General features: G+C 41.9%; 1 protein-coding gene across 1 annotated transcript; it reads left to right on the forward strand.

Annotated features, from left to right (window-relative positions):
* The first annotated feature begins 8471 nt into the window (after positions 1 to 8471).
* On the forward strand, positions 8472 to 51907 carry LOC144604964 (potassium voltage-gated channel subfamily A member 3-like). Its single transcript, XM_078419898.1, has 2 exons — positions 8472 to 12570; positions 51815 to 51907. Exon 1 carries the CDS (start codon positions 8713 to 8715, stop codon positions 10168 to 10170), a length of 1458 nt encoding a protein of 485 aa, XP_078276024.1. The 5' UTR covers positions 8472 to 8712; the 3' UTR covers positions 10171 to 12570; positions 51815 to 51907.
* The last annotated feature ends 20182 nt before the right edge of the window (positions 51908 to 72089 follow it).

The raw sequence follows: 72089 nt of genomic DNA on the forward strand, positions 1-72089 counted from the left end.
CTCCATGCCCATGACTATATAGCCAGACACAGCTTCAATGTCATCTTTAAATTTGCCCTTTGATACCACCGTAGTTGGATGAACAACAGGTAACGATATGTCAGATTACAGGAGGGAGATTGACAATCTGATTGAATGGTGCCAGAACACCAATCTTGCTCTTAATCTTAGCAGGACCTTGGAGTTGATTGTTGACTTCAGGAAGAGAAAGCCAATGATCCACGAACCTGTCTTCATTGACAGGAAGAAGGGTGGAGATAGTCAACAGGCTCAACTTCCTTCATGTGCACTGAGAAATCTGCCCTCGGACCAGCTCATTGATACAATCACAAAGAAAGCTCATCAAAGTCTTTGTAGATACAAAGATTGCAGATGCTGGTTAATACACAAAAGGACACAAAGTTTCCAATGCCTACTGGACCATTTTAACTCCCCTTCCCATTTCCACACGGACCTTTCTAAAAGTGAGGCCATACACAATCTTGAGGAACGGCACTTTATATTCCACTTGGGTAGCTTACAACCCAACAATAAAACATTGAATTCTCCAATTTTAGGTAGCCCCACACTAACCACCCACACCCCCCTCCCCCTTCTCCTGCACATCCACCCCTCCTCTCTTTCCTTCTCCCCTCCCCTGTGCCGCTCCTGGACTCACACCTGGCTCAGTGCCCAGCAGCAGACTAACTCATATCTGAATGGCCTAGAAATTGTTCCTTGACTTAAAGACCACAATAACTGGTCATATATGGGAAAAACTATGTAAGATTTCTCACTCTCAGCTGCAAAACTGTGAAGCTAGTGGAGGAACACAGGTAGGTATTGGATTGTGAGAAGTTGGGATACTGAGTTAGTACGGAAGGTGGAGCTTCAGGCAATAGGACAGGACAGGGATCACAAGGGGTGGTTGAAGCAACTGGTTGAAGAGCTAGTATGTATGATAGTCATCAGTAAAGAAGGCAAATGCAATGTTAACATTCATTTTGCGAGGGACTACAATATGAAAGCTAGGATGCAATGCTGAAGCTATATTAGGCATTGGTCAGACCACATATGGAATATTGTGAGCAGTTTTGGGCCCCATAACTGAGGAGGGATGTGCTGGTGTTGGAGTGGGAAGTTTAGGAGAACAATTCTCTGGAAAGGTAGACACAAAATGCTGGAGTAACTCAGCGGGTCACGCAGCATCTCTGAAGAGAAGGAATGGGTGACGTTTCGGTCCCGAAACGTCACCCATTCCTTCTCTCAATAGATGCTGCCTGACCCGCTGAGTTACTCCAGCATTTTGTGGCTACCTTCGATTTAAACCGGCATCTGCAGTTATTTTTCCTACTGATTCTTGGAAAAGATTGGGTTAATGTCGGAGTAGGGTTTGATGACTCTGGGTCTGTATTCGTTGAAGTTTAGAATGATGAGGGGGATCTCATTGCAAACCTACCGAATAATGAAAGGTCTAAATAAAGTGGATGTGGAGAGGATGTTTCCAGTAGTGGGAGAGTCTAGGACCCGAGGGCATAACCTCAATATTAAAGGATGTGCCTTTGGAATGGAGATGAGGAGGAATTTCTTTAGCCAGAAGGTTGTGAATCTGTGGAATTCATTGCCACAGACAGCTGTGGAGGCCAAGTCGTTGAGTATGTTTAAAGTTGTGATTGTTAGGTTCTTAATTAGTAAGGGCATCAAAGGTTACGGGGAGAAGCCAAGAGAATGGGGTTGAGAGGGAAAATAGATCGATCATAATTGAATGGCAGAGCAGAATCGATGGGTTGAATGGCCTGATTCTACTCCGATGTCTTATGATCTGCTGGTGGCATTGATTGCTTACAAAATTGAGCCAAGGTTCAGCAGCAGGAGGGGGCATCCAAGTGATTGGGAGGTTTGTGGGGACAAGGGGCAAATTACAAGTTACAGATTTTAAAGATAATTTTTCTGTAGGAGGGTTCATTTTCCTGGTGTCAGGCAAAACTGCATTAAATTCATACCATTGAGTGCCTCACGTCTTATGAAGGCTGTTTGCTGGCCATAAGTGCACATGGATATTTCAGAAATTATGGTTAAAATGGGGATTATAATTCATTGACAATACTGTAGATGCGCATTTATGTTGCACAGACGGAGGGCCCAGAACAAATTTAGTGTTCTCAAGAATTGCACAGAGCATATCTGATTTTATTGGGAAAGGGCAGCATAAATTGATAAAAATGCTAATGAGAGCTACAAAAAGGATGACTTGAAAAGAAAGTATTTATTCACAAAATGCTGGAGTAACTCAGCAGGTCAGGCAGCATGTCAGGAGAGAAGAAATGGGTGACGTTTCGGGTCGAGACCTTTCCTCAGACCCGACCTGAAACGTCACCCATTCCTTCTCCCCTGAGATACTGCCTGACCTGCTGAGTTACTCCAGCATTTTGTGAATAATTACCTTCGATTTATTCCAGCATCTGCAGTTATTTTCTTACATAACTTGAAAAGAGATTCGGGAAGTATATCGAAATCAACACAAAACGCTTTTCGATTATCTTTGGAGAAAATGGGTTGTCAAAAGAAAATATAGGCCCTTTAAAAATGGACAATGAGAAAATTGCAAATGAAAACAATGGACATGATAAATTCCCATCGCTGTTTTTGAAGGGGATACCATCCCCACATTCTGATAAAGCCACCTAGGGCCTGATCATGGTGAACTGGGCTGTCACCTCATGAGCAAGCTGACTCCATGTAGCCACAATTACTTGAGCTACATGTGAAGGGCAATCACCCTGCCCTTTGTATCCTTGTGTTGGACGATGAGGTCTAGATGACGAATGGGTCTCAGGAGAACCTGGATAGGTGACGTTTCGGGTTGTCTGAAGAAGGGTCTCAACTCAAAATGTCACCTATCCATGTTCTCCAGAAATGCTGACCGACCTGCTGAGTTACTCCATCACTTTAATGTTCTTGTTTTAAATGGAATGGTTAGATATTCAGAACCACCGGCCAACATTAGCCGTATTGAATCAGGAACGAGGACTTGTCCAAATGAGCAAAATAGCAATAGTTGTCAAAATAAGACAACTAAATATTGACAAATTTCCAGGATCAGTTTTGCTACCCAGAACATAGTAAGTGCCTCCCCATAAACTTCTAATATTCCTTTAATTCAGGAACCATGTTGTTAAATTGTAAAACAGTACTCTGCTCAATACTCTCCTTTTTAAAAAGCTTAGAAAATTATAAACCATTTCACCTTGCATGCGTTGCTGAGAAATTACTGAAATGTACAAGAATACATAATGTGTCTGAACACTTTGAAATTTTTCAAGGGTAGCTCATGCATGACAAATCTGATTGAATTCTTGGGAAAGGTAATGAAACCAAGAGAGAACATGGACATCTATGAATGTTGTTTATAAGGAATCCAGAAGCTTGCCAATGCCTCTCAAAAGGAACAGTCAACTGAGAATGAAGTTCATTGAATCAAAGACAGATTATTGACCGGCCTAGCAAAGTGGCTGTGCAACATGTGTCAGTGAGCATGGATAATGGGCAGGTATTCAAATTGGCAGGATGTGGCTGGTGGTGCCCTACAAGGAACAATGCTGGGGACATATCCATTCATCACATTTATGAACAACTTAGATAATGAGATGGCCCTGCATCCAAGTGTGCCTCAGATATCAAGATAGGTGGCATTGAAAGCTGGGTAGGTGAGAACATTTAGATGCAAAAGGATACCAATAGAATAAACAAGCAATGGTTTTACTCTCTGGAATTTGGAAGATTAAGGAAAATAGGCTCGGTGACAATATGTACTTATATTCTATTTTCTTCTGACAAGCCCAGTTGTTTGCTCTTTATATTTTGCCTGCTAATTTTCTTTCTGATATTTATTGTTGTTCTTTATAAAAGTGCAGTGTATCCCTTCTTCATAACTGTTTCTGGTTACAAATTATTTGGACATCAAATCAGTGATTCTATCCTCTCATTTAAATGATTTTCTTATACCCTCAAGTTAGCGACATGATAGAAATGTTTTTGTTTCATAATTTGCCTCATCATTTTGAATATTATTTTTAGAAACTATTTCAACAGACTTTGTTCGAATGAAAGGAGCTGCTTTCTGTAAGCATTTGATGCACAAAAAAGGCATATTAAAAAATAGCAGAACTAGAGCCCACAACAATGTTCTATGGAGCATAAAGACCACGGTATGACAAAAGCTTAAAGGGTCGTACTACCCATAAAGATAGACACAAAATGCTGGAGTAACTCAGCGGAACTGACAGCATCTCTGGAGAGAAATGTTTTTTTTCAGTCTGAAGAAGGGTTCGACCCGAAATGTTACCCATTCCTGCTCTCCAGAGATGCTGCTTGTCCTGTTGAGTTACTCCAGCATTTTGTGTCTATCTTCGGTTTAAACCAGCATCTGCAGTTCCTTCATACACACGACCCATAAAGATGTTGTTTCACTTCCTCCATTGTTGCAGAACCAGCACAGGAACCAGCACAGGAAATCTGATTACATCAGTTTCCAGAAAGACAGAATGGCACTGTGGTGTAGCTTCTTCACAAGTCTAGAGCCCAGGTTCACTCTTGATCCCGGATGCTTTCTGTGTGGAGTTTGCATGGGTCGAGTTTGCATTGTGATCACATGGGTTTCCTTAGATGCTCCAGTACTGGGGTACTGGAGCATCTGATTGAGAGTGTACTGATTGAGAGTGATCAACCATGATCGCATTGAATGGCGGTGCTGGCTCGAAGGGCTGAATGGCCTACTCCTGCACCGATTGTCTATTGTCTATTGTCTATTGTCTAAAAGGTCAGAGTATAATTAGTAGGTGAATAGAATTGTTCAATTGGCTGAAATGGCCTTCTTTTATGTCGTAAGGAAATGTGAAAGATGGTTGAGAGGAATCTTGGGGTGGACTGGGCCTGCTGCAGGAGGCCATGGTTATATCCGAGCCAGTCTACAATAGCCAATTAACCTACCAACCCACCTGTCTTTAAGATGTGGAGGAAACTGTTGGACCCAGAGCAAATCTTCAAAACTCAAAGACCAAAGCACTTAATCTCATTTAACAGCATGGGTTTCGATTGAAATAACACACCAGACCACTGACCTACACAAAATACCTTTAGACCCAGTTTCTCAAACTGGAGACTATCAATCTTGTTATCCTTATTGGTGCAAGATGCCCAATCAAAAATATAACAAGGTCTAGTTTTAATGGTAACATGGTGGCAAATGTGCTTTATTATGTAGGAAATTAAACAATTGAAGTATACGGTAATCTGGAGATTATAATCCAAAATACCTTGCTGCTGTGTGTCAGAAGCTCACTGATAAAATCAGTATGAAAAGATATGTGACTGGGTGGTGTGGGACATTCACCCTCCAGTTAACACCAAGTATTCCAGAAAATCTTAGGGCTGCTGCATTATGGAATGAGCTGCCAGAGGAGGTAGTTGAGGTAAGTACAATAATACTTACTATGGATAGGTAATACTTACTAAAACTTACTATGGATAGGTACATGGATAGGAAAGGTTCAAAGGGATAAGGGGCCACATGTGGGTAGATGGGACATCTTGGTCAGCGTGGGAAAATTGAGCCGAAGGGCCTGTTTCCATGCTGAATGGTTCTCTGACCTTATTAAAGGTTAAATGAGTTTCTAAAGGCATTAAAGTGATTACCAATGTCAAGCAATCATTCCAATCTCCAAATGTAATATCTTTTAAAATTTGTGGAGTCTTATTCCTTCAAAGGATAGTTTGTTTTGAATATTTTCCCCTCGACACAGGTTTGTTAGTTTAGAGGTTGGTTGTTTAGAGACAAGGGCTATGCTCATATAACTCAGCCAGGTCAGTAGGCAAACAACAAATGAGGCACAGGACTTGACTGCTTAAGCTGTTGGAGTTTAAGTGGAGAAAGTGCGCACGTGTGTTTTGGTGCAAGGATAGGCACTGTTAGGGTGTTAAGTTTCACTAATTTTAATTAGGATTAAAAACTATTTTATGACAAGACTTTTGTGTACATTTGTCATTAATGTCTGTCAAGGTCCTTTAACTTTGAGAAGCAAAGCAACTGGACGTTGCATTCTGCACTTCAGATGCCCTGGTGCCACTTATACATTATTCAGTAGGTTGAGGGATGATATTCAGAGGAGGCAAAGCAAGATCGGGCAGGACCTCTTCAAGCAGATGAGAAAAAGGAGTAGAAGGGAGCGAGTGGCCGAGACAATTGAGCAGAAGCAGCAAGCTATTTGTGACAGAGATGCCTGAGATGCCCCCATTATTGCATGTTTCACTGAGACTCCATTAGTCCACACATCTGAAATACACCTGCCAAATCAGCTTGAACCCTCAGCATTCTCTTTTATAAATCAGTCTAAAAGTGTCCTCTGCCCACGTATCTCTGCTTCTCAAAGTTAAAGGACCTTGACAGATATTAACCACAAATGTACACGGAGATCTTGTCATAAAATAATATTGAATCCTAATTAAAATTAGTGAAACTTAACGCCCTGATAGTTCCTACCCTTGCACCAAAACTAATGTGCTCTCTTTCTCCTCTTACACTCTCGCGGTTTAAGCAAAGTCCAAGGTCTTTGGTCAGATCCCTGCCCAGACTATTGGGGTGATCTTGGCATCATGAAAGCACCCTCTGATCTGACTCTCTTTAACAGGTGCTGCCCACCAGGGTTTACTGATCCAATCTGACTGTGTTACTGCTCCGGCTTTATACACGTTGAATCAAAGCGAACCCACCATCCCAAACGTGAACAGACCACTCATTCGGTTTACTGTCACCATTTCAATTATCTCACTTGTCCAGATGTTTTAACAAAATCCGCGAGGCAGCTCCTTGTCCAGAGGTTTTTTTTAAAACAAACTGATGGAATCAATTCAGAAGCATGCGTTTGTTTTGTTTTAAGTAAGCGAGCCAGAAATCTAGAGTTTAAAATAGTCTAAATGTCAAATCTTTTTTTTCTCTCCGGTTTTTCTTGCACTGAAATATCATTCCATCACGACTACTAACTTTCAGCACCTGGTGGTAGACCTTCATTAACGAGGCTGAACTGCTATAGGTCATTCGCCCATAGATGGGGTGGTCCTGCATTTGCCCAATGTAGCCGCACGTTTCCTAACTGGAATTGTAGCACAGGGGCCTGGGATGTGGATCTCCCCCCCCCCCCCCCCCTCGGGTCAGGACTGCGCCGACTTTGTGCGATACACTAGGTGGTGCAATCACCAAACGTGCAATCCGGGAACTCAATTCCCTTGCATTTTCGCCAGTGTTGGCAACTTCTGTGAACTGGTCTTAAAAAATAAACGTGGTCATGGGGAAGTGAGACACTGACTGGGCCGGCTCTCTGTCTGTTCGCGGTTACACTCGAACTTAGAGTTCAAAACAGCCTCAGGAAGGAACAAGGTCACAATGTGGGTGAATTCCTTCGAAACTCTCAACTCTTTTCATGAGAAAGATGACAGTTGCTGAATAATATTTTATTGGTGCAGTTAGGAGCTGGGAATTAGTTAGCTGATTAACAAGTGTTTCAGTAATGTCGGGACGGTGCAGGAGTTGTAAACGACAAGGATAGTGTAAAACTTGGTGGAAACTGCAATAAAAAAAGCTCCAGGTATCGGGAGGAGATTAGGTATCGAGATAAAGGTTTCCCCCTATTCTGCCAGTTTCTATATGCACAATGTTATGGATTAAGGTGATTTAAAAAAAAACCCCTTCCTGTGTAGATGAACTCTCACTTTCCTTCTGGAAGTTGGGCGGGGGGGGGGGGGGGGGTGAGGGGGGGGGGGGTGAGGGGGGGGGGGGGGGGTGAGGGGGGGTGGGGGGTGAGGGGGGTGTGAGGGGGGTGCTTCACCCACCCACCCACCGGAGTTCAGCACCGGGGATCCTGGCGGTAAAAAGGCTGCCTGTTGCTCCAGCCCCTGGATGGTTGACGTTCCTGTGCAGTCTACTCTCTGCTGTAGTAGAGGGCGATCACATCCTGGCCCGCGGGTCTCTCGTACATCCACTGTCATTCCTGCAGTAACTCGAATCGTTGACATTTTTCGCCCACACGGTCGAGGTAACGAATGGAGACGAGCAGACATTGACTTGCAGGGAGAGCGAGGCAGCCGTGCGTGGGGAGCTGGCAAAAGTCAGCTTGGAGTTGCACAGGGCAGAGAGTGAGGGGACCGTCCGGGGGTGTGGAGCTGAATCTTTGTCACTCAGTAAGGCGGGAAGGGGGAGGCGCAACCTCAGTCCCATGGAGTATAAGCCGGAGGGGTGAACGCCGCCCGGGGAGGGGGGACGACGACTGTCAGTCGGGGAAGGGGCAGCTTCTGTCTGTGCGTCGGCTTCACGTCAGCGCCGGCGATGGTGTGGGGCTGAGCTATTTTCAATGCTGAGTCCCTGCCCATCTGTCTGTGTCTATGTGGGGGGGGGGGGGGGGGGGGAGAGAGAGAGAGAGAGAGAGAGAGAGAGAGAGAGAGAGAGAGCGGGGCTGGCTGCGAGAATTCACAGGCGGGGGCTGAGCGGGGAAATGCGAGGCGGTGCGCCGGCAGAGCAGAGCCAGAGACAGAGACAGAGCCAGAGCCAGAGCCAGAGGCAGAGTCAGAGACAGAGGCAGAGGCAGAGCAGAGCCAGAGACAGAGGCAGAGCCAGAGGCAGAGACAGACGCAACTTGGCCCCATCCGTCGGTGAGGAGCGAGGAGAGCGGCCCCGACCCCAAGATGACACTGATGGAAGAGGAGAACATGATGATGGACGAGTCGGTGGCGTTGGCCACCCTTCCCCAGGGTAGCTGCGACCCCGAGCTGCTGGGGCAGGAGTGCTGCGAGCGGGCGCTCATCAACATCTCTGGGCTGAGGTTCGAGACCCAGCTGAGGACCCTGGCCCAGTTCCCCGACACATTGCTGGGCGACCCTCGCAAGAGGATGCGCTACTTCGACCCTCTGCGCAACGAGTACTTCTTCGACAGGAACCGGCCCAGCTTCGACGCCATCCTCTACTACTACCAGTCGGGCGGGAGGCTCCGGAGACCCGCGAACGTGCCCGTCGACATCTTCATGGAGGAGATTAAATTTTACGAGATGGGGGAAGAGGCCATCGACAATTTCCGCGAGGAGGAAGGTTTCATCAAAGAGGAAGAGCGCGTCTTGCCGGCCAACGAGTGCCAGCGGCAGGTCTGGCTGCTGTTCGAGTACCCGGAGAGTTCAGGCTCGGCCAAGGGCATCGCCATCGTGTCCGTGCTCGTCATCCTCATCTCCATCATCATCTTCTGCCTGGAGACCCTGCCCGAGTTCCGCGAAGATGCCCGCCTGGAGCCCAGGATGGTGTCCGTCAATGGCACCGACACACTGGGGGCAAACATATTCACCGACCCCTTCTTCATCATTGAGACTCTCTGCATTGTTTGGTTCTCCTTCGAACTGTTGGTGAGGTTTTTCTCCTGCCCCAGCAAATCCACCTTCTCCAAGAACATCATGAACATCATCGACATCGTGGCCATCATCCCCTACTTCATCACCCTCTTCTCCGAGTTGATCTACCACCAGTCCAACGGGCAGCAAGCCATGTCCCTGGCCATCCTCAGGGTCATCCGGCTGGTCCGCGTCTTCCGCATCTTCAAGCTCTCCAGGCACTCCAAGGGTCTCCAGATCCTGGGAAAGACCCTGCAGGCCAGTCTCAGGGAGCTGGGTCTTCTCATGTTCTTCCTCTTCATCGGGGTCATCCTCTTCTCCAGCGCCGTCTACTTCGCCGAGACGGACGACCCGGACTCCAGCTTCTCCAGCATCCCCGACGCTTTCTGGTGGGCAGTGGTCACCATGACCACCGTGGGCTACGGGGACATGCACCCGATCACCATCGGAGGTAAGATCGTGGGGTCCCTGTGCGCCATCGCCGGGGTGTTGACCATCGCGCTGCCCGTGCCCGTCATCGTGTCCAACTTCAACTACTTCTACCACCGGGAGAACGAGCATGAGGAGCAGGCCCAGTACATGCACGTCAGTAGCGGGCAACAGGCTCACTCCCTGGGGCAGCTCAAGGCAAGCGACCAGTCCCTCAACAAGAGCGAAGCGGAGGACAACGTGGACGCTCTGATGATAGATCACCAGTACCCGGACTACACCCCCATCAAACAGAGACCCTCAGACAACCAAACCAGGAAGAAATTCACCGACGTATGATGGACGGGAGGGACGGAGCGGGGACTGAACAAAACAATCTCCATCCAGTGCTTTAAGTCACGTTAACAACAGACATTTTCTGATGTTCAGCCTCACGATCCCACGGAGGCTGAAAATTGTACAAACACATTCGTGGCAGAATTAGATCTCGGCCGAGGAATGCGCCGGGTCGCACAACACTTTGTCTCAGCTTTTGCGATCAACGTGTTAAATTGTCCACATTTTCTGCGGTTTCATCTCAGGAGACCGCCGCTTGTTTTTGCTTTGGTTTACACAGCCCGTTATTCTTACTTTCAGCTGATCTTTAAAGCAAACCAGCTAAATTGAACACAATCCCCCTCCCCACCCCACCCCACCCTCAGACTGAAGAAGGGTCTCGACCCGAAACGTCACCCATTCCTTCTCTCCTGAGATGCTGCCTGACCCGCTGAGTTACTCCAGCATTTCGTGTCTACCTTCGATTTGAACCAGCATCTGCAGTTCTTTCCTACACAAAACCCCAAACCAAATGTATTGTTTCACCAATCCCTGTGATTCTGTGCCGGGCGGGGGGTCGGGGATTTCGTTCGGGAGTGTGTGTGTTTCCACGGGGATGGGGTTCATCCCCCCAAGCCCACCCCAAGCCCACCCTTCGCCACCTCCGCGGAAGAACGCCTGACCCCCAAGGGCCAAGAAACAATGCCTCCGGATTTTCAAACCAGTTGGAAAACGATTGCAAAGAAAGCGGAGGCGGCAGAACCAGGAATCAAATAGCAATCAGAGAGAGAGAGAGAGAGGAGCAAAAGGGTGGATCTCGAACGAGAACAGCTCCTGGTACAATGTCAGAAATGAACGACCAATTGCATCAACTCCACCATTCAACTGACCCCGACCCTCCCGAGGTTTTGTCGAGCACTTTTCATTAGAATAGCTCATAAATTCAATCAATTCGACGTGCCATCGCCCCTCCCTCCCTCCCCACTCTACACGGGCGGAGAGCGGGCTAAAGCTTGTTCACCATCAGCGACATTGTGTTTTTTTTACAAATATATCGAAGTTGGCATTTGTGAGGATATCGGTACGTTAAAGCAACGGCGGCTGTGCTTGCAATCGTGCCATTTTGTGGTGCACCCGAGGTTCCGCCTGCTCGCCAGCCCTACCCCTCCTGAGAGAGAGAGGGCGAGTGTGGCCGAGGAGAGACAGAGAGAGACACAACAGGACACGTGTGAGCTTCGGCTGCGCCTCCGACTCGCCAGCACCTCCCCGTGGCGTCGGCGGTCGGCATAGCAACCGCCCTCTCCCCGCTGGCCCGATCTGTCCATGACAACAAAACCCTTCACAACTTGACTGCGTTATTTTACAAAAACAAAAACAAACCTCGCTGCATCCTCTAGACGATGCATCACTGCCCTGGAGCCCGACCCAATGGCTCAATGTGTTACAATTAAGCTCCCAGAACCACACAACGTGTTGTATGTAAACCAGCATCTGTAGTTCCTTGTACATCTCCAATTCAGCCCAACAGTGACTGACTGAGTCTGTGCATAGAAACTAACGTGAATACGTTTTACCTTGCGAATAATCTGTCGCTATTTGCCAATTGCAAACTTCATCAAAATTCATCAATAGAAATTATTTCCAACTATTACTGACTTCAAGGACAGAAAATGTTGGCGTAACGCGGCAGATCGGGCAGCATCTCTGGAGAACACGGACAGGACCCGTCTGTGTCTGAAGAAGGTCTCAGGAAGGGTCCCGACCCGAAACATCACCCTATCCATGTTTTCCAGAGATGCTGCCTGAACCCCGCTGAGTTACTCCAGCACTTGGTGTCCTTTTGTGTATTAAGCAGCATCTGCAGTTCCTTCTTTCGCCATGACTGATTTTAACCCCAGCACAGGGATCCTCGTGTGTGTCCTAACAATGACCCTGCCTGTTGGCGAGCGGGTTTCTGACAAACTCGCGACCGGCGGATTGCTGTGAAATCGAGGGGCCAAACCCGACCAAGAAGCAGCCCAGTAGGTCGGAGTTAGGTCGTGCCCTGGTCACGGACTGTACGGGAACTCCACCTGGAGAGGGGAGCGAACTCTCACTTGTATTAGGAACCGAAGTCCCTCGGGAAGAGGACGAGTGACGTTCCCTTTGATCATTCCAAGATTGTCAGTGTAGGAACACACACTGGGGAACTTGAAGCAATGACTGATAATTCCTTAGCGAACTCTGGCCGATCACCAGACACGACCCAGTGGGTCACTGAGCTGCTTGAAATTCCCAATTCCGTTGTGAAGGCGTCGGGAGATCTCAGGAAAGGACTAACGCGGCCAAATAGCTTCGCCGGTCACGCAGGGGGACAGAGAGGCTTCCAGTCACCGGGAAAACCAAGCGATATGGAGTGGCCAGTTTGTGACTGCACAGTGTGAGGTGAGTGTTACCGTTCCACGGACACAATTACAACGCCAATATCACTCGTTTCCTTGCACAGTGAGATTTCTTCAGTTATATTTCACAAAATGCTGGAGTAACTCAGCAGGCCAGGCAGCATCTCAGGAGAGAAGGAATGGGTGACGTTTCGGGTCGAGACCCTTCTTCAGATTGAAGTGTCTGCAGAAGGGTCTCGACCCGAAACGTCACCCATTCCTTCTCTCCTGAGATGCTGCCTGACCTGCTGAGTTACTTCAGCATTTTGTGAAATAAACACCGTCGATTTGTACCAGCATCTGCAGTTATTTTCTTACACTTTCTTCAGTTATAGATCACCAACTTCGCTGAGTCTGTAGTTTCGCCATAAGGGAACATGGTTGGTATTTCTATATGCTCCAGCACATTTCATCAAAGAGATTTTATTTCCGTAAGTGCGATTTGTTTAAATGCTCTTTATGCCTTTTCCACAAGGTGGATTTCAAAAGGAAATGAATATTTACTCAGATGCAAAAATAATAATAATATATTCCTTTATTCGTCCCACACCGGGGACATTTACAAAATGCAGCGTTTCTAAATGTTCCAATCCCCTGAAATGCGGCTGAGCCCATATTTCTCTCTTGCCAATTTACAATCAACCAGACTTGATTGTGAATTTAGGAATGTTTCCAAAGGAGGCAAAGGGTAACCTTTTGTCCTCTGAGGGATGTAAATGTCGAGCATTCCCCGTCTGGAATTATTCCCGCTGACGACATTGCTAACAATATATCCAGGCCTATGTGTATTTGTGTCTGTTCGGATGGATGGAAACGATTCCGTAGGGAATCCTTGCTACTTTCCCTCAAACAACCCACGGAAATATGGGTTCCTTGCTCTACCCAACAAATTTGCTGATGTAACAAATTTGACAAGTAACTCGTTGATTTCGAGGTATGGGTTTATCCTGAGGATGTGAATTATGTAAATATATTTTATTACAGCACCTTCGGTATCTTTATTATAAAGGCAAGGTAATATTTGTACAGATATTTCTGACCATTTCTCGTGTTCTGGTCAAGGATTTGCAGAATTCTTGGATATGGAAGGACTCACCACCATGGTTCAACATTGGACAAACTCCACCAATTTCCCTCCTTACTTCCCAGTAACCTTGATTTAAAAAAAAATCCCTCGTATAATAATCCAATGTATTTTTTAAAGCAATGATTGAATATGGTGCCACATCTCTTTCCAAATTCCCAATGTGGACAGCTCAGAGATGCTAACAATAGACAATAGACAATAGGTGCAGGAGGAGGCCATTCGGCCCTTTGAGCCAGCACCACCATTCAATGTGATCATGGCTGATTATTCACAATCAGTACCCTGTTCCTGCCCTCTCCCCATACCCCCTGACTCCGCTATCATTAAGAGCTCTATCTAACTCTCTCTTGAAAGCATCCAAAGAATTGGCCTCCACTGTCTTCTGAGGCAGAGAATTCCACAGATTTACAACTCTCTGAGTGAAAAAGTTTTTCCTCATCTCCGTTCTAAATGGCCTACACCTTATTCTTAAACTGTGGCACGTTGCTCTGGATTCCCCCAACATTGAGAACATGTTTCCTGCACAATACAAACAGATTAATTATTCTGGGAAATTGTCACTGGTGAGAGCTGTGTGAGTGAGGCCTGTAAGAACATCTCAAATGTGGGCTATCATTTAATTTCTATAAAATGAGCTTAAGGTGGAATTTTACATTTTTACCTGGTTTATACTGTGAAAATGCAGAATTAATTAATCAGGGTTTTGGAATTTTGTTACATCCACTGCAATGGAGTATATTTTTAGGTTAAAATTCTCTCTCTGAGGCATTATGTTATACATACAGGAAAATTGTGCTTCTGTGAGAACCAATACCTGGTTACGACATTGTGTTGTATATTGCTGGTCCACCTGGTGGAGTCAGTATAAGCAAGGCATTTGATGCTGTTGCAGTTTTAAGTGAATTAAAATGGGATCTCAGTGACTGAATGGGTTACAGCAGCACCTTTTGGCATTTTCTGTCTGCATTCGAATGAAACAAAGGAAAGATCTCTCCATGAAAGATGAAAGATTCCATTGGGTACAAAACCATTGAGAAGAATTGAAAAAATGTTATCATTTTAGAGCTGCATACACAGGTTATGAGGATGTTGGTTTGAAAATAAATATATATTGAACAAGGACTATCCTTGCACATGTATTTGGGGAAGCATGATGGCAATGGGGCAATGGGCCTAGGAGAACTTGATACTGACAATGATAGAGAGTTCTTATATGTTTTATAGGTAGGGAATTCATAAGGGTAGTAGATTTGTTGACCATTTTTAATAGGAATATTTTATATATTGCTTATTTGCAAACTCTCAGTGTGCATGTCATGCTATGGCTTTCTTTATGATTGGTGTAAAGGTATCAAAAGTGTGGGTTGTGAAAAATAGCTCTGATTTTCAGTCATCCAAATTTTCACTCACCATATTGCTCAAGAAACTGATTAATTTAGATTGCTTTAACGTGAAGCATTGGGGTGCAGTCAGAAAAGCATGCACTCGTGTGTATTTGTTGTTAGACACAAAATGCTGGAATAACTCAGCAGGACAGGCACATGTCTAGATAGAGGAATGGGTGACGTTTCAGGTCGAGATCCTTCTTCGGACTGAGCGTCAGGGGAGAGGGAGTATAGAGATAAGGAAGTGTAAGAGATCAAAAGAGATGCAGATCAAGGAAAATGTAGAATATACCTATTTTGTAATCCTGGTTCCCAACTTCCACTTGCCTTTGTGTAATGGATTTCCTTACATTATTCCAAAGGTATATAATAATAATAATAATAATCCATTTATTTTATATAGCGCCTTATCACATGCTCAAAGCGCTTTACAAAAACAATTAACATAGAAACAAACAGACAAACTATCCTGACGGAAAAGCGGCGAATACTCAACGCCAGCGTCCTCTCATGTCAGGGTCCGGCAGTGGACATTAAAGAGCACAAGACACACAGATAATTTTTTTTTTTTTACATAAAACAGCCATCACAGTGATTGCTCTAGGCATACCCTCACTGTGATGGAAGGCAAAGTCTTATCTCCTCCTCGTTCTTCTCCCATGGTGCCACGAGGTGATCGAGGCTCCCAACTTTTTGAAGCCCCCACCGGGCGATGGAAAGTCCCAGGGCCGAGCCGAGCAGGCTGATGAAAGTCCTGAGCCCCCACCGGGCGATGGAAAGTCCCAGGGCCGAGCCGAGCAGGCCGATGAAAGTCCTGAGCCCCCACCGGGCGATGGAAAGTGCTGCGGCCAGGCCACACAGGGCGATGAAGGGCCTGCGGGCGGGTTGATCGTACCTCGCGCTTCGGGGCGGTCGAAGCTGCTACGGCTGGAGCTCCCAAAAACCGGTCGCCAGCCAGGGACCTGCGATCTCCCGATGTTGCGGTCTGCAGGGCCCACGGCCGAAGCCTCCGAGATGGTAAGTCCAGGCCCTGCGACCGGAGTCTTTGAGGTCGATCCCAGCTGGAGGCCGCCGACTCCACGATGTTAGGCCGTAGCGCGAACGGAGATACGACACGGTAAAGGTCGCATCTCCGTTGAGGAAGAGATTAGAAAAAAGGTTTCCCCCAACCCCCCCACCACCCCCCCACATACACAGAATTAAAAATAAAATAAAATAAAACGTACATTTAACGACGACATTGACAAAAAACAAAAAAACAAACGGAGAGAGTGCCGGTGAGCCGCAGTGTCCCTTTGTGTCCCTTTGTTTGAACTCTTTCCTTCAGAGGAGATAGTACATCTTCATCCCCCCTGCAAAATCTAGAGTCATCTTAATCTCTTTTATTCATTTTTTAAAAATCAAGGGAATATAGTGGGTGTTGTAATGATTTTTGATCATGTATGCCTATCATTAATTAAGCATCTTAGGCCTAGAAGATTTCTTTTCAAAATCTATTTTTTTTAAAATGTTGTTTACATGATCAGTTGCTGGGTAGTGCAAATATCACATGGAATGTCAGAATGGAGGAATTCAATACAGTGCCACATTTCCCATCTTCTTTGATTTCTTCTGTTCTGGAACATGATGTTCAGATAAAGCTCCTCATTATCAAGAAAATCTCTGGTAGAATTTTGAAAAAAAAGTTTCTGAAATCAATTCCTCAAAATCATACAATGACATTCCTCCAATATTGATCGATAAATTGTTAATGATTCACTTAAAGTAGCATAATAACAATTATATGAATAAAAGAAACCTAATATATGGATACTAACTATAGGGTGTTAAAATGTAAAAACAGTGTAATAATAAGAAATGCCTCCAGTTTATTAAATCAGAGCATTACATAGCGTAGACAAGATCTTTTAAGTCAATAATGCATTTGCAGCTCTTTTGATAAAGATTTGTGATTAATCCCAGTTTTCTCAGACAGTCAATAATGCTATTGCCTTTTGAGGCACTGTTCAACCTGCTTTTACATCCCTTTCAAGCAATGTATTTCATATTATGGAATGCCACCTCTGGATCTTTGATAGTCACTTTAAATCTTTACCTTCTGTTTACCCATATTTCCACCATTGTAATAGTTTATCCTAAATCACACTACCAAAACAATTCAACCTTCCAGATTACATGAACAACTCCAGGTTCCTTTGTCTCCCCACAAAATTGAAGTTCCTCAATTTGTTGAGGAAATGCCATTTTGTTCTCCTTGAGTCTCTCCAAATCCCTGCAGCGCCTCCATTAATAAAGGGTTTCTCAAATGCTCCTCTAGTTTTAAAGAATCATAGGTATTCAATCACAGGACTGTTGGCTTTTCACCCACCTTTAGAATTGTATTATTTCCTTTATATTGCCTCTCCGTCTTTCTTTAATACGGAACACATGGCAGCTACTGTGCGGCAATTGTGGAGAGAATGAATCATACAGATTGCCATCAAATGTTGATTGGAAGTTCCTTCATTCTAAGATCATTAATTAGACATAGATAGTACTTCTGCACAATAACATTGGTCTTTGTGAATATGCAACAGGTCAGCTGAGGTATTGTCTGGGCAATAATCCAGCATTTACTGTAAAGTTGTATGAAGGGGATTTTCTTGAGTTCTCCAGTGGTGCCACAATATGTGCCCCATGAATTTCAGCACTCCAAGATTTTTGCTGATATTAGGGTGACTGGAAGTATCATAAGCAATGTTTTGATAAATTAAGGACCTGACAAGTTTCAGTTCAGTCAGAGGAAATTCAAAAATAAAAACAGGAAATGCTGGAACACAAAGCCAGTCAAGCAGCGTTCTGTTAAATCAGAAACAGAGTTAGTGTTTCCGGCAACAACTCTTCTCTCTCCACCAAATCAAACCCTTAGATTTCCCTGCTCTAATCCAATTTTCCTGTTCTGTATTTGTTCTGTAGAAGTAATATTACCTCAATCATCATTTTCGTAAGGTATACTAGTTACAGATCCAGCTTCCAGTGCTTCAGTGTTAGCAGTTTACATCTTTGAATGGTCAGGATGCTGACCTGAGGGGGCAGCAGATCTAATGTGGTTTACTTGACATGCATGTGCATACTTTCAGTGTGAATTGTGCCAGCTGCCAGATTGATAAAGGTATCAAAACAAAGACAACTAATGTCCATTGCAAGTGTGGAGGGAAGTACAATCACGATTCCAAGCAGTGGACAACGTTGATTTGGAATCAACTACGCTCAATTAGTTGCAGATTAATTGCACTTGGCTGTTTGTAGTTTCTACAGTGGTTTGATGTTTTCTATTGATCTTTAAAATTGCCACTTCCATAGAAAACAATGTGCTGATGAAGTTCTTTGAATTCAAGTTTCTGAAGAAATATTCGAAGAAGCAAGTGCTTGAGGAGGCAATCTGCCTAAAGCACATCATGATTGCAGAATAACTGGTGGAGATGAAGTACAGGTCAAACTGCATAAAGCGGTGGGAGAAAGAATGGAAGGCACTGAGAAGTTTATTATAGCTGTTTGGACAAGTGTGTGATACCTTTGTAGTGCAGTAAGAGAATTGTCCCTTGTTTCAGTCGCAATAAACTCAGAGCAAAGAGTGAATCACATTCCCAATGGCAATCCAGCCCAATATGTTCATCAAGTTTTATACTTTTGGATTCTTCGAGGCCCGACCTGGAGGTATTTTCAGCAATTCATGATTTGCTATCCACTGAGAGGAAATGGGGATCACTCATTTTGTTTGTTGAAAGAAAGCTAAGTATATTTAATGGTTTCTTGCCAGAGAGCAGCAGACCGAGAGAGCATGTGGCAATCTGAGGATTGTGGACTTCCCTGTTGTGCAGAATGTCATGAGCTGCAAATATAATGCCTTGCAGTCACAATATGTCGAGCCAGAGATGTATTTCAACTGGAGGGGATTACACAACCAGAATGTTTATCGGATGTTTGAGTGTAAAGGTGCATCTTGCAGGCCAGAGCTGAGTGCTCTGACAGCCATGAATTGCCTTCATTCTAGGCTAGTTCACTGACCCATCTGCATTTTAAGCCACCTGTGGTAATAACTGTGTGGAGGATGCAGTGACGTTTCAGGGGAATATGCATATGTTAGCTGAATGGCAGATAGAATATAAAATAGAAGTATATGAAGTTGCTAATTTTGAGGAAAAACAAAGGCAGAGTATTTTTTAAATGGGGAGGGATTGAAACGTTAGATTAAGACTATCTACTACAAATGTGCCCTTGTAAACAAATTATTGAAGGTTAACATGTAAGAACGATATGCAATTAGGAAGGTACACAGTAAGTAGGCCTGTGCTGCAAAAACATTTAAATACAAGAGTAAGGATATCTTAATGCAACAGGTGAGATCACATTTGAAATATTGTGTACGGAAATGGCCTGCCTATCTAAAGATACACATGCAATAGAGGGAGAACAATGAAGGTTCATCTGATTGATTCCTGGGAGGGCGAGCCTGTCATTTGAGGAGAGAGTAAGCAAACCACATTATCAGGAGTTCAGAAAACAAGGGATGATCTCAGTGAAATATGCAATATTCTTACAGGGCAAATGTAGAGATGACATGTCCCTTGGCTAGGGGTTTATGGGGTGAAGGCAGGATGTTGCTGTTGGCATATGGCATTTGAAGATGCACTCGTTGACCTTGATCACTTTTAATACGCTGCAGAATGTTTTGAGGTGCTGTATCTGGGTCCTTGCAGTTTGGTTTCTGCAGACATCTACACATACTGTTCATCAGGCATTTAAACATAGAACAAGTGCAGGGGTCGCTGGTCTGTGCAGACTCGGTGGGCCCAAGGGCCTGTTTCTGCCCTGTATCTCTAAACTAAAATCGTACTCACTATCTACGGCTCCATCAATTTTTATGTTATCTACAAAAGCACGAATCTGATCACCCACATTTTCATCTCCCTGGAGAAATAGAATTGCTCTCCTGTACCAAACCTCCAGTGCAGCTTCAGAACACCCACTTTGTGTTTCGTGCCATTCCTGATAGTCTCCCAGGTCAAAATGAGTTCTAGAATTCCCTGCCTTCTCCACTGAACCTGCAGTGCACCTCCCATTTATAAACTGCAGGCTGAAAATAATGCAGTGCAAAGCACTTTTGAAATTGGGCCCACTCTGTGGCAATGTGAACGAACACCATGGTTATAGTTGACAGGGGGCAGCAATCACGGCCACGGTGGCGCAGCGGTAGAGTTGCTGCCTTACAGCGAATACAGTGCCGGAGACTCAGGTTCAATCCTGACTACGGGCGCCGTCTGTACAGAGTTTGTACGTTCTCCCCGTGACCTGCGTGGGTTTTCTCCGAGATCTTCGGTTTCCTCCCACACCCCAAAGACGTACAGGTATGTAGGTTAATTGGCTGGGCAAATGTTAAAAAAAATTGTCCCTAGTGTGTGTAGGATAGTGTTAATGTGCGGGGATCGCTGGGCGGCGCGGACCCGGTGGGCCTGTTTCCGCGCTGTATCTCTAAATCTAAAATCTAAATCATGTGTACAAGGGGGCAGCATGGAGCTAGTGTGCTGTCAGCATAAAAAACACCATGCATTGATTACTCACTCTTAATGATCCCTCTGCTGTGTTTGGTGCCTGCTGCTTAGCCCCCTCAATATTGTGATAACCATCAGCTGATAAAATATTTTCTTAGTCATAGAGTCATGCCGCAAGGAAACAGGCCCTCCAGCTCAGCTTGCACATGCCAACCTACAGTAGGTGCTCCATCTACACTGGCCCCACCTGTCCGCATTTGGCCCATATCCCTCTAAACCTTTCCTATCCATATACCTGTCCAAATTTCTCTTAAATGTTATAGTTTCTGCCTCAACGACCTCCTCTGCTAGCTCATTCCATATACCCACTATCCTCTGTGTGAAATGTTTGCCACTCAGGTTCCGACTAAATCTTTCATGCACCACTTTCTACTACCAGCCATCAACAATGCCGATTAAAACCCATCACAAATCTCTCATCAGCATTGTGCCACCTGTTTTGTGTATCAAATGCTAAAGTGAAAGACAGCTTTTACATTTTGGTACTTATTTCCCATTAGTTAATAAAGAACAGATAAATAACTGATGGGATCACAAAATGCTGGAGTAACTCAGCAGGTCAGGCAGCATCTAGGAGAGAGGGAAGATAAATAACTGGTGGGATATAGGTTTTGATTCAGAACCATCTTTGCTGAATGTATGAATGAATGTGTTCGTTATTTGTAAACATAATATGTATTATTAAAATGAAAGGGTAATCTTAAAATAGGATTTAAACATTTTTGTCAGTTGTAATAAAAGAGTAAAGTTGGCAATTGGTGCAAAATATTGTATGTGTTTCCAATACAGAATTGGATCTGTACAAGAGTAAACCTCTGCCTAATTGTTCTTACTTGGCTAAAACACTCAGTTTGTTCATTTGTTGTCTTTTCAGACATAATTTATTTTTTACATAGTGTTTCCAAAGAGTGCCTCATTTCTTGACATCTGTGTTGAATGTTGATGTGAAAATGAATCTTCAACGAAAGGTTCAATGCAGCCATTCTGCTTTAAGAGGGCAGCCCTGGACCACAAACACGTAGCTGGATGTCTGTATTGTTGTAATGTAATAGTGACGATATCAAACCCCTCACTGCTCAGCCAACACTTTCCACACAGTCCTGGTATTTGAGTTGCAAGCTGTGAGATAGTTAGGCTTGGTTAAGGTAAGACTTTTCATGTGGCTGTGAAATGTGATGCTGTCTGGATTAGTTTTCACCATTCAAAAGGACTGAATCAATACCCATTGCAATGGTTGAATTTCATAAACCTGCAGGCTTTATCTAACAATAAATAACCACAACTTGTCTACTTTGTAGACAAGATTTAAATACCTATAATAAGGAAAGTAGATTGTGAGATGACTAAAAATTATTGATGAAATTAAGGATGAATGAATGATGATTAAACCAGGAAAGGGTGGAAAAAAGATTTACATGGATAATACCAGGTCAGGAGAGTTATAAAGAGAAGCTCAATACGTTGGCGCTTTTAGCATCGAGCGTAGGAAGTTGAGGTGCAAGAAAATAACTGCAGATGCTGGTACAAATCGAAGGTATATATTTCACAAAATGCTGGAGTAACTCAGCAGGTCAGGCAGCATCTCAGGAGAGAAGGAATGGGTGACGTTTCGGGTCGACACCCTTCTTCAGACTGAAGTTGAGGGGTGATTTTATAAAGGTTTATAAAATCAAGAGGGGAATAGATAATGTGAATAACCACAGTCTTTCCCCAGAATGGGAGGTGTCTAAAACAAGTGTGCATAAGTTTAAGGAAAGATTTCAAAAGCGATCTGAGGGGCAGCTTTTCACACAGAAGTAGGTGGATATATGGAACAAGCTGCCAGAGGAAGTGGTAGAGATGGGTGCAATTATGTCATTTAAAAACACTTGGACAGGTTTCCTATAAAAATGTTTTTGAGGGATATGAGACAGCGTGGGCAATTGAGCCTGGCTCGCTTAGGCAATTTGGTTGGCAATGGACGAGATGGGTTGAAGGGACTGTTTGCATGTTGTATTATTCTATGACTCTCAGTTGATAGTGAAGTGAGAAGATGATAGTGAAGTGAGAAGAAGTGTTTAGGGAGTGACGTCTGCAAATGATATGGCTAAACGCCCTCCCAGGGCAATTGCAGCAGTGGATGAAAGGGGTGGGTTTGCAATTGGATTTGATTTGGATGATGAGAGCAAGGGTGTGATTGAGAGTCCTCGGAGAAAGGATAAGAAGCCAAGGGAGGTATGGCCATGGAAAGATTTGGTGATTCAATGAAGATTTGGTATTTAATGTTGAAGGATGGTAGGGAAGGGTTGAAGGCACTGATCAGTGAGGTCAAAGATGATGAATAGCCAATCGACAGTGTGGGAAGAGATGTACGTAGACTATTTTGTGACAATGTTTATGTATGGATAGAGTTTGAAAAGCCCATTAAGAGAATTGTTGGAAATCAAGTCTGAAATTGAAGTGAGGTGGGATGAAGTAAATGATGGAGCTTTTTCTGTGACCAAATCACCAGGGATAGTGTCTACAGGAAAACATGGAGGGGTGCCATCAAGGTAAAGAACTTCGGCTGCAATTATTTCTGAGCTTCGCATGATTTTTGCCCGGTATAATAATAGGAAAGTCTTCCCAAAAAACAAAGTTTCAGTTTGTTGTAATGATCTCAATTACCATTTTTCTGGAGTTAAAAAAAAAAATGTACTGGGAGAGGTCTTCTGTATTACTGGAGGTATTAAAAAGGAAGAGGTCGTCAGAGGTTGGGGAAATAAGTTAAACATAGCTTTGGATATACTAGTACGATGCTTCTGATTACGGTACATAAGGACATTAGAAACAAGAGCAGATAGGCCAGGCAGTCCCTTGAGTCATTCAGAAAGATCATGCTGATCTACTCTTGGCCACAATACCACTTTCCTGCTGTTTTCCCATGCTCCTCAACTTCCTTGTAGTTCAAATGTCAGTCCTCCTCTATTGGATATATTAAATAACTCCACCTCTAGGCTGGAGATTTCGTACGAGTCGTGACTGAGAGACCCTCAGTTTTAAACATCCACACGTAAGGGAACATCCTCTCAGCATCCACTCAGCCATTCCCCCCAGAATCTAAAATGTTCTGATAAGATTATCTGTCCTTCTTTTAAGCTCCAAAGACAACAGAACTAACCTGCGCAACCTTTCACTTGTTAACCCTTTCATCGCAAGAATCAAACCAGTGGAGTTTGCTGCCCAACTTCCAATACGAGATGTCCTTCATTAAACATGGAGGGATGTGGGTGCAGGCAAGTGAAACTAGTTTGGTAGGCAATGTGGTTAGTATGGGTGAGTTGGGCCGAATGGCTTGTTTCTATGCTTGATAGCACAATGGCTCTATGAGACTGGAACTGTACATAGTATTGGGGAGGAAAGAACTGTAGATGCTGGTTTAAATCGAAGGTAGACACAAAATGCTGGAGTAACTCAGCGGGTCAGGCAGCATTTCAGGAGAGAAAGAATGGGTGACGTTTCGGGTCAAGACCCTTCTTCAGACTGAAGTTGAGGGGTGATTTTATAAAGGTTTATAAAATCAAGAGGGGAATAGATAATGTGAATAACCACAGTCTTTCCCCAGAATGGGAGGTGTCTAAAACAAGTGTGCATAAGTTTAAGGAAAGATTTCAAAAGCGATCTGAGGGGCAGCTTTTCACACAGAAGTAGGTGGATATATGGAACAAGCTGCCAGAGGAAGTGGTAGAGATGGGTGCAATTATGTCATTTAAAAACACTTGGACAGGTTTCCGATAGAAAGGTTGTTGAGGGATATGAGACAGCGTGGGCAATTGAGCCTGGCTCGCTTAGGCAATTTGGTTGGCAATGGACGAGATGGGTTGAAGGGACTGTTTGCATGTTGTATTATTCTATGACTCTCAGTTGATAGTGAAGTGAGAAGATGATAGTGAAGTGAGAAGAAGTGTTTAGGGAGTGACATCTGCAAATGATATGGCTAAACGCCCTCCCAGGGCAATTGCAGCAGTGGATGAAAGGGGTGGGTTTGCAATTGGATTTGATTTGGATGATGAGAGCAAGGGTGTGATTGAGAGTCCTCGGAGAAAGGATAAGAAGCCAAGGGAGGTATGGCCATGGAAAGATTTGGTGATTCAATGAAGATTTGGTATTTAATGTTGAAGGATGGTAGGGAAGGGTTGAAGGCACTGATCAGTGAGGTCAAAGAGGATGAATAGGCAATCGACAGTGTGGGAAGAGATGTACGTAGACTATTTTGTGACAATGTTTATGTATGGATAGAGTTTGAAAAGCCCATTAAGAGAATTGTTGGAAATCAAGTCTGAAATTGAAGTGAGGTGGGATGAAGTAAATGATGGAGCTTTTTCTGTGACCAAATCACCAGGGATAGTGTCTACAGGAAAACATGGAGGGGTGCCATCAAGGTAAAGAACTTTGGCTGCAATTATTTCTGAGCTTCGCATGATTTTTGCCCGGTATAATAATAGTAAAGTCTTCCCAAAAAACAAAGTTTCAGTTTGTTGTAATGATCTGAATTACCATTCTTCTGGAGTTTAAAAAAAAAATGTACTGGGAGAGGTCTTCTGTATTACTGGAGGTATTAAAAAGGAAGAGGTCGTCAGAGGTTGGGGAAATAAGTTAAACATAGCTTTGGATATACTAGTACGATGCTTCTGATTACGGTACATAAGGACATTAGAAACAAGAGCAGATAGGCCAGACAGTCCCTTGAGTCATTCAGAAAGATCATGCTGATCTACTCTTGGCCTCAATACCACTTTCCTGCTGTTTTCCCATGCTCCTCGACTTCCTTGTAGTTCAAATGTCAGTCAGTCTCTATTGGAAATATTACATAACTCCACCTCTGGGCTGGAGATTTCGTACGAGTCGTGACTGAGAGACCCTCAGTTTTAAACATCCACACGTAAGGGAACATCTCTCAGCATCCACTCAGCCATTCCCCCCAGAATCTAAAATGTTCTGATAAGATTATCTATCCTTCTTTTAAGCTCCAAAGACAACAGAACTAACCTGCAGAACCTTTCACATGTTAACCCTTTCATCGCAAGAATCAACACAGTGGAGTTTGCTGCCAAACTTCCAATACGAGATGTCCTTCATTAAACATGGAGGGATGTGGGTGCAGGCAAGTAAAACTAGCTTGGTAGGCAATGTGGTTAGTATGGGCGAGTTGGGTCGAATGGCTTGTTTCTGTGCTTGATAGCACAATGGCTCTATGAGACTGGAACTGTACATAGTATTGGGGAGGAAAGAACTGTAGATGCTGGTTTAAATCGAAGGTAGACACAAAATGCTGGTCGGGCAGCATCTCTGGAGAGAAGGAATGGGTGACGTTTCGGGTTGAGACCCTTCAGACTGATGTCAGGGGAGGGGCAGAATAAAGATAGAATGTAGTTGGAGACAGTAAGACTAGTGGGAGAACTGGGAAGGGGGAGGGGTTGGAGAGAGAAAGCAAGGGATATCTGAAGTTGAAGAAGTCAATGTTCATACCGCTGGGGTGTAAACTACCCAAGCAAAATATGAGGTGCTGTTCCGCCAATTTGCGCTGGGCCTCACTCTGAAGATGGAGGAGGCCCAGGACAGAAAGGTCAGATTGGGAATGGGAGGTGGAATTGAAGTGCTGAGCCACCGGGAGATCACGTTGGTTAAGACGGACTGAGCGGAGGTGTTCAGCTAAATGATCGCCGAGCCTGCACTTGGTCTCGCCGATGTAGAGAAGTTGACACCTGGAACAGCGGATACAGTAGGTGAGGTTGGAGGAGGTGCAAGTGAACCTCTGCCTCACTTGGAGAGACTGTTAGGGACCTTGGATGGAGTCAAGGGGGAGGTAAAGGGACAGGTGTTGCATATCCTGTGGTTGTGGGGGACAGTACCTGGGAAGGGGGTGGTTTGGGTGGGAAGGGACGAGTTGACCAGGGAGTTTCGGAGGGAACGGTCTCTGTGGAAAGCGGAAAGCGGTGGGGATGGGTGATGAGGTCTGTTGGAGGTGGCAAAAATGTTGGAGGATTATATTTTATGCTCTATGCAACGGCAGATGGGGTGGAAGGTGAGGACAAGGGGGACTCTGTCCTTGTTACGAATGGGGGAAGGGGGAGCAAGAGCGGAGCTGCGGGATATCGAGGAGACCCTAGTGAGAGCCTCATCTATAATGGAAGAGGGGAACCCCCATTTCCTAAAGAATTAGGACATCTCCGATGACTGGTATGGAACACCTCATCCTGGGCGCAGGTGTGGCATAGATGGAGGAATTGGGAGTTGGGGATAGAGTCTTTACAGGAAGCAGGGTGGGAAGAAGTGTAGTCAAGATAGCTATGGGAGGCAGTAGGTTTTGTAGTAGATGTTGGATAGCCACCACTCACTCACTGAGCTATCTTTGAACCATCAGCAAACTTGTCTGTAGCTCATCGTTTCATTCAAGCCATTAATAGAGATTATAAGTAGGTACTCAATGCCAAAATGATTTGTTTATACAGAGTCTCTGTTTTATTTTAAAGATAGACACAAAATGTTGCTGTAACTCAGTGTGTCAGGCAGCATCTCTGGAAAAAATGGATAGATGACATTTCGGGTTGGAACCCTTCTTCAGACCTGTTTTATTTTGTTGAGTTAAATCCTCCATTCGTGCAAATATATCACTGGTCCTGTCCAGAAGCTTCTTGTGTGGCACCTTAATAATACCTTCCTGGTTACCCTTCATGTCTAAATGATTTTTTAAATGTCCTGCTGTTACCCCCTGAATAACGAATTTCATTATTTTACCAATGACTGATGTTAAGCTAACTTCCCAACACTTTCTTGTTTCTCTGCATCCCTGAATAGTGATGTTAAATTTGTGATATTCCTCCTTATACCTCTTCTGATTTCAGGGAACTTTGGTAGATTATTCCCAATGCATTCCGTATCTCAGCAACCATTTCTTTTATGATCCTAGGATGCAGGCAATCAAGGGCAGGGCATGTTGGTCTTTGGCCTCTTTGCATGGTCTACAACTTTGGCTCTGGTGATAGATTGCTCTTAGCTCTTCCGTCCCTGTAGCCACTTGATTGAATAGCAACCCACAATGTCTGTGCTGAACATGATGCCAAGACCAAATCTCATCTGCCTGCGCGTAATTCATACCCCTCCATATCTATGTACTTATCCAAAAATCACTTAAATGATACTATTGTATCTGTCTCAACCATCGCCCCTGGCAACACCTTCCAGGCACTCACCACCTTCTGTGTAAAAAAACTTGCACCACCTATCTCCTTTAAACTTTGCCCCTTTCATCCTAAAGCTATTCCCTTTAGTATTTGTTTTTTCTATCTTGGGAAAAATATTGTGACTGTCCTGTCTATGCCTTGCATGATGTTATATACTTTTATCTGGTCTCCCTGCAACCTCTGGCATTCCATAGGAAATAATCCATGTCTGTCCAACCACTCCCTGTAGGTAATATCTTCTATTCCAGGCATTATTCTAGTAAACCTTCTCAACACCCTCTCCAAAGCTCTCGCATCCTTCCTGTAATGGAGTGATCAGAACTGCATGCAATAATCCAGTACGTTCAGAAGCCTTAAGTCCCACACAACCAGGTTCAGGACCAGCTAGTTTCCTATAACCATCAGGTTCTTGAAGCAACCTGCACAATACTAATCCTATCTCAGCAAGGGAACACTATGGACCACCTCATGCACTACAATAGACTTGTTTTCAAGTTCTGTTGCCCTAGTCTATGTGCCTACGATGCTGCAGCAAGCAACATTTTAATTGTATCCGAACCTCACTGTACTTGTCCATATGACAATAAACCCGGCTTGACTTAATCATCACCCACTGGTCTTGAATCCCCCCCCCCCCTCCCAATAAAACGTTTTTTTTTACCATCTATGTCATTCAGAATTTTCCTTTCTCTTTTCTTCCCTTCATATAAATTCCTATCTTCTATTTCCAGATTAATTTACCTCTCTTCTGATTCCACCTTCATTTTTTTTTATGCCCCTGATAAGTTGGTTTAAACCCCTTCTCACCAGTAGCAAAACAAAACTGTGCAAATATTGGTGAACATTCCCACTGAGTTGCAACCTTTCTGGTTTGCAAACTCTCCCAGAAACGTGCAAACTTTAGAAATATTCATAATTACTTGAGAAATAATTATTTTAGTTAATAGGGAGTGTACACATGGGATCAAGTGCACTGGGATACAAATAAAGTAGAATTTTTAATTCAAAATTAAATGAATGCTAGATTGGTTATGGACATTGGGATAAAACAGGTAAATGGTAATTATGTTTGTTGGTCTGTTTAACTGTAGCTTGTTTTTTATTCATTTATGGGATATAAGTGTCACAGGCAAAACCAACTTTTGGGGTCATTGATAACTGTCCATGGGAAGTGATGATAAGTTGTCTTCTTGAAAAATTGCAATTCTTTGAAAGTAGTTTAACAGAGAAGTTGGACTGGAAGTTTCAGGATTTATACCCTGCAAGAATGAAGGAGTGGGAATATATTTCCAAAGCAAACAAGTTTGTAACCTAAAAGGACATGAAGTACTGGAATAACTCAGCAGGTCAGGCAGCATCTCTGAAGTACATGGATAGTTGAGATTTCAGGTCAGGACCCTTCTTTAGACTGATTGTAGGGGAGGGGGAAAATCAAAGATTTATAAGTTTATGACTTGTTTGGGAAGTAGGTATTGGTATTTTCCTGTGATTGCTCCATTCTCCTAGGGGTTTTGAAAGTTCTGTATAATAAGATTTGGTCTTGGCATCATGTTCGGCAAAGACATTGGGGGCAGAGGAGCCTGTTCTTGTGCTGTACTGGATCATGCTTATGATATTAGTGTCTGTTAGTTTTTAACAAAATACATCATGTCATCTTGTTCTTGACCTTATCAACGTACCATACACCAGAATTGTTAACTATTTCTCTGTTCACAGATGGTGCCAGTATTTTCTACTTTTATTCCAGATTTCCGACACGGGCAATATTTTCCTTTTGTTCCATTTTAACAATATAGCATTGCAAAGAACTTACTAATGACAAATGTTGACACCACCCAGACAATATCATAATGTAAATAACAAATAGACACAATGAATAGAAGCAGTCCTGAACCGAATGCTGAGGATGATCACAACACTTTGGGCACAGCGGTAAAGTTGCTGCTTTACAGTGCTTACAGCGCCAGAGACCTGGGTTCAATCCCAACAAAGGGTGGACAGAGTTTGTACGTTCTCCCCGTGACCGCGTGGGCTTTCACCGAGATCTTCGGTTTCATCCCACTCTCTAAAGACGTACAGGTTTGTAAGTTAATTGGCTTGGTATAAATGTAAAATTGCCCCTAGTGTGTATAGGATAGTGTTAGTGTGCGGGGAATGCTGGTTGGTGCGGACTCGGTGGGCCGATGGGCTTGTTTCCGCACTGTGTCTCTAAAAGTAAAATCTAAAAATGTCCAACCACTGTAAAGCCTATAATCCCTGTAAATTTTAATTTCTTGTAAATTTTAATCTGCTCTTTTCCTCCTGACACCTGCCCCTAAAGCTTCTTTAATAATACTCTTTATAAAAGGCTCTGTCCAAGCCTTTTGTACGCTGTAATTTCCTCGTCAAACAATTTAATGTAGATTCCTATAGATATTATTTCGAGCCTCCTAAAAAATGCATATATTTTCAACATTTAGTTAATACTCCGTAATATTCCACAGGTATAAGATCAGTAATGCACTAGATTATCTGTCTCTTTCTGCATTGAATTGACTGGGACATCCAAATATTAAATTAAGAAAAATGTTAAATTTAAATGCATGTGAATGCACAACAAAGAGCTGGTAAATGCTCTGTGAATGAGGCGACGCATGACATACCAGTGTCCAATGTGCATTTAGTATTTGGGGAATGTAGGGACGACCCTTTTTGAAAAAGGTCAGGCTGATATTGTTTATTTAAAGGAATTTATAGCCCGAGGAGAAGATTGAATTAATGAAGGAGAGTAGCTCAAACTTGTTATACGCTAATCAAATTTGAGTAATTCAAATGAACCTTTTGGTGAGGCAACAGAAAATGTTGATTAAGAGAAGGCAATGACAGACACAAAATGCTGGAGTAACTCAGCGGGGCAGGCAGCATCTCTGGAGAGAAGGAATGGGTGATGTTTCGGGTCGAGACCCTTCTTCAGACTTTTCTGAAGAAGAGTCATGACCCGAAATGTCATCCATTCCTATCCAGAGATGCTGCCTGTCCTGCTGAGTTACTCCAGCATTTTGTGTCAATCTTCGGTTTAAACCAGCATCTGCAGTTCCTACCTACGTCAAGAGAAGGCAATGGTTCTCTTCTATATTAAATTTTCATTAATGCATTTGGCAAAGTGCTATATAAAACGAAAAGATGAAAACATTGACACCGATTGAAAGGGCATGTATTGCCAGGCAAGAGCTCGATGTGCTGAATGGTATTTTCTATGCTGTAGTGATTCTGCATTGAGGGAATGCTTAGTAGCAGCCTGAATAGGAGATAAGAAAGGGAGTTGAAGCAAATGGTTGCTTCTCAGACTGGAGAACAGCAGATGGGAATGTTTCCAGGGTACCTGAATTAAGGTCTTCTTTTGAATTTTTTTGCGTGAAAATCACCTAATTTGCAGGTGACACAAAACCCTGAAGCAAAGTGATAGATAGCATTTGACTGCAAATGTACAGTAGGCTGACAGAATAGGCATACGAATGGCAAATTAAATTTAATACAGAGATATATGAATTGTCCCACTTTGGTAGGTTGAACAAGCAGGGGCAATATAATTATGTGGCCGAAATATTAGTGGTGTGCAGGAACAGAGAGTATATGCACATACATCTTTGAAAATGAAAGGGCATGCATTGCCATGCTATAGAGTCGATGTGATGAGTGGCATTTTCTAGGCTGCAGTGATATTCCATTGTGGGAATGGTTAGCAAATGAGATCCTTGGCTTTATTTATAAAGCACAGGGCACAGGGTACAAATGAAGGGAAATTATACATGCAGCATAACTGGATAATATTGTTCAGTTCTGTTCACCACATTTTAGATAGAATATGAAAGCCATGGAGAGCTGGCAGGCAAAAAGAATACTGGAATGGTGCCAGGATGAGGGATTTCAACTAACATTAGACTGGAGATTTGGGACCTGTGGGGAGAATTGACAGCGGTGAATAAAAGCATGATGGAGTCATATGGGGTAACCGTAGGGAAAAGATTGATTGATTTAGAGTCATTGGCAAAAGTTATCGAGGGATGTGAGGCGAGAACATTCTTTTATGCAGAGAGTCTGATCTGGATGTCACTGTTCTCCAAGGTTAATAAAACAAGGAGTTGCTAAAGTAAGTTGGAAGTTGAGAGAAAATAAGTTGCAAGGCTGAGAGAAAGCATCTGAGGTGCAGAGTTGACTGAGTTGCTCCATAAACAGTCAGGAAGGTTCATGCCTAAATGGCCTCCTGTGTGGGCAGAACTTTTCAACTGGAGGAAAACGTGAAAGTCTAAATATCCTGTGGTCACTTCTTAATTTCCCAGCATCTTTCGCAGTCTGAACTGTTGTGGAATAATCTTTACTTGTCCACATGAGTCCCACACCAAACAATGTGAGATGCTTGATGCTATTCTGATTGGCACTCTATCTACCACCATAAATATTTAGCCCCTCAATTACAAAACCAGAAATGCTGAATGCACTCAGCAGATTAGCTACCATCTGTGGAAAGAGGAACAGCATTAAAGACCCTCAGAAGGAAACAAAACAAGCTAGTTTTAAGCTGCAGAAGGGTGGAGGAGGATATATGGAACAGAGAATAGTTATGATAGGCTGAGGTCAGAGTTGCTATAGAGATGAGCTGTTGATAAATCAATGGGTGAAGAAGGCCAGTTAGATACAAATAAAATTAAAACTTAAAAGGTGTGTGAGGAGGAAATTTTGAGAGAAAACACCAACAAAGGAAAATAGCAGTGAAGTACCTGACCTGCTGAGTGGAGATAGACACAAAATGTTGGAATAACTCAGTGTGACAGGCAGCAACTCTGGAGAGAAGGAATGGGTGACATTTCGGGTCGAGAACCTTCTTCTCGCTGCAGAGTGTAGATCCAGTAATTGACTCCCTTGGTTAATGGGATATTACAGAAACGCCCGTCTGATCGACAGCTCCTCCCAAACTATGAAGTCTATTGCGTAGAAGGACAAAGGGTGACGGCTCATGGGAGAGCCGCCATCTGTGCTCATTGTTCTGGTTTCATCCATGAAGCATTCAACTCCTAGTAACACTATGGTGCCTTAACCACAGAGCCTCACAACAACAACTAAGCACAGTCCATCAAGGACAATAAATGCTGATATTTGCCAGTATGCCTCAAATTTGATATGTGAAAAGCAGATATTTTGTAAGCGGAAGTGCTGCCTGCCTGTAACAAATATATAGATATTTTCGCCAACTGTTCCGATTTTCTCAAACTCCATGAAATGAAAACCTCTCGATTCCAGGCGACCATCTCATTATGGGTTGGAAGGGAGCATTGCATAAGTGGGAAACGGTCCATGTTTCGACCTTCCGTAATGCAAAGCCATATCATTCGCACGTGCATCAAGAAACACAAATTGAAACGTTGTGTTTATTTAATTACCTTTCGCATATAAATCCGATGAGAATTAATTTAGTTCCATATACCAACTTTTTAGGATGATTTGTGAATTCTATAAGGGTGAATTTGCGTGACTCGAATGGCTATAATGCTGGGTCCTCAGCACTTCCTTCCTACATCAAATATTGATTATATATTAAATGCAAGCTGCTTTACCTTTCATATTTCTATTAGTCCAGGTGATAAATTTGTTTTTGATCTGGCGTGCCATAAAGGGATCAAAGTACTCAGGAAATATTTCATGTTGTTAATTTGACACGACCCATTTACGCATTTTTGAATTTTAGTGATAGCTATTGCCCTGAATTTTAAATTTAGTTTAGAGATACAGCACAGAAACTGAGTCTATACCGACCAATGATCCCCACACATTAACACTTTAAAGAAATAACCTTTAATAAGTTTGGTCCTGATTTCTTCTGACTGCTAATTGTCGGCACTTTCTCTTATTGTTTTAAAGTTTAATATTTATAGGGATTGTTGGGCCAGATCTGGCTGATGTTTATCCGTGACATCAGTGCATTTACACAAAGCAGCTGCTTTCTGACATGATTGCATTAGGAAGCATTTATTTTGGAATGCATAAAGACTGGGAGACAGAATAGAGGTCATGCACAACACATGTGAAGTGGGAGAAAGGAGAGGGTTGGAGAGGTGGCAGAGCTCAGTTAGGAAAATGCACCTTAAATACACTGGCTTTGGGGAGCTATTGTCCTTCCTGATACTCAGTGAGGATCAACAAGGGAGATGTCTTTTCATCTCATCAGTAAGGTCACACTGCCTGATATCTCAAATCTGCTGCAGTTACAGCTACAACCTTGGTATTGAGCAAGGATGAAATTGCCATTGGCTCTCAGGTGAGTATTTATCTTTAAGATAAAGAAATGAGAGGAAGCAGCCTAGATAACCACTTTCTGCCTGTGCTCTTCAAGAACAACGAGTCTTAATGTGGTTATTGCAACCTCGGTTCCTCATTCACCAATATTCCCAAGCCTTTCCTAACCTCTCTCACTGATCACCACCTGGTGTGCATAGTACATCAATTTATGAAGAGGCACAGATGGGGGAGACAGTCAGAACCTTTTTCCCAGGGTGAACATGTCCAACACTAGAGGACATGGCTATGAGGTGAGAGGGGGAACGTTTAATGCAGATATGCAGGACAATTTGTTTTTACACAGAGAGTGGTGGGGGCCTGGAACACATTGCCAGGGGTGGTGGTGGTGGAGGCAGATACGATAGTGGCGTTTAAGATGCTTTTAGGTGGGAACAGGGACGTGCAGGTAATAAATGGATCATGTACAGACAGATGAGATCAGTTGGCACAAACATTGTGGGCCGAAGGGCCTGTTCTTGTGCTATACATTTCTATGTTCTTATACACATGGTTGCGGAAGAAAATAAGTCACTATAACATAATTATTACAAGTAAATTCGTAAATGAATTCCTGCAATATCACCTAAAAAATCCTCAAATCAACAAAATGCATTCTCGTGGTGTTTGTCTTCTATTTGTGCTTGTCTCATTGCTTTTATGCAGAGACTTCAGTATGACTGAGGAAATGTTGTGGACATAGCCAAATCCATCATGGAGTCGATGGCGAGGGGTGGTGGGGGCTAGTTTGCTGGATGGAAGAGTCGTTGGAGACATGCTAAACTTCCTTGTCTTCTGAGGCAGTAGAGGCATTGGTGTGCTTTGTTGTGCGGTTGGCCCAGGGCAGGTTGTTGGTGATATTTATGTCAAAGAACTTGAAGCTCTTGACTATCTTCACTTTGACACCACTATGTGCAGGCAGAGAAGAGTTGATCTTGGCATCATGCTCAGCACAGACATTGTGGGCCAAAGGGCCTGTTCTATGTTCTAAATGAATTCCAGCGATGGAAGGGATAGAATTAATGAAGTTTTATCTTTAGATCTGGGCCACTAGTCTTTGGGTGCAACCGATGCCAAATCCATTCCATTGGCGATATATGTCCATGCACATCTAGATGAAAACAATACACTGATTCTGCATCAGAAAAGGATTAATGAGTGGCCTGATAAGTGTATACATTGGCATTTAGAAGGATGAGAGGTGATCTTATCGAAACGTATAAGATTATTAAGGGATTAGACACGTTAGAGGCAGGAAACATGTTCCCAATGTTGGGGGAGTCCAGAACAAGGGGCCACAGTTTAAGAATAAGGGGTAGGCCATTTAGAACTGAGATGAGGAAAAACATTTTCAGTCAGAGAGTTGTGAATCTGTGGAATTCTCTGCCTCAGAAGGCAGTGGAGGCCAATTCTCTGAATGCATTCAAGAGAGAGCTAGATAGAGCTCTTAAGGATAGCGGAGTCAGGGGGAGAAGGCAGGAACGGGGTACTGATTGAGAATGATCAGCCATGATCACATTGAATGGCGGTGCTGCCTCGAAGGGCCGAATGGCCTCCTCCTGCACCTATTGTCTATTGTCTATTGTCTATAAGGCTTGATGAACATATGAGGGAAGACATCAGCAACTTGCAAACTAATTTGATGCCAATGCTGCCAAATTGGAACATGTCAGTCTATCTGGAACTGGATCATGTACAACTGAACAAGGATTCAGTTGTAGGAAAGAACTTCTCCCCCCTTTGCCACATTGCCACTTTTCCGGTGCATTTTAAAGGGATCATTAATTACCTGGACATTTGTTGGTGACTCATTTTAATGGCTGTTGCATAGTTTTGTGTTTGGTGTTTTCTAAATTAGCCTGAAATTCCTGAAGTCGACATGGAGTATTTTAGCATCAGATTTTGAGGGATAATGGGCAGGCAGTTGAGACCAGCTCATGAAGCCACCTTGGTCAGCATGGACAAGTTAGAACTAAGTCTTGTTTCCATGCTGTAAAACTAAGACTATAACAACAAGCCATTGTCAGGTGGCAATGGTGGAATCATAAATGCTATCAGTTTGAGGAGGATAGATCTGTACTATGGGAGCTTAAGTCATTCCCAAGGGCAGTTTCTCCATCTTTCCATGTTTCTCTTTTTGAGAACACATTGTTGATTGCTGTGTCAAAACAGCTAACCCTTCTGAACACTGATATCCACAGTTATGATGACAATAGGCTAAGACTACAATGTAGAAAATTGAGCTTGCATGATACAAGTCTGTCGTTTTAACTCAGAAAGCAGACCTTGGGTTCCTTCTGTTGTGCTGTGTTGCATGCTTTGATATTGAGGGGTAGATGCTGCCTTATGATTACGTTGCTCCCTTTCCCATAATAGAAAGAAAACTCTCCCCAAAGCTCAGTGCAAAGTTGGTGCTGGTATCATCCAGGCCTCTGGATTTACATGCAGCCTTTCTGATGGCCATAGGATCAATCAACTATTTTCAGCTACATGTGTCCATGAACTGAGCAGTCTCCTTAGTTTTGTATGAGAAGGAACTATATAAGGATACTATCACCTTTCTTCATTTAGGCCCTAAATCAAGCCATTGATTCGATGTTGGGTGCTCCTGTTTTGTGAAAATGTTCTCCTGCATTGGGATAAAGTAAAACTGCAATGTTTGTCTTCTACTGTTCATGTGCAATTGTTTGATTTATGCAACATCTTATACTGCCAAGAGAGGAAAAGGTGTTAATGAGTATCATGCAAATATTTGTTTGTTGTGCCTCTAATGACTGAAGAACTATCATAGTATGCAAGTTGTGAAATTTGAATGGCAGACTCAATACAGTGCTAACTGAGTGACAGCCTGGTGGGACATTGTAATATTAGCTTTAGTATAAACAAGGAAGTACAGATGCTGGTTTACAAAAAGGGACACAATGTACAGGAGTAATTCAGGGGGTCAGGCAGCAGCTCTGGAGAACATGGATCAGACACTTCAGAACAAGGGTCCTGACCTGAAACTTCACCTATCCAAGCTTTCCAGAGATGCTGCCTGACCCACTCAGTTACTCCAGCACTTTTTCCCCGTATTAACTTTGGTTTCCGGAGTATGGAATCTGTGATATCATGTACTGTAGATTGACTCAAAATGTTGACTCAAAATGTTAATTTTTATTGTTAGATCCGTTTTTTTAACCCTTTTACTCTTTCTCCCCAAGTTTATAGTTTTTTTTATTTTATTTTTACTTTCTCTCTCCAAAAATTTAAAAATTGAAGCTATGTAAGAACTTTGTAACAAATGTGTTTTTTATTTCTATTTGTACATATGCTTTTCAAAAAAAAAAAAAAAAAAAAAAAAAAAAAATGTTGGAGTAACTCAGCAGGTCAAGCAGAATCTCTGGATAAAAGGAACGGGTGACATTTCTAGTCGAGACCCTTCTGAAACGTCACCTATTCCTTTTCTCCAGAGTTACTCCAACATTTTGTGTCTATTTTCGGTGTGAACCAGCATCTGCAGTTCCTTCCTACATATCACGTGCTGTGTTGGGCAGTACAAGGCTAGTGCTGCAGTTCCTGAGATTTGAAAAATACATTTTATGGACCATGACAGCATGTATAAGGCCAATAAATGTCTTGAAGCTTGACTTCTACAATTAATTTTGACAGTTATCTCTTTTGTACCAGTGATGAAAACAGCAGGGCATAACAATAATAGACACAAAGTGCACAACAATACTTTGGCACCTGAAATGGCCTCTTCGTTTGGCAATAAACAGCTAGTTATTTACAGTTGGAAGCCCATGTCTTATGACAATATAGACAATAGACAATAGGTGCAGGAGGAGGCCATTCAGCCCTTCGAGCCAGCACCGCCATTCAATGTGATCATGGCTAATCATTCTCAATCAGTACCCCGTTCCTGCCTTCTCCCCATACCCCCTGACTCCGCTATCCTTAAGAGCTCTATCCAGCTCTCTCTTGAATGCATTCAGAGAATTGGCCTCCACTGCCTTCTGAGGCAGAGAATTCCACAGATTCACAACTCTCTGACTGAAAATCATGCTATTACAAGCATGGAAGCCAGCTAGAAATGAGAACCAGGATAAAAACAATGTGCAAGTTAATTGCACATCTTTATTCCTGCATAGGTTTTCTGAGCCGAAGTTCAGACTTTGAAGCGCCTTCTCCTAAGAATGGTTATTGATATTACAACGTTGCTCCCAATCTATGCTACATGTATATAATCGACCTAACATGCTGAACAAGTAGAGGAGGGGAGTTGTTAAAATACGGCGACACAAATATATTTTGTGGGATTGCTATGTAAACATTTATTACTGTACATTTTCTCTCTTCAGTACGTTGGTGGATGTAATAATTCAGTTGAAATAATTATTTTGCCAAACATTCTAAATGATATTCCTTTGAATATGATGATGCAATGTCATAGTTTACCTGTTAATGTGTTAAATTGTATTCTGATACACAATTCTGCTTCATGGAGAATTATGCGCTGCATGTTCCTATGGTAATTGTCACTGAGGCAGCTTATAAATTATTACTGTTGTATTTCTTCATATTGGAATTTTCTTGCTCAGCTCTGTACCATCTAAGTAGTTTTTTTTGCAAATCTCTTCCTAAAAAGCAGTTGGGATCAAACAATTTTTTAACCTGAATCAGTAGTACCGTATGGATGTCAAAATAAAATCCATAGCATTTTTTATATGTGGAGGTTGGATGACATAGCACTGAGAGAGGCCATTTTAAATTTTCCTGAAGTAAGTTGTGTTTTTGATCATTACCTGGTGAAATGGCAGATGCCATGAAATTGGACAAGGCACCATTCATTCAGTGTGCCTGATATTTCCTGGTGAGAAGAACTCTTCATTTGAGAAGAACTCTTTTCCAGCCTCCCTTCTATTCATTACTGTTTTATGGTAAATGGAGGATGGGAGGGACATAGAGTAACATTTTCATTCATCTGTGGAATTCTCTGCCTCAGAGGGCAGTGGAGGCCAATTCTCTGAATACATTCAAGAGAGAGCTAGATAGAGCTCTTAAGGATAGCGGAGTCAGGGGGTATGGGGTGAAAGCAGGAACGGGGTACTGATTGAGAATGATCAGCCATGATCACATTGAATGGCGGTGCTGGCTCGAAGGGCCGAATGGCCTACTTCTGCACCTATTGTCTATTGTCTATTGTCTATTATCTCTATTTGGTGGTGACATCTGTGTGGGTGGTGGTGACTTCTGTGTGGGTGGTGAAGAGGAGAATTTCAGTGATGGGGTGAGGTTTGTGAATGGTGTACGGCATGGTGTATGCAAAGTTGTGGACTGAGTGTGCAGTTATCACTGTCTTTGTGCACTTGTGCAGCAGCAGCAGCAGCAGCAGCAGATTTTCCACAACTTGCACAACATGCCTTCTGCTTAATTTGGCAAATCTTGCGAGACATGATATTTCTCGTGACATTGTTCCCTTGAGCATGGATTCCCAGTTCTGGATAAGACAATTCAAGCGATTCCAAAGACGTGCAGGTTTGTAGGTCAATTGACTTCTTTACATTGCCCCTTGTGTGTAGGATAGAACTGGTGTACAAGGTTATCACTGGTCGGCGTGGACTTGGTGGGCCGAAGGGTTTGTTTCCACGCTGTATCTCCAAACTAAATGAAGCAATGCCTGGCTTTCCTTAAACTGACCCTGGTCGGTTTCCGTGATCTTGAATGTGTCTCAGCTCTAAGCATTTCTTTATCTCTGTGAATTGCGGAGGCTCTCTCTCATTCTCCTGCAGTCTCTCTCTCCATGGCAACCACACTGTGTGCTGCTGCTGTCTGGCATTCATGAGGATGTGACTTTTAGGGTTGGCACCTTTTTCTGACTGCAGCTGTGAAGAACGTAGGTTCCATTTTACACCATATTCTGGGCATAAGAAACACCCTAACGTTACTGTACATTTGTTTTTGACCAAATTAGCAGTTTTTGCAGCTACAGAAAAAATACCCAGTCCTAATTCTGAGCAATAATTCCTGGAAACATGCTCAATGTTTACTATAATCTCCGCATTTATTTCTGGAGCAATTGTTCAAAGATATTTCTCCTATTTGTAAGCCATAACATAAATGAAACACCAGTATTAGCAAAACAGCAAGGCCGAGACAATAGGCATGGCATGAGAAAGCTTGTTCATCCCTTGGTTCGGGTAGGTCAAACAGTGTTCTCTTCTGAGTGCTCACTATCAGTAAACTCAGTACCACAAACAATCCAAGCCATCCTACTGATCTGTCTTCCATAAGTCTTTATTTTGTATGTTTTGCCTATGTTGAGTACATGTGGGTAATTGGATAGTTCTGGGGTCAGGTCTGGTCTGATGTCACGGAGAGTAATGGCAAGGGGGTAAGGGCAATGAACCATAAATGGAGGGGCCAGAGCAAAAGTCAAAAGTCATTGATGATCCAGTCATTGGGTGTGGGGGTGGGAGGGTGGTGAAATCAGGTGAGGATTGGTTGTCAGGATCATTGGAAGGAAGGGATCTTACTGGAGTGGCTAGAGGAAGGAGTGGATGAGTTGAGGATTAGGTTAGCAGTCTAAGATGGAGTTGAGGGGTAGAGGTTTGTGAGGTATTAGGTGTGTTGGATTCATAGAGAAGTGGTGGGGATGATGTTATTTGTGCTTAGAGAAGGTAACTGCATCAATGGGGCAGAGAAAAATACCAGAAGTAACTAGTGAAACAGTCAGAGGTAAAGGTGTAGCAAAACCAATTGGTGGACAGATTAGTGGTCCATTGTATTGATCATGTCTGTTGTAGCAGGAAAAATGTTCAAAAGGTTTACACTTCAGAAAAAGGGCTACACAACTGATTTTCACTCCTTGTCGTTGGAACACATGGGCACTGGGAGGGTAGAATACATGATTTTAATCTAAAAAACAAAAGAATGAATTTCCAATTGATCAATCCGATGAAAGATAATAGTCACCACATACTGTTTCAGTATTTTCTCAATAACAGATCAACCAGAACTACATGCCATACTCCAAATGCGGCCTAACCAAAGTCCTGCTTCAAAGAACTGCATTCTGACTTCTCGACTATTATACTGACCAATGAAGGCAAGCGAACATATATACTTTAAGAGCGATAGGTTACAGGCTGTGGTTCACATGACCTTGCAAGAGGAAGGACACTGAGTGAAAAAAAACATGTTCACATGTTACACGTTTCAGAGATCAGTCTGAAAGACTGAACAGTGACCTCGTTGTGAAGAGTCTGGATTAATTACCCTCATAATCTGTACTCTATGAATCATGATCATGTGCTTGCTTTATATCACAAGTTAAGCAAGTAGGAGAATAAATGTAACATTTATATCCATTTATTTTATTATTTTAACTATGAAGCACTTTTCTGCAATGAAGTGTTCTGTGGCCTATTCTTGAACTGGCACATTTTCTGAGTGTCAAATGACATTTCTCCATGAAATTCTGTTGGAAAATCTCTGGGGAATATGTCACGTGGTAAGGCACAAATAAAAATACCACATTCTATAAATGACTGGCACAGCAATTTCAGTCCTTTTCCATGTATAAAGTGTCTTCCTGCACAGATTTGTTTTGGTAGGAAAAGCTCATCGCCAAAAACAGACCATGTTTATATTCAGTACAGTTGCTTAGGACTGGTACACATTGTTACTATGGTCGAGAATCTAAATGCACAGAACAACTGGCAGAAAGTGAAGCCAAAATTATCCTGTTCTCCATTTCTGTGCCTGATGTTTTTACATGTTTGTTAGCACCCATGTCAGAAAACTGCATCCCGATGATGATATATTGATACTTTGCAATAATAGCAATTCATTGCTACTAATGGCAATGAATAATTGCTATTAATAATTGCAATTATTAATCGCTATTAATGCTTGCATGATTTTTTAACCATTCACACCGGGGAAGTGCCAGGTCTTAACATTTCCACTAGAAGTGGAGTTTTAGAGACAGTTGCCTGTAGTGGATCAACAGGAGATCAGCATTTGACAGGCAAACATAAGCAAAGAATATTGAATGCTAAGAATCTGAAAAAAAAAGAAATGTATGAACACTTAGCAGATGATGTACCTCCTGCCTGATGGTAGCAGTGAGAAGAGGGCATGGCCCAGATGGTGGGGTTCCTTGATGATACTGTGCAGTTCTTAAATGGCCACATTTCTGGAGAACTCCCGGGATTTAACCCAGCAATGAGGATACATTTTCAGGCTGGGATTGTTTGTAATTTGGAGAGGAATCTGCAGTTGTATTGTTTCCATGGCCTGCTGCCCTTGCCCATCTTGGTTATAGTGTGTGAGAGGTGCTTCAGATTAGCCTCATTGAGTAACTGCATCGTATTTTGCATCGTATTTTGGGTATGGCGTTCACTTTGGTGATGGTGTTCAAGGAGTGGTGAGGAAGATTATTAGGGAGGTTAATGGGGTACCAATTAATTGGCTGCTTTTTCACAGGACGATACTGAATTTCTTGGATGAATTGAAGCAGAATTCAACCAGGCAAATTGACGGCATACTTTGTAGTTGATAGGAAGTGCCAGGCGGTGGCACCAGAGATGGCAGATACTGGAAACTGGAACAAAAAAGGAGATTTGCTGGAGGAACTCAGCAGGTCAGGTAATTTCTGAGGAGGGAAATGCACTGTTGATGTTTTGGGTTGAGACCCTTCATCTGGACTGAAGGAGTAGTGGGAAAGCAGCCAGTATAAAGATGTGGGAGAGTGGAGTGGGGCAAGAGCTAGCAAGTGACAGCTGGATACAGGTGAGGACTGATTGATTGGCAGAATGCAGATGGGTGTGGGAGTGGAGGGAGGAGATAGCGACAGAGGTTGAGCGCTGAGAAGTGGAGAACAAAAGGCTGTAGATTCTGGAATCTGGTAAGAAAGGAAGGTGAAGAGTGGAACTAAATGATTGCAAAATATTTCAAGGTATTTGTTGGCGGGTCACTCTCTGCAGGATATCCAGCCTCTCACCTGCTCGTGTGGGCAAAATATATTATGTGTCCAGAGATTTGGTCAGTGGTGACCCCATCAAATGTTACCGTTGAAATACTTGTCAACAGTAATGCTGCTGAGTGTAGTAACTATAGTTTGGCTTGGAGATGCTCACGGGTTGTAATTCACTGGCTAAAATGGTACGCCATTTATCAGTCAATGCCTGAATGTCAAGTCAAGTCAAGTCAATTTTATTTGTATAGCACATTTTAAAACAACCCACGTTGACCAAAGTGCTGTACATCTGTTTAGGTACTAAGGAAAAAATGAAACATACAGTAGCACGCAAACATATCAGCACATACAAAACAGTTCACAGCGCCTCCTCAATGGGCCTCAAACGCTAAGGAGTAGAAATAAGTTTTGAGCCTGGACTTAAAGGAGTCGATGGAGGGGGCAGTTCTGATGGGGAGAGGGATGCTGTTTCACAGTCTAGGAGCTGCAACCGCAAAAGCGCGGTCACCCCTGTACTTAAGCCTAGACCGCGGGATAGTGAGTAGCCCCAAGTCGGCCGACCTGAGGGACTTGGAGTTGGAGAGGTGGGTTAGAAGATTTTTGATGTAGGGGGGGGGAATGTCCATTTAGGGCTTTATACATGAATAGGAGGAGCTTGAAGTTGATTCTGTACCGTACCGGGAGCCAGTGGAGAGAGGCCAGAATCGGCGTGATGTGGTCCCTTTTTCGGGTACCCGTCAGGAGTCTCGCTGCGGCGTTTTGGACCAGTTGCAGGCGGGACAGGGATGATTGACTGATCCCAGTGTATAGGGAGTTGCAGTAGTCTAGGCGGGAGGAACTGAAAGCGTGAATGATTTTTTCAGTGTCGTCGAATTGGAGGAAAGGTTTGATTTTAGCTATGGTACGAAGTTGGAAGAAGCTGGCTTTTACCACAGCGTTGACTTGCTTGTCAAACTTTAATGCAGAGTCAAAATGTTGTGTGTGTTTTGCTGCATGCAGGGGTGGACTGCTTCATTTGCTGAGGAGTTGATGATAAATATGCAGCCATCAGCAAATATCCCCACTGTTGACATTCTAATGGACGGAAGCTCATTGATGAAGCAAACTGCATGCATGGGTTTGACACTGTGCAGAGGAACTCCTACAGAGAAGTACTTGGGCTGGATGATTGAACTCACAACAACCGCTGTGCAGATGAGACACCAACTATTGTGACATTTTCTGCTTGTGGGATCTTGACCTTAATTTTTCCTATGCTCTTTGAAGCCACATTTGATGAATCCTGCCTTAACCTCAAAGGCAGTAATTCACACATCACTTCTGGAGCTCAGCCCTTATTGTCAGTGTCCAGATCTGAGGCTGAGCAGTGGTGCAGTGACACAAACCAGGGCTCAGCAAGCCATGTCATCAGGGCTGCTGCTTGAGAACCCTGTCCGTGACATGTATCACCACTATGCTGATGCCAGAGTGAACAACTCAGTGATAATTGATTAGATCGAATTTGTGAGAGGCATTATCTGATAATTTCACTCCAAGCACAGTCTGAAGAAGGGTCTCGACCCGAAACGTCACCCATTCCTTCTCTCCAGAGATGTTGCCCGTCCCGCTGAGTTACTCCAGTTTTTTGTGTCTATCTTCACTTGGAATACAATGTCTGTTTTGGGGATCTGATGTTGAGCATGTGATTCACATGACCTGTACACTATCACCAACTGAGAATGACTGGGGCTGGGATTATTTCACTTTTTATTGTAAACTAACATCTGGAGTTCCTTGTATCTTCTTTTCTTGACTTCCTTGTTCTAAATTAACGTGTCTCAGTTTCTTCAATTTCCCTCTCAACTAAAGCCTGTCATCTTTGGAATCATTTGGAGAATCTTTTCAAAACCCTCTGTATTCTTGCATTCTTCCTAAAGTAAGTGCTCAAGGGCCATTCTTAGTCACATGTGTGACCAAAAATATGAAAAATTGTGGAATACATCTCTTCTAATTCTGAAAGCATTACAGGTGTATTGTTTTGTACTGTATATATGACTTATATATGTAGAAGTTTATCAAATGAAATTTTTATATGTTATGGTGACAATGTTTGTTTAAGTCACACACGTGACCAGTCATATTTGACCTCTGACCTTAAACAAACATTGTCAGCATAACATATAAAAATTTAATTTGATAAACTTCTACATATATAAGTCATATATATTGTACAAAACAATATACCTGTAATGCTTTCAGAATTAGAAGAGATGGATTCCACAATTTTTCACTTTTTTGGTCACACACGTGACTAAGATTGGCCCTCAAAATCAATCACATCTACTGCCTATGTGGTGATTTTTATAACTTTGGTTTAACCTCTGATTTTCTGCTTTACGTTCTTATTTACAAACCTGGGAACGATTGCCCCAGGTTTCTGGGTTTAATGAGCCACTTTCACTCACTATTCATTCACCTGCTAAATGCACTCATATCCAGAGCAGACGTAAAAGAAAACTTTTAATAACTTTCAGGGGAAGAAATGATTAAAACAGAGAACTTCGTAAAAGCAGTACCCCAGGATGAATCGATAGGAAAGCTGTCAACGAGTTTGAATGTTCCCAAACATTAATATTGTATAACTTCTAATGTTTTTTGATTTACAAAATAAAATTGGTGTTTGAAAAAATTACTGAATGAAAAGATTTAAAAATGGCGACAGGGTGGTGCAGCGGTAGAGTTGCTACCTTACAGCGCTTACAGCGCCAGAGACCGGGTTCGATGCCAACTACGGGTGCTGTCTGTGCGGAGTTTGTACGTTCTCCTCGTGACTGTGTGGGTTTTCTCCGAGATCTTCAGTTTCCCCCCACATTTCAAAGGCGTACAGGTTTGTAGGTTAATTGGCTTGGTATAAATGTTAAAAAAATTGTCCCGAGTGTGTTTAGGATAGTGTTAGTGTGTGGGGATTGCTGGTTGGTGCGTACCAGGTGGGACAAAGGGCCTGTTTGTGTGCTCTATCACTAAACTAAACTAAACTAAAATTAAAGATGTGCCGGGGATGGGGGGAGGAGGAATTGGCTTTCAGACATTACAGCTCGGTTTAGTTAAGTAAGAAAAGAGTGATAGGAGAATTACTGGGCATGTATGAGAGAGTACAAATTGCAGGTGTACAGGATAATAAGAGAGTTAATCAGACCAATGGTATCACCCTTTTGGGAGCTGGCATTGATCCGATGAGCTGAATGGGCTCCTCTGGGTCATAATTATAAAGTGTAATCCTAAAAGCACAAAAAAATAATAATCAGTAATTGAATTACTTCAACCGTCTTGATTCATTCATAAAAATATAAGTTGCCTGAAACTTCTCTCTCCCTTAAACTAACTTGTATCAGTGATATTTCTTCATCGACCTGAAATGATAATTCTGTTTCTCTGTTTATATGCTGCATGAGCATTTAAAATATAGATATTTTTTGTTTCAGGATCTTGGTTCACATTTATTCCCTATCCCTAATTTCTATGAGATCGTGTATGTGTTGCTCCATTCCTGATCTGATTAGTGCTGTTGGTATTGCCGGTCAATTGAGAGGGCATGTGAGAGTCAATCACATAGGGTGGATCTTGAGCCACATATGGACCAGACCATGTAGGGGTGGCAGATTTCTTCCCCTGAAAGTTATTAAAGAACCAGATGGTCTCGATAACAATGCTGTAGTGTTTATGATCATAATTTCTTAGGCCAGCTGTTGTTTTCACAAATTCTGGATTGTTAACTGAATTTAACTTCTGTGCTGGGATTTGAACTTTGGTATTTGGATTTCTACCATCGCACTTTTTAAAATGTCAGTTTACAAGCATCTGCAGTGTTTGGTCTCTCATTGCAGGTGTACAATCTAGCAACTGTCAGGCTGGTAATTATGTACAAATCACATAGCATTCCAGGCAAGGAAATATGCATGGTTAAACACAAATTATGTCAGTTGCTCAATTTTTGTACTGTGCTATTAGCTTTATTCATCTAAATTACATAATCATTTCACTCCCCAACTCGTCTTCGAAATACCTGTATGTAGTAAAATTGCCGTACTTGTATAATACGGACAAACTAAACACACCATACAAAATGAATGTATTTCCATTTCAGCCGAAGAATTCCTCGCACAGCATTGACTTGAATAACTTTTATTAGCCAAGTATGTATACATACAAGGAAGAAGGGTCTCGACCCGAAACATCACCCATTCCTTCTCTCCAGAGATGCTGCATGAACCGCTGAGTTACTCCAGCATTATGTGTCCACCTTCGATTTAAACCAGCATCCACAGTTTTCTTTCCCATACAGGGAATTTGCCTTGGTACATTTTTCGCAAGTAACAACATGACATACATTAAACAATTGAGAAGAAAACATTATAAGAGACAAGACCAAGTGGACCCGTTGGGCCCATTCCTCGTAGAGAGGGAACTGGGAAGGGGAGAGGGTGTCACTGAGTGAGCCCTGGACCCAAAGCCTCTCCTGTATTGGTGTAGCACCCTCAACCCCTCCACTCAATCCCCCTTATCTCCCCCTCTTCCCCCACTGACCCACTTCATCCCCCCCTACCCCACCCCCACTTGTCCGTCCCCTGCCCCCACCCTCACTACCCCAGCCCCGCCTCCACCCCCAATCCCCCCTCCCCCCTATTCCCCCCTCCCCCTCCCCTCACACCCACCTCCCTCCCCTCACCCCACCCCCACTCTCCCTTCCTCCCCACCCCCACTCTCCCCCACCCCCCCTTCCCCCACCCCCACTCTCTCCTCCCCCACCTTCACTCTCCCCTCCTCCCCACCCCCACTCTCTCCTGCCCCCCACTGTCCCCCTTTCCCCCCCACACTTCCCACTGCCCCCCTTCCCCCACCCCCTCAAGATAACATTGAACAGTGAACATGGAACAATACAGCACAGACCCACAAAGTTTATGAGGAACATGATTTTAAGTTAAAGTAATCTCATCTGCCTGCATATGATCCACATCTCCCCATTCCCCGCATATATTTGTGAAATCAGTAATTAGAGATAGAAAAATAATTGCTGATGAGCACATACCGTGATTTTTTTTATTTTTACCTTTTTCTATTTTTCTCTGTTCACTTTAACATTCAATGGCATTACCAATACTGAACCCTTGGCATCAACATCTTGATGGTCACAAATGACCAAGAATCAATTGGACCAGCCAAATAAACATTGTGGCTACAAGAGAAAATCTAAGATTGGGCAAATAACCCAACTGCTAACTCCGTAAAGACCTTTCGCCACCTACAAGGCACAATTCTAGAGTGTAATGGAATATTCTTCATTTGCCTTGATAGGTACAGCTCCAGCGGTATTCAAGGTGCCTCATGCCATCCAGGACAAGGTGGCCCACTTGTTTCATTCCATCAACTGTCCTAGTTGATCTTCTCCACAATTATGCACAGTAGCTTGAATGTGCACCATATTCAAAATGCATAGCAGTTACTTGCTTAGGCTACTCAAATGGCATCCCCTAAACTTACAACCTCTACCAACCAGGGACAGAGTTTTAGACACCGAGAAAACAATCACCTGAACGTTCTTAACCAAGCTGCACCTGGTTCTGATGTGGAAATATATTCCCTTTTATCATCAGGGTCAAGGTCCTGAAACTCCACACCCAACATACAACGTTGTGGGAGTACCTTAACCGGATTAATTCCAAGAAGCTCACCCTCCCTTCTTAAAGAAAATTAGGTTCAGCGATAAATTCTGGGCTTGTCAGAAATGCCCAGATCCAGAAAAATGAAAACATTTTAAAAAAATCTACTTCCTCCCCAACTTCATTTCTTTCTTGGAATTGATTTGAATTTTCAATTTTAATTTACAATTCCTGGGATCATTTAGATTATGAGATGAAAATAGGCACTCTGAGTGCCGTGATGCTGGAACATGTGTAATTAAAAGTTTAGTTTTAATTGTCATTCGACCTAACTCGGTAGAATTTGATTTGCCTGGAGGAGCTAAAACAGGTACTTGGGGATTTAACAATCAAATCTAAAACCAGGTTAACCAGCACAGAAACAGACCCTTCAGCCCAACTTGCCCATGCCAACCAAAATGCCCCATCTACATTAGTACCACTTCTCCATGTTTGACCCATATCCTTCTAAACCATGTACCTGTCCAGATGTGTTTTAAATGGTTTTATAGTACCTGCCTCAACTACCTCCCCTGGCAGCTCGTTCCATATGCCCATTACTCTCTGTGTGAAAATGTTGCCCCTCATGTTGTATTAAATCTTTCCATGCTCACTGAAACCCATGTTCTCTAGTTCTTGATTCCTCTACCCTGGGTAGAAGACTCTGTGCATTACCCTATCTATCCCCCTCAATAAGATCACCCCTCAGCCTCCTACACTCCAATGAATAAAGTAATTGATGTTAGGAGAAGGTATTGGCTCACATATTGTGCATCAAATAGTTTGGAGCATCTTTAGTGAGGGCAAGCAGGTAACATGTGGTAAACAGCTCTTTAAAAAACTTCTAAGCTGCCATTCTAGCACACATGTCCTTTTGTGATAAATTTAGGCCGAGCTTTTGTTCAAGGGAATATTCTGCTTGGGACCTACTGGAGACTCTCTAATGCACGAGGTCCCCTTCCCCATTTCAGGTTGTACACTAGTCATTAACAGATGATCAAACCAATTGTAACCACTTGCTTGTAGACACAAGGAAGTGCAGATGTTGGTTTACAAAAAAATACACACAGTGCTGGAGTAACACAGGCTGAAGAAAGATCTCGACCCGAAACATCACCTATCCATGTCCACCAGAGATGTTGCCTGAGCTGCTGAATTACTCAAGCACTTTGTAATTAGTTGCTTGATTGTTCACACAGACCTCTGATTCCATGTAGATGGCACCACACTATCTCTGCCTCATGCTTTGATCAATGCCTGTTGCCAGATCCCAAGTCTAATTAATTAAGCAAATGTTGGTCAGTTATCTTCATTGTATGACTGTATATGCTGCAATTTTCGCAATTATGTATTTCAAGACACTCCAAATGTTCATTGTGGACCCCACAAGCTGAGAGAAATTAGACTGTTTTTCACATTCATCATTTGAACACCATTAAATAAGTTGAGAGGAAATAATTGCTTTTTCATATAAAGTAAATGCCTTTGACATTTGCTGCTCTAGCCATTTGGATGTACATTGAGTGTGACTATTTTCTTACAGTCAACTCAAGATGATGACTTTTTTGAAAAGTGAGTGAGATGAGATTTAGGATAAACAGGGAACACGAGCAGGTTTGTTTTGTGTGGAGTGTCTTGCTTTGTCAACACCCTTGTGGGCATTTTACAGTGCAGGAGGAAGGCCCTGTTGGCACACAGGGCTCAAGCTGATCCTGGAGTATAAATTCCTCAAATCACGAACTTATTTTTGGAAGTTAAGCCTTTTCTACTCAAACAAATACTGGCAATTAGATTTAAAGCCAGTTTGAGTGTGAAGTACATGAAAGAGAAAGTGAGCTGGGCGGAGGTACAGTGATTGATGGAGTTGGTGGCTTCTATTACTATTCCTGCCATCTCTGCTCCCTGCTGTAGCTGTAGCTGAGAGCAAGGGAATGCCTGGAACAGCCTGGACGCTGCACAAGTGGAGGTGGCTTGCATTCCCTTGCTCTCTGTCCTGCTGCCCTTCTCTGCAATGTGAAACACATCTGCCTTATAACTTGTTCTTGTTCTGATGAACGGGTCATCGACCTGAAACAGTGAATAGTTTTATCAGTGCAGATGCTGCGTGATATTTTGTGCATGTGCAGTTTTTTCCTTTTTGTTGATATTTTCTGTTTTAGTTACCAGCTTCCACCCAGTGGAGGCACAACAATGGTGACCGTGCTGGGATCATGCATTGTGTGTCTTGCAACAAAGATATAAAACTTGTGTGTTCCGTTTTAGTGCAGTAAGCAGCAAGAAAACAAATATCAGCTTGCTATAAGACAATATGTTCATATGTTCCTTGTGTCTTATTTATTTGTCTTATATTTTTTAGAATACTATAATGAAGCGAAAGGTGTAGAATGCAGTTCAGTCGGCTGATGAACCTCTCCTCCATTAGCTTTGGTTGCAAAGTTTCCAATGTAAAGCTGAAATTACCACAAGGGAAAGAAAAGATTGATAATTTTGGTGGGAAGGAGTAAAACCACAACTTTAGCTAGATGAGAAGCAGTAATCCTAATGTTAGCAAACTCAACATCACACGTAAAGCATTTTCCATAATAAGTACTCTCTAAATGAAAGTTGTTAGTGTAGCTAAAGCTTGTGGCCTGAAGGGCCTCGCTTCAGCTAAGTGCAGAAGTTCCTGATTATGTAGTGCAGTCACTGTAACAGTAGTTTAAAACATATTGCTGGTCTGTTATTTTGACCTTTTTCTTCTTGAAGATTTTTGCCATTATTTTGCAATTTTATTTCTGTTGCTGTTGTATTTCCAGATGATGGATTATCCTGAGACAAACTATGAGTTCCTTGTAGTGTAAGTTTCTGATTAATTTGCTACCAAGTGATTTGTGTGTCATCACTTTTCTTCCTTCACACAGACTTGCTTTTATTGTGTTATACTTTGGCGAGTTATATGAATGATAAGATGGTATGTTTTGGCCAAGAGTACTCTGACTCATGCTGTTGTATTGCGGTATAATATTAAGTCCAAGTATTCTCTTCTGGTTTACAGGAACAAAATGATTTGGTATATTACCCCGTCTGTACACCAGCTGATCGAATCAACACCTGCTGCATGATGTAGGATGAAATAACTAATTCTGAACCGATGTGTTGAAACCTGTTGAGAAAAACCTGAACTACAAGAGTAGAATTGGAAGAAAATAAACAGGTACATAAACACATTGGAAAAAGTGGATCCCACACATGCTGTTTCTGGTACTGTGTTAAGACAGAACCCAATCCTGTTCTGTAACTAATATTCAAGCACCATTTCAAAATGTATGTGATCTAATTTTGATGCTATTGTTTTCCTCCTCACCTTGTGAAGGCCAAGGTCTTTTTATTTACATTTTATTTTAAGTTAATTTTGCACAAAATGTGGAGGACATGTACATCACAAGGGAATAAATTTAAATTTATATAGATGTTCTTACTATTCCAATCACACAATATGCCTATTACATATAATTTGAACCATTGAAAATGCCAGATATTTAATTTGGGCTGCAAATTTCCGAACTAAAATTTGACTTGTGGGGTCTATGATCAATTGTGGGCAGTAAATACTGTTCTGATACTGTGGGTTTAATCTTGTGGGTGAATTGTTCAAATATCTATTTTTGTATATATTATATATGTTTTATAACAAATGATTGAGTTTACTCGTGATATGTTAATTTTAAAAGCTATAGGGTTTTAGTTAAATAGGTTTCAATTTCTTTGGAAGACCTGTTCAGGGTGACAGTGGTAAATATTTCAGTGAGAAATTCAGTTGCATTTTAACATGCTACGATTTGTTGGTGAGGCCTAATGCATCTTATTTGCAAATTATCAATGCACTTTTGTCAGATCATTGTATCATTGTAATTAAAGACATCTACCTCAGTTTGATGTATTCACTCATTTTTCTTTTATTTATGTGCCAATACATTTTTGACATTATTATGTGTTCTTGTATGGTGAAGGATTTTGGAAACCTCCATAAATATCTCACCATCGATGCCTCAGATGCCAGAGGTTATTGTGAAATGATCAACAACATCTTGGTTGTAAAACACAAATAAAAAGGAGAGGTTATGACTCCAGTCGAAGTGTTGGATATATAAAGAACAGGAATTAGAAGAAGCCTTTTGTTGCAACTTTACCAGAATGCTGAGTGTCTTGCCTCTAGTAGTGATCAATTCTAACGTTCCATTCTTATACCTGCAATACAAATATCCACATATCACCATTATATTTGTAGTTTTAATGTGCTAACTGTTGTGTTTTCAGGTGAATAGTCTGGGTTTTAAGCAGGCTGATTGAAAATTGATAAAAGACAAATCAGACCCAAGGGAGTAGATTTCACTCTTCCATCAGAGTAGATTTTGTGTGATTGTCCAAAGGCCTCATCTGTTCCAAGGACTAGGCTTCATTAGCGTTGAGTCAGAAGACTGCAGACAATTCTGAGATCATTGATCAATCCGCTGACTCTGTCACCTTAGCCAGAGGATAAGTGATAGGTGTAGTAGGTGAAGCCTGGGTAAAAAACACCTGGCTCCTCACAAAGTTAAAGTAAAATATATTGTTTGGCCCCTGCGGTATTGTGCAGAGTGTGTACATTGCACATTCCATCCAATTTATTCCTAAAGTAGCTTTAAGGTTAGAATGACATAAATAGACCCTTGATATAAATGGAGTCGACAGAGTTCCAGTGAGAATGGAATGGAGACAACAGAGACTGGAATGGTAAGCATGTCGGCCCCCTTTTAAATGGATACAGATCCATTTTTAAAAGGTATGAGGTCTTAAAATTAAGTCCATGAAGACTTCTCTGAAAGAAACAATATGCATGTCAACCTGTTCCACATCCTTCTTAATCATAGCGTGGAAACAATTATTAAGACATTTACTGTGTTTTAGGCAAGGACTTTTGTTTGAGGTTGTTGTCTTCTGCCAGGTGACAGGAGGTGAACCATGATTGAATACAACTCCATATTTACTGCTGGAATGTGGGTTTCAGTTTCCCACGAGCCACTCACCATTCATTCTTCTGAGAGATGAGACAATGAGGACAACATGCCATGTCCATATTTCTCCTCATTGTATGTTTACATAAACTTCACCGTACAATATTGGCAGACAAGGTGCTGTGACACATATGGTGAGCCCCGGGTTCACTGCAAATACTACATACAGAAAATGACTCCTCCAAAATTTGCTGCAATCCAGCAATTAAGTGTTGTGCGTTAAGAGTGTTGAGAGTAGCTAAAAGGTAAAAAGGTCAATGCTCGAGGTTACAATTCAACTCTCGTGATTTTTTCATTCTGTTCAAACCTTGGCCAACCAAGCACTAGAGAGAGCTGGAGTTTGCTATTCATTGTATCGGTCCAGCCCTGGTTAGACTTACCAAAATGCCTCGCACTTATCGGTATTAAACTCTTTTAACCATTCCTCAGCCCACCTTCCCAACTGATCAAGATCCGGCTGCATTTTTTGATAACATGTTGATATCATTGATATTCACTGAGTTAATAAGAATTACCTAATGTCTTTGAAAAAAATGAAAAGTAAATTCTTCAGTTATATGAAATTACTTATTCCAAGATTAATGGTGTAATTCTGTCTTCTATTTGATGAACAATTATAATCAGTCATTCATGTTCATTCATGATTTCTATCACAAGCTTTGAAATATCCATGCTTTATATTCCATGTTTCTTTATTAACATGGTTATTCTCAAATCTGTGATTAAGAAATAACTGTATGGACACATAGAAACATAGAAAATAGGTACATGAGTAGGCCATTCGGCCCTTTGAGCCAGCACCGCCATTCAATATGATCATGGCTGATCATCCAAATTCAGTACCCCGTTCTGGCTTTTTCCCCATATCCCTTGATTCCCTTAGCCCCAAGAGCTAAATCTAAATCTCTTGAAAACATCCAGTGAATAGGCCTCCACTGCCTTCGGTGGCAGAGAATTCCACAGATTCACAACTCTCTGGGTGAAAAAGTTTTTCCTCATCTAAGTCCTAAATGGCCTACCCCTTATTCTTAAATTGTGACCCCTGGTTCTGGACTCTCCCAACATTGGGAACATTTTTCCTGCATCTACCCTGTCCAATCCTCTTAGAATTTTATACGTTTCAATAAGATTCCCTCATCCATCTAAATTCCAGCGAATACAAGCCCAGTTGACCCATTCTTTCATCGTACGTCAGTCTCGCCATCCCGGAAATTAACCTGGTGAACCTATGCTGCACTCCCTCAATAGCAATAATGTCCTTCCTCAAATTAGGAGACCAAAATTGCACATAATACTCCAGGTGCGCCAGGGCCCTGCAAACTGCAGTAGGACCTCCTTGCTCCTAAACTCAAATCCTCTCGCAATGAAGGCCAACATGCTAGTGGCTTTCTTCACTGCCTGCTGTATCTGCATGCTTACTTTCAGTGACTGATGCACAAGCACACTCAGGTCTCGTTGCACCTCACCTTCTCCTAATCTGACACAATTCAGATAATAATCTGCCTTCCTTTTCTTGCCATTTAACTTCACATTTATCCACATTATACTGCATCTGCCATGCTTCTGCCCACTCACCCAACCTTTCCAAGTCACCCTGCAGCCTCATAGAAAGCCAATGGAATGTTGGCCTTCATAACAAGAGGAGTTGAGTATAGGAGCAAAGAGGTCCTTCTGCAGTTGTACAGGGCCCTAGTGAGACCACACCTGGAGTACTGTGTGCAGTTTTGGGCTCCAAATGTGAAGAAGGATATTCTTTCTATTGAGGCCGTGCAGCGTAGGTTTACTAGGTTAATTCCCGGAATGGCGGGACTGTCATATGTTGAAAGACTGGAGCGACTAGGCATGTATACACTGTAATTTAGAAGGATGAGAGGGGATCTTATCGAAACGTATAAGATTATTAAGGGGTTGGACATGTTAGAGGCAGGAAACATGTTCCCAATGTTGGGGGAGTCCAGAACCAGGGGCCACTGTTTAAGAATAAGGGGTAGGCCATTTAGAACGGAGATGAGGAAAAACGTTTTCAGTCAGAGAGTTGTGAATCTGTGGAATTCTCTGCCTCAGAAGGCAGTGGAGGCCAATTCTCTGAATGCATTCAAGACAGAGCTAGATAGAGCTCTTAAGGATAGCGGAGTCAAGGGGGTATGGGGAGAAGGCAGGAACGGGGTACTGATTGAGAATGATCAGCCATGATCACATTGAATGGCGGTGCTGGCTTGAAGGGCCGAATGGCCTACTCCTGCACCTATTGTCTATTGTCTATTGTCTCATAGTATTCTCTTCGCAGCTCACACTGCCACCCAGCTTTGTGTCATCCGCAAACTTAGAGATGTTATATTTAATTCCCTCATCTAAATCGTTAATACATATTGTAAACAACTGGGGACCCAGCACCGAACCTTACGGCACCCCACTAGTCACTGCCTGCCATTCTGAAAAGGAACATGTACATTCAACATGTTTGAGAACATACCCATGCAGCAGAGGGAGGAGATACATAAAATAAATCTAGTTGTCCTGATTTCTGCTGCCCTTGGCAGAAGTGCTTCACCTCCCAGGTCTTCCTTGACCCTGGCAGTTCACTGTGTTTAAATCTGAGATCGTTTAACTGCATGTCACCTCTCTGCTTTTTTTATGTTTCTGATATTTTCATTTCAGGAATTTATGGAAGAACAAATGCAATAAATTCAATTTTAAATAAAGATATGCTGCAGCAATGGACAATCAATGGGTGATATACAGCTTTGGAAGCTATCGATGAGAAACATTTTTGTTCCAGGTCTCAGTTTCCTTGCAATGGGCAATGAGATGTTGAAAGGGAAATACAGTAGTTATGTTATGCAGGATTTGTTTTGTAATGTGGATTACTTTATAACATCAGTTCATTACCATTGTTTAATATATATAATAGTACAGTAGGGGAACAGTCCCTTCATCCCACATTGTCTGTGCCAAACACAATGCCAAATTAAATGAACCTATATCCCTCCATCCCCTGCCTATTCATACACCTATTTAAAAGCCTCTTAAATGTTACTATTGTATCTGCTTTTACCACCACCTCAGGTAGTGCATTCCAGGTACCTACCACTCTCTGTCTTATATTCAATGCCCAGACTGATGAAGGCAAGCACACCATACACCTTCTTTACCACTCTTACCTACTTGTGTTGCTACTTTCAGAGAGCTATGGACGTGGATCCAAAGATCCCTCTATACATCAATGTGTATGAGGGTCCTGCCATTAATTGTAAACTTTCCCCTTATATGTGATCGATAAAGAGTCTGTGTTGAAAACTTACAGCACTTTAGAAACAGTTGGACCAATGCAATACTTCTGGGTTCACACTCCACGGTGAGAGATATAAAAAAATAAACAGAACAAAGATTCATGCGAAAATGATAAAGAATAAGTTACAGTTGAAGAGAGTGGACAACAGATCTGAGAAATATCTGGTTAATTGTAGAGATGTTCTAAATTATCTATGTTTATGATAAGCAGATGATAGGTTGTATCCATCAGTTAGTGATGGTAATGAGAAAGTTTGTGCTTAAATTAATTATAAGAATAGTTAAAGATAATACACTAGTAGTAGTGAGAAATGCTCTGAGAGTTGAACTTCATGGGCTAAATTCAATAATCCTCAAAACAGCCCAGGGAATTATGATAAAAACAAGAGCTGAAGGCCATTCAGCCCCTCAAGCCTACTGTGCCCCTCATGCAACTAGGCCACAGCTGATCTACCTGAATAATTTTCCTGCCCTATCTCCAGTTTCATAAATTCCGTTAACATCATCAGTCAATGATTGAGCCTCCAATGCCTCTGGGATAGTGAATTTCAAAGATTCACCATCACCTGAGTGAAGAAATTTCTCCTCATTGCAATCTTAAATGCACAAGTTCTTATTTTAAGAATGTGATCTCCAGTTTTAGATTCCTTAACTAGGGGAACGTTCCTTTGATTATTTCATGTCCATAAGTCAAGGATCAGAATTAGGCCATTCGGTCCATCGCATATAGTCTGCCATTCAACCATGGCTGATCCATCTTTCTCTCTCAACCCCATTCTTCTGCCTTCTCCCGATAATCTTTGACACCTTTACTAATCAAGCACCTGTGAAGCTCCACTTAAAGATACCCAATGACGGCTACCGTCAGTGGCAATTCCACAGATTCATCACCCTCTGACTAAAGAAATTCCACCTCCTCTCTGAAGGTATGTATTTTTATTCTGAGACAATGCCCTCTGGTCTGAGACCTTCCCACCAGCAGAAACATCCTGGCCATATCCACCCAGGCCTTTCACTATTCTGTAAGTTTCAATGAGGTTTTCCAACATCCTTCTAAACTCCAGCGAATACAGGCCCAGAGCCATCAAATGCTCATCATATGTTAACCTAATCATCCCTGGGATCATTTTCATGAACCTCCTCTGGACCCTCTCCAATGCCAACATATCCCTGCTCAGACATGGGGCCTAAAACTGCTCACAATACTCCAAATGTGGTCTGACCAGTGCCTTATATTCTAGTCCTGCGTTTATATTCTAGTCCTCTTGAAATGATTGCTAACATTGCATTTGCCTCCCTTATTACCAATTCAACGTGCAAATGAATCTTTTGGGAATCCTGCACCAGCACTCACAAGTCCCTCTGCACCTCCAATTTCAAAATCCTCTCGCCATTTAGAAAATAGTCTGCCTTTATTTCTATGACCAAAGTGCATGACCGTACACTGTATTATAGACAATAGACAATGGCTACAGGAGTAGGCCATTCGGCCCTTCGAGCCAGCACCACCATTCAATGTGATCATGGGTGATCATTCACAATCAGTACCCCGTTCCTTCTCCCCATACCCCCTGACTCCGCTATCATTAAGAGCTCTGTCTAACTCTCTCTTAAAAGCATCCAGAGAATTGGCCTCCACTGCCTTCTGTATTCCATCTGCCATTTCTTTGCCCGCTCTCCCAACCTGTCCAAGTCCTTCTGCAGAGTCCCTGCTTCATCTGCACTACCTACCCCTTCACCTATGTTTGTATCATCCAGTAAGACCATCGCATCTAATTTCATCTTCTCCCTCTCAAACTGCGGGTTCAGTTTTATTCTATTATGGTCACTACCTCCTAAGGATTCCTTTACCTTAAACTCCCTAATTAAACCTGGTTTGTTACACAATACCAAATCCAGAATTGCCTTTTTCCCTAGAAAGCTTGACCACAATCTTTCATCGAGGTCTCTTTATAACAAGATTATTAATTATCCTACCTTGTTACTAGACCTAACATAGCCTGTAACCTGGTCAGTTTCTCAACACACTGATTTGGAAATGCATTTCTTAAACATTGTTCCACATTGAATTCATCCTCTGCATTGTTGGTACTAATAAGATTGACCTGGTCTGTGTGTAAATTAAAATTGCCCCTGGTTAGAGATAATCCTGCTCTACTCCTGTTAAGCCGGAACAGCTCCAGAACACCCTCAGTAGATATGGTCTAATGCTGAGGGTTCTTCTACCCTCCCTTGTTCGGTGACTCTCCAGCTCTATCCCTCCAGCCATTCTCCCAGTGCAATGGTAAGATCGTTGTTCATGTCATCAGCAAAGGGCTCATTAGCCACCACACGACGTGTCCTCATACTCAAATGGATGAGCAAAACAACCACAGTTAACGTCAGTGTGCATGCAATGGTAAGTTATTAACAGCATGTTCCACAAATGATCAAACACCAACTGGATATTGACAGAATCAGATCACTTTCTTTTGTAGTGAAGTTGACACGCAGTACCTGCACAGTAACACTGGTCATCAAATGCAGCCTTGGTGAAGCCAGCAGACCTCAGGTGTTTTGTCTGCTGTGATAAGATTACTTTGACGAATCTCCCCTATGTAACATGGAATGGAAAACTTCACATGCTTTTCTACTGTGATGTAGGAAGGACAATTGGTCCTTGAGCATCTAGTCAGATACGGCTCTTCTTTTCTCTCCTGTTTCTTCTTTCAACAGCTTGATCCTTTCTGCATGCCTTCCAAATTTCCTTCCAGTCGCATTGTACAATACCGATATGCCTACTAATGCACTAATGTCACAAAGCAAATGGGTAGCTTCAGCAAGTAAAGTCAAATCAAACACCAAAATACCACCATCTGCATATTTCAGTCAATTATAAACCAAGCACTTGTGGAATCATATTTCGAGTCAGCAGAAATCAATTACCTACTAACCTGAAAACAGTTGAGGATCTTTTAACTTGGAACTGGTCAGGGGGTCTTCCATGAGCTGAACATATTACTCAGGAGAGCTCAGTTTGAGGAAGATGCTAGCTGGAGAGTTGATTACAGTAACACATTGGTGCCACCAATTCAACATTTGATGCTAACTGGCATGACAATCTTCCCTCCGTTTACTTCATATGTGAGTGGCCACATCACATATTACATTGGAAGGGTTCTGTGGCCATGGCACCTGCAAAATTCTCTACTCGGATAAACCTTTTGTATTTCAAAAGGAATTCAATTGTTTCGGAAAAAAGAAGAAAATTAAATGTTTGCTATATGATTGGAATAATAGTACTAGATTAGTCAGCTAAGGAGGGGTTGAAGAGGCCAGCCAAGTTATTCATTTGCAACCAGGGAGATTATTGTTGAACAACACAAACCTTCCCACTACTTGAAAATATATATTTTAAATATATATATATTTTAATATCAAATTAACCATAAATCAAATTAGCCTGGCCCTAAAGATTGCATAACATCACTTTAAAGAAGAATCTATTGGAAGCTTACTTTATCACTCCCAAATTTCATATTTCAGCAGACATGACGATGATGAAGGTGATAAATTGCTTTGTCCTGCTGAATACATCCATATTTGTAGCCATTCAGCACTTAACCCCATGTTCTTGAAATATAAATCCTGGCTATTTAAACATTTAACATTTTAAAATCTAAATTAAAAATGCACACAGCTCCTTGAAATAAATTGACAATCAAGGGTGATATCACATTAATATATTGCTGATTGGTAGTGGCTCACATCAACAATAGAATCACAATGCTTACTGCAAAGAAAACCATTCTGCTCAAGGTGCTGCTGCTGCTATTTATCTCCAGCTCTGGGTTCTCACTTCTGTGCTGTTGATCTGTACTTTCCTCTCATTCAAATGAACGAGATGATGGTAACCAAGTTACAAAATCTCAACCACCTACTCAAATCTAATATTTTTCATATTTTACATTAAACATATTTTGCATATTTATCAAATAGTTACATGACGCTATCTCTGCCTCAATTAGTATTGGAGTTAGAATATTCTGCTGTCCATCAACTATGTGTACAAGTAATTCTCAGTGTGAAGAAAATGTTCTAACTCTTATTCGTCTAACCAGTGACATTATACTGATTCACCTGCTTGTAGATACAATCTTTCTTATTAATCATTAAAAGTTTTCCAAATTTTTTAAATGTATTGTCTTAAACTTCCTGGTTTAGTGTAAACAGGATGATTTTTAATGCATTCCTCATTATTATGTTCTTATTTTTGTCTTCATTCTGTGAATTTTGACTTAATCATTTCATGATTCTAATACTTTCCTACAACAGGTTTCCAGATCTCAATGTGTTGTTATATCCAACTTGAATTCAATGAAGTAGAGTGGCTTTGCATGACAGTAACTTAGATTGCACATGATTAAAAGATAGTGAAGAGCAAATTCATGTGATCAAAGTGAGCATTCAATGAAGACTGATAGAGGGTCACAGATTAAAGTTCCAGATAGCTCCCTTAAATGGGAACTCAAGTATTTTGATCTCTGAAAGAACTGCTGATGTGGTGAAATGGAAAGGCAAAATAGAAGTAAAAGAAAAAGCAATGTTTTATTCCAAATACAGTGATCAGAAGAAAAATCCATCTAGCACAAGTTTACAACACATGTTACCACCACCCCACTTTCACAGCTTTCTTCATAGACTTCCTATAAACATTAAGAGTTGCAATTGTTTGGAAGGTGACCACAAATTGTAACAAACAATGTCCTGTAATGCCATTGCAATTGAGTGTATTGCTTCTGGATGATAAAGAAGAAATAAAGTAAGAAGGGATACAAGAGGAGGTATTTGCATACTGCCTTTCACATCTTCAAGATGCCCAGAAGTATTTTCAAGCTGTTAAGTGCTTTTGAAGTACAGTTTTTACCAAAAATTTGGAGACATCATAATTGGTACGGATGAAGCACCGAATACAAAAGTAAGCTAATGATCAGATAATCAGGTTCTTTTTAAGGGAAAACATTTTAGTCAAGGCACTGGTTTAATTCATTTGGCATGCGATGCAACAGCAGGTGGTCTTTAATTTGATGCCTCCACAAAAATACATAGGAATGGAAGTACTGAAGATTCCATCAGTGCATTTTCTCAGTGAGATTTCAGATTGGTTCCTAAAAGTAACCCTGTCATCAGAAAGAGAGTTGGGAAATCTATTGATAGAACTCTACAATTAGGACTAATGCAGTGACAATGACAAATGTCAGTGAAATGATTTTCAGTGATAAATCATGAAACACAGAAACACACTCTGATACATGGTAGTCATGGCAATATACTACCAAATGACATATGGTTGTACGGTGATGCCTAATAACGGACTATTCTTATAGTGGACATTGTAGTGCAAGGTAAAAGATTGTGACTTTAATATTAGATTCCTATATAAAGCAGTTGTTCACAGCAGCAGAATATGATATACAGGAACAGACTGCAATGTACAGTAACATGCTGTGGAATACTGCAATGGATTGCATAATTAACTGTGGTAAACAGTAAGTGCTGCTATATTGTGTGGTCTTTTTTAAAATAGTGTAGAAGGTCAGGTATAACTATTGTAATATACTATTATATGTCCATTCTTCCATGATAGAATTTCTACTGAATCCTTCTTTTTAATTTGATTATGAATGTAAATGTGTTACTACACATGTTTCAGTGCAATCTGTATCAGATCAGTGTTTGACTGGACACATGCAAAGGGCCCAAGTGAACCTTCATCTTACATCCATAAATATATACAGATACTGTTGGAAAATTCTTGTTGTAAGTCGTGTGTTATTTGTAAGCCAATCTGTACTGTACTTAAATATGCAAATATTCTATATTACGATATATGTAACACATGGATCAATATCAACATACATAAAATGCTGTACAAAAATATATTATAACAAAATATTTTAGATGTTATAAAATATTATTGTATACCATCTTTTTCAAACTGTAATGTATTATGCAAAATTAATAATAACTAATTATAATAAAATGATAAAGGCGGAGATGCCCAAAAGTGATAAAAGATCAATCTTAAATACGGATTCAATGGATATGTTTAAAATTTGTGTCTTGCAGATTAGGAGTAGAACGTGTAAACTCCTCTCTGCACTGTGCCATACGTTGGCTTTCTGGTACTGCCAATAAATTCTTGTACACTGATAGAAAATATATTACTGCAGAGTTGTAATCAGCATTATTAGTTAATAAAATTGTGAACTAAAAATCACCAGCATGAGTTTTTTTGTTTTGTTCAGTGCTCTGTGGTAGAACTTTGTTATTTTCCTTCTGGTTTGCTCATCCATTCTTTGGGTTACATTTGATGGACAAAACAATGCATTGGCTTTTCTGGTGAGTGTCAACATTCAAGCATGGGTGTGGGTGGAAGGAAGAACTTTACAGCCATACCTGGCATCTAGGTTTGAACAAATTCCAGCAAAGAATAGAGATCGGTTGGGTTTGCAACTTTGTTTTTCCAAGAGCTTATGAGTCTAGACTATTTATGTTCCCTGCTCATTATTTTTTATTTATTCATTCTTCAGGATCTGGATACCACTTGAAAGATCAACATTCATTACCCATTCTTTATTACCCTTGCACAGAATGGCATGCCTAGGTATTCAAAGTCAAGCACATTGATGGGGGAGATAAGCCTTACCCACCAGATTGGGTAACACTTATCACCCCAGGGGCATTAGTGAACCAGATGGGTTTTTTTTGCAATTAGCTGGTGTCTTTGTGGTATTCATTAATAATGTTTAGTTTTTTTTGTAGTTCAGGTTCTTAACTGAATTTATATTCCACAGTTGTTTTGCTGGGAATTGAATTCAGGTCTCTAAGTAATTAGATAGGGCCTATGAATTACAAGGCTGATTGTTTAATTGCTGTGCTCCCATTATACTTTATCATGCAAGCTAATGTTTATGTGGAAAGGCATCACCAGGGAAACCAAGCAATTCACACAAATGATGGATTTTACATTTTCAAATAAAGAAACAATCTTTTGAAATACAGTCATAATAATTCTAACCTAATCTAAGATTTTGCCCAGCCAAGTTTGTGTGAACTCCAGAAGTTCACAGGTTGTTGTGATCATGCCAACTATGATAAGGTCAGACCTGCGAAGGTCCCCAGCCGCTGCTGACAGGAGTGCATTTTAAGAATCTGCTCATTAATGGCGGGTTCTCAAAGCATTGACTTTTCATTCAGTATACAACATGTGACAAACATGCAACAACTGGCGGTGCCAGAGACCCGGGTTCGATCCCGACAACGGGTGCTGTCTGGACAGTTTGTACGTTCTCCCCGTGACCGCTTGGGTTTTCTCTGAGATCTTCGATTTCGTCCCACGCTCCAAAGACGTATAGGATTGTAGGTTAATTGGCTTTGTATACAAATGTAAATTGTCCTTAGTGTGTGTAGAATAATTGCCCTTAGTGTTTGTAGGATAGTGTTAATATACAGCGATCGCTGGTCGGCACGGACTCGGTGAGCCGCTCTGTATCTCTAAAATAAACTAAACCAAAACAATTTATTAAATTTATCACAAATGTCAAACATTCCCTCTGAAAACACATAACATCTATTCCCCTATGCTTGTCCAGTACACTATAAAAACAAAGAAAATAAATTATTTGTCCTAAATCTTCACAGTCCAATCTATGGCCTTGGGCAAAATACTAGCTGGGTCCATTCAATTATTGGAAAAGAAAATACATTGTCCTGATAACATTTCTCTTTGTTGCCCACAAGCTGAGAAAGTTCTTCTAATCTCCATGGCCCTTTACAGGTACCAGTTATGATTTGTGCCAAGAGACTTTGGCTCATGATAGAATCGGTAATTTACAATTGTGCGCCATCTTAAATTCTTGCAATTTGACAGAGAAGATGAGAGAGGGATTACAAAATGGTAATTTCCAATATTAACTTATTCTGATAAGATTAGCCCAGTAGATGAGATTGTGTGTTTTGGGCTCCTGATAGATGTACTTCTTCATCAGAAACAAGCTGAGGCATCACAACCATATCACCACTATAGATATGGATGCTCAAACCAATTGTTCAATCAGTTTACAACAGCAACAGCAGCACTGTCTGAATGATGTATTGTCAGTTTTCTCTCACTGTATTTCCTATCATATCTGAAACACTAAATCCTCCATTTCTTGTTTTCTCAGTACTATCAAGTTCTGCTGATATTAAAAACATGCCCCTTTAACGTTTTCTTGCTTACAGGACAGATAACAGGATATAATAAATAACTTTACTATTCTTCAGCTCAACCACTGATGACTCTTAACATATCAGCTCAGGCTAGATTCAATCTCATCTCTTATATATATTGCTACCACTTTTTGTGCTTTGTCACACATGTCCCTTTCACAGGCTCTGCAGCTGGGATTTAGTAAAAAGAGATTTGTAGAGTGTTGGGACAAAAATGTTGCCAAAAGGGCCATCCCAGAGAGGGAGGGAAGCCCCAGGAATCCCCTGATTATCCGTTGTCAGCCAAGGAGAGCATTGTTGCTGATCACTCAGAAGTTGATTGGAGAGAGAAGAGCAAACATGTCTCGGCTGACCATCCAGTGGTGTACAGAGGACCTGTTGAAACTGCTGTCTTTTGGGTGAGACACTAAATCAATATTCAGCTCACTCAGGTGGAGTTAAAAACCCCCCATTATTCTGATGAACAGCGGGGTAAACCTCAACGCAACATTTCTAAAACAGATTCTCCAGTTATTATCACTATAACTATTTGTGGGCACTTACTGGGCATTGCATTTTCTACATTACAGGAATGACTAAACTTCAGAAATACTTCTGTGATTGTAAAATCGTTGAGGATGACTGACTGAATCATTTAAGGTGCTTGTAAATAAATGAAAGCCCTTCTTTCCTTAAATGCTGTCCAAAACTGCATTAAGATTGGTTTCTTTCAAATTTACAGTGGTCATGTTTTTGAGATGTTGGCATACGTGGGAATATGTCCTTTTTGGTGTTCGGGTCCCAAGGTCAGCAATAAGATGAAGGAACGTGTTTCTTTTGGTAGGAGGACCCCCACCATCAGGAATAAGATGAAGGACTAGCCAGACTGATTCAGCAGATGCCAATTGAACAATTATGTGCATTTCCACTGGGTTTTGATGTTTTGGGTTTTGCGCAGAGCATCCAACCACCTGTTCCCTTGTCCTCCACGTCCTCCCCAGCTAGTCACCCCAATACCTACAATGATACAAGCTTGGAGTAGACACAGTTCTCTGGCCCATGGTAGGAGATGTGGAGACCACCAACAGAACATCAATATTTCTGATATGCAATCTTGTTTTGGTTTATAATTTAGCTATTCTTTTTTTATTTTCATATCAAATAAACCCAATATTAAAAATACCATGTTATTCTGAATAATTTTACCTTACATTCAACACAGCCTATAATCTGCTACACCTAGGGTAAGGAAGTATTTTGTGATTAGCACCACTGTTCAATATTCAAGTAATATTCACAGAATTGTAATTGAATAGCAGCTGATGAAATAACTATTAGTTATGACAACTATTAGGGCACAAATCTCTCTGATTAAAACAAACTGGTGTCTTGTCAATAAATAAGACCTCTTTAAGTTATATTGGATTTATAATTCATTAATTCCTTCCATTCTCCTCCGTTTCTTATATAAGGTGGTCCAGAAACTCCTCATGGTTGCACTTTCTCAAAATGCAAATGTTTTGCACGTTTCATTCGATTACAGTTCAGATAAATTTCATCAGCAGAATTTAATAAGCTTTTCATTTGCATTTATACTAAAGTTCATTTCAATAGACAATAGACAATAGGTGCAGGAATAGGCCATTCGGCCCTTCGAGCCAGCACCACCATTCAATGTGATCATGGCTGATCATTCTCAATCAGTACCCCGTTCCTGCCTTCTCCCCATACCCCCTGACTCCGCTATCCTTAAGAGCTCTATCTAGCTCTCTCTTGAATGCATTCAGAGACTTGGCCTCCACTGCCTTCTGAGACAGTTTCAGCAGAGCTTGGCTCAGGGAATGGGATATTATCCATCCAGAGGGATTGATTCCAATTTAACTCTAAGGAGCCCAAGGATTGAGGGCCTGCTCACAGTAACCTTGTCTTCCACTGGCAATGTGGTCCTCAGCCTGTGCTTAGGGCAGACGTGGCTGGAGCAGTTTGGATATTTGCAGATGAATGATATGCTTCATGCTGAGCTTCAGGTAGCAGGCTTCCTCTCTGCTAAACACCTGTACCCACTCCAACACCCAATCCCCATTCCGCTATGTGCTGGTGATCATCCTTGCAGATTGCTGCCATTTGTAGTCCCACCCCCATCCACCAGGCAGCTTCGGACTGAACCTTGCAAAGCCTTCAGAAAAAGAGTTACAGTTGTTCAAAATCAATAGGATCACACTGTTGCCTGTTCATTCCAGGTACTCATTTACCCTGATGGCTTCAGCCTGCTAGGATGTACAGAACTACCTGCATTTGAGACACTAATAATGATAAGGCAGAGGCACAAGAGATGCAGATATTGGGATCTGGAACAAAAAAGGAGAGCTGCAGGAGGAACTCAGTGGATCAGGCAGCATCTGTGCAGGGAATGGACAATCAAAGTTTGATTCTTTTCGATGGTCAGTAGGCACAAGGGCTATCAATTATGGCATGGTTCTTGATTCTGGCACACAACTGCAACATGCAGACAATGCATTCCAATGAACATGGTAAAATAGGTCAATGGGATGAGTTCAGGTGCCCATAAAGCTTGAGAAAAGATGGAGCTCCCAGTCCAAGAACACCTTACATTTGTAGTTAGTTAGCCTATTGATGTCCTGGTTACTCTCATCAAACCTGTCCTGATTCGTCTTGAAAGGGGAACCAAATCTCTTCACAGGTGCCAATTATGGTGCCTTTCAGGCAGCCAACAAGCTATGGGTTGGAAGTTGCCATATTGTTTATGAACAACTGTCTGAGAAAAGCCACATTTCTGGGATCCTTTTGAGCTTTGACATTGATCTTCTTGGGGCTGTGCTTCAGTGATACAAATGTTCTTGGACAAGGCTGATGGAGGTCATAGAGTGGAGAAACAAGAAACTGCAAATGCTGATTTACCAAGGAAAGCCAAACAGTGCTGGATTAACGCAGCGGCTCAGGCAGCATCCCTGGAGAACATGGATAAAAATGTACACAGCCCTTGTACTCCTCAGCTCGATTTGATGATTGCTTCACAATGACACTCAAGTTGCGGTATTAACCAAAGGGTTTACTACAGAACTATTCTCAGTGAAGACTGGTCTCAAACATGGCTGTATCACTGCCTCACCATGTTTCTCATTTTTTCTTGTTGCGCTGTAAACATCTCAACTCCAACTAGATCCAGTGGGAGTGAAATTAATCTTCAGCACAATTGTGAAGCTGTTCAACAAAGGGCAGTTAGACAACAGAACCAAGAGCATTTGGACCTCATTATTTGAGATGCAGTTTACAAATGAAGTTTAGGTTTGTACACACTCAGAAGCAGAGTTCCAAACCATTATTAATGCTTTGATCAAAGCCGACAAGAGGCCAGACCTTACACTCACCTTCTGCAAGACTAAGGATCTATACCAACCTGCTGTTGTTCCACAACTCTGCTGTCTAACAGTAAATGTTCACATCACGATCTTGTAAAACATGGACCTCCTCCCATTTCTCAGGAGACAAAGGGAGACATCGATAATAAAATTCACCATCACCTTCACTGTGCCAACGTTGCCTTTTGCTGATTGAGGAAAAGGATATCTGACAATCCAGTGTGGGGACAAAACGCATGGTGATTCGGCAACAGCGATCCCCATCATCCCAAAAGTTTCTGAGATCTGGACTACCTGCAGCATCTCAGGACAATTAATGTTGGTCTCTATAAAATTTTCCAAATTTACCAGAAGGACACTAAATAAATCTTACCCCAGGCCAAAACCTCCAGGCCCCATTCACAGCTAGATTCTGCTGGAAACCATATAAATACATTGCAACAATGTGACAAGGAACTGTTTAAGAATGTCAAGAGGCTCATATAATGTATAAAATCAAAAATCAGGCTAACATATTGTAAACCCAGGCCAGTAGCCACTGCACTGAAAACTTGAGTAGAAGAAGACCTGAAGAAACCGAAGCAGTAGACTTTTGGTGGAAAAGGGACAGAAAGATTTGCCGTCACTAATAGTAGTACTCCCAAAAACTGGTAAAAATATTAGTCGTTATGCAGATTGCAAAGTGATCACTAAAAGGGCAAATGATGACCAACATGCCAGGCCACACATTATATATATATACATATATATATATATATATATATATATATATATATATATATATATATATATATATATATATATATATATATATATAAATATATATATATATTGAGTAGGCTGGATCAGTCCTTTGATAATGTCGAGTTTAATGCTGATAATGTTAATGCTATGTAGAACGTAACACCCACAAGAGACTGTGTTCTAATACCAAGCTTCAGTTTGAGCTAAAAAATCATTACTGAAAACAGTCCAGGCAACAATTGACAAGAGGCTGCATGTGGACTAGCATTGTTGAAGCAATCAGTGTCATTCTAATTGCAACATTCACAGAGGAAGAAAGGATTCAGGAAGTGTTTGGACAACAGCATTAACATAATGCATGGCTTTAAAAACGCAGAAGAGCGATTTTGCAAAAGTAAATAATTCATTGTGTCCTAAGAGTGATTGTGAATATCTGCAGCCAGTTGGAAAGGAAGTTCAGCCTATCATCAGAACCATAAAACCCTGAACCATTACTGAGGTTCACTCATTGGTCTGCCCGATCCTTGTTGACCTCCCAGCGGAGCGAGCTGTCCGTCAAGGAATGTTGCCGACTGGCCCACTGCAGACTGCAGGAGTACGTGCTGAGGGACGCTCTGAAGCTCTGTGCAGCCAACGCCAAGGCCCTGTGGGGGAGGACCACAGTCTGGGGTCCTTCCGCTGCTGGACATGGGGGGGGGGCAGGGTGTGGTGGAGAGAGACGCCCCTCCAAATAAGGGATACTGGGTAAATGTATGTAAATGTAAGTAAATGTCTGTATTGAATGTGTAACCTCCGGAAATGTCGGATGGGTCTGTTTAAAAAAGATGTTTTGTAAATGATATTTATTACTTGAATAAAGTATTTTTTGATAAAAAAAAAAAAAAAGTTCACTCATTTATTGGAATACATCGAAACCAGATTTCAGCCTAACATTGCACAACATTGACATCCACATCACCAGTGGAAAAAAAAGGATGATGCACAATGATGGGATAAAGACCAGCAAAGAGCAGGAAAGCCCTCAGCAGTGAATGCACTTTGGTGCATTACAACTCCAGCCACGGAATTGGGGCAGTGATTTAATCTAGAATAGTGATCCTGAGAAGAATATCGTTTTCACAAGATGGACACTGAACATAATCATAGAACGTAGAACAGTACAGCCCAAGAACAGGCCATTTAGCCCACAGTGTATGTGTCGAGCATGATGACAAGTCCATCTCTTGTCTACCTGCACATAAGCCATATCCCTCCATTCCTTGCCTATCAATATGCCTCTCCAAATGCCACTATCATATCCAATTGAAAAATATGCTCAGTTGGAGAAGGAGGTGTTGGCAATTATGTTTGGAATTATGGGGTTTCACCAGATCTAGCTGAGAAGAACATTCAGGTAGTTAATGACCAGAAACTGCCGTTGGTTATTTTGTGACTGAGGTCTACTATTTTCACAATGGTGGTATCCAACTGTCTCAAAACAGTAATGACACAACACAGAATGCCCAACAAAACACTACAGTGGATGCGTGGTTAAAACTATCCAACGGAGAATGCGTATCAAATGTAGAAAACGAGGTTTCTACTCTACAGGTGATAGAATATGATTCACCATCAAACCAATGGGAGCAGCTGCAGCAGCACAGAAAGACCCTGTCTAGAAGCAAGGAGTATGAATACACATCAAGCAGATGGACTGATTTAGGCACAGACGGAATGAAAACATGAAACCACCCATCATTGACACAATGATTGTCCTTCAGGCAGGGTAGTGGGGACATAGGTAGTGACATTTAAGGAAAAACACAAGAAAATTGTGGGCACGGTCATGGTCAGGTGCATGGTAATACGAAATATGAAGGCGAGAGGATCTGTGTGCCGGTGAAACATTGACAAAGATAAGGAAGACCAGGCCAGAAGATGCATGTTTGAATTGCAGATTGGAGCCTCCTAGTTGTAAATCAGTTATCCGGCACAGTTCCAGCCCATACAATAATGAATTATATAATTCAACCTTCCTTCTGGATCTGTGCTTCATTCACTGTTTATAATTGTGTTCTTATTCCTGTTGCTTTCTTTCTGAGAGGAAAAAAATCCCATTGTCATAGCAATCAAAAGCAGATGATCAAAAAAGCTGCACTTCGTCAGCTGCAAGATAAAAAGATAGTGTGATGAGGGTATTTTTTTGCCAGTTTTTAAATAAGCTTGTTTAAATTAGTGGCTAGAATTTTGAGCTTGGAGTAATGGAGGAACTGTCAGCATTCACTGCCATTTAAGTGTCTTTACATTGTGATGCTGACAACAACATAGACATTTCCCCATATGAGTATGGAATATAGAAATCCCAAAGTTGTCATTTGTAACAGTTCTCCTCCCCAGGTTGTACTCTTTGCTGAGCTTCTCAGGTATAATCAGGGATTTGAGGTTAATTTTTGGCCTTTACAAACTTCTTTTGCTGTAATACTCTTTTAAAATGTTGTCTATTGATGCATGACTTGGAGTGAAATTTTAATAGACCATAAAATTATATATTCAGCATACTATTCCCTCAAAAAAAAATGTAGATGAATTTGCAGTTAATCAAACCATTATAAAATATAATGGATTTTAGTAAAGTATCACGCACTACTTC

This window comes from Rhinoraja longicauda, chromosome 23, assembly GCF_053455715.1.
Source record: "Rhinoraja longicauda isolate Sanriku21f chromosome 23, sRhiLon1.1, whole genome shotgun sequence".
Taxonomy (NCBI): Eukaryota; Metazoa; Chordata; class Chondrichthyes; order Rajiformes; family Arhynchobatidae; genus Rhinoraja; species Rhinoraja longicauda.

Coding starts and splice junctions, on each gene's coding strand:
- LOC144604964 (XM_078419898.1), top strand. CDS start 8,713: ATGACACTGATGGAAGAGGAGAACATGATGATGGACGAGTCGGTGGCG.